The following is a 69,100-nucleotide window of genomic DNA, read 5'->3' on the forward strand; positions in this document are numbered from 1 at the left end:
TTCGCAGAGGATTTGATTCATGCAGAAAGCCATCTCTGATAGTTTATTGAAGGATTATCCATTTTAATCACAGTGGTTCCTTCCCTGCATGTGGATGTCCCACTAAAACACTTCCACCCATCCCAGTTTTAGAGAACAATGGTGGACACTTAGAGGCCAATTTCAAACCATTAGGCGAGGACCAGGTGGGTGTTTTTGTTTCGCCTTTTGTGCTCCAGTAGCCATATTGGGTTGTGCCTAATTTCTGAATGCACTTTCGGAAAGGAGCAGCTGCTCTATTGCATGTACAGCTAGCGAACAATGAAAGAGCCCATTCTGACCAGGGTTAACCAGGCACAGTGGAATAAGACTAAACAATCTGTTCAGTTTATGTAGCCAAGACTGGAAAGACACATTCTGGGGATACGTGAGACCTACCTAAACTCGTCGGAAAAGACGTTGATATGGGACCTTTAATGTGTTTTATTTATTCTTTTTGCAGCCATGTTGTATGTTTACATGTGAGCTGTGAACATACAGAAAGGCACAGCTAGATAAAAGAAACATTCCTGCCTTCGTTTCAGCCTCGCCCCTCCATGCTAAGCACACGCTGGAGGTCAAGTACCACATTTCTCAGCCGCCATCTCACTCAAGGGCCTCTCCCTTTTTTCTTTCCTTGCTCTCTCTCTTTTTTTTCTCTCTCCTCGCCTTTCCTCGACTGCCTTTTAATGCCTCCTTTCTTCTCTATCAGATGCAGACAGTAGGTGCTCAATGCCAGAGCAAAGCTCAGCTACATACACTCCTGAGGCAGGGGTCGCTATCTTTTCCTTTCGTCTAACACACATACATATTGTACGTGTAACCTTTTCTCTCTCGCACACAGAAATCCCACAAAGGACAATAGCAGGCTATCACTCACCCTGCAACACACACGCACGCACGCACGCACGCACGCACACACAGAGCCCTACCTCTGTGTCCTTTTTGCCCTGTCTGAAATGTATTGTTTAGGTAAATGAGTCTGTGCACCCAGCAGGGGAATCAGCATGAATAAGAACCTGAATGCATTACCCCATTACTCTTCCCTCTCTTGCTCTTCCTCTCTGTGTGGCCTCTGCCTCGCTCAGCACCCACAGTCCTTGAGAGCTCAAATTGACATTGGAGACCTGGTTATTAATATATGGGTAGGGGATGCTTGCGGGTTTTTTGGGGGGTGAATCCGTGTCTCTGTGCGCGTGCACGTGCGTCCGCGAGTGATAGAGTGCCTCTTGTCGTTTGCGTGCACTCAATGTTGTGTGATTTGTTTTAAAAGCAAGATGAAGATGTGTTTTGAATGTGTGTGTTTGCCCCCATGCAGACAGCCAGACTCAGGCAGCCTCTCTAATTGGAGAGACAGAGTGGAGCACACTGACTCAGAACAGGAGGAGAGGGATAAAAGAAAGGTTGCTTTTCTATACACCTGCTGAAAGCACTACACTGTGCACGTGTGCGAGTGTGTGTGCATGTCCCGCTGCCTGTTTGTGCTCACATGTACATGCCCTTGTGCGAATCTCAGCACGGATTTTTTACCCACCTGTGTAAAACTCACCTGCTCGTGTTTTTCTTCCTTTTTTTCCCCCTTTCACCAGCCTCCCGCTTGTGTATATGAGTATATGCATGCATGTGTGTATATATATGTGTGTATATGTGCATTCGTCAGGTGTCACCCAGTGAGTCTGATCCCCACAGAAAGCTGCCGCTACTGTTGGCATGGCGACGGCTGCAGCACTGTGAGACACTGCTGCCATGGTTTCCAGGCACGCCAAGCAGGGGAGAGAGGACCGGTGCTGCATCACTATGTTCCCTTCCTCCTCTCTCTCTCTCTCTCTGTGTGTGTGTGTGTGTGTGTGTGTGTGTGTGTGTGTGTGTGTGTGTGTGTGTGTGTGTGAGCTCCCCTTCCCTCTTTATAGCCCTCACTCCTGTCTCACACACCTCTTTGTTAGGATGTGCTCTTAAAATATGCAGAGAGACATGTTTCCCATCTTCCTGCTCTACTGTATGTGTTTATGTGTTAGGAGATGCATTTTTTTTGTGTGGCCTCTGCTGCAAGGCATACACCATGTGGCTGCATGTGTGTCTATGTGTGTTTACTGTCAGACTTTATTTGTTCACCCACGAATGGATCAGAAAGCCATAATGTGCTCGGAGCCTGTGAGTTCTACCCAGGACCACGGTTTACCTATATTTAATGGATATTCTTTTGTGTAGAAAGCAAGACGTCCGCAGTGTCAGAGTGTAAAGAGTTTCTGTTTGCATATGCAGACGTCTGAAATATTCCCTCTGAGCAGACATGACTCTAATCCTGCAGAGTATTCATTGTTTGAATCTCCTTTTTACTCAGTAATAGGGTTAATTATTTTCGGAGAATCCAAGAAAAATATCATTTGCTGGGAACAATACTTTGTCTCCCACTATTGTTTCTCTTTTGTTTGCATTTTCATGATACATCCTGTTACCTCTAGTGCTTTCCACGTGTATTGGAAGTACCCCAGTCCTGTCCTGTACTCATATTCATTTTAATTCAGTTAATTTTCTAACTGTGCATCTCCTCCCGGTCAGCGTTACAAACCGTGGATGTTGTAAACCAAATGAGTCCTGTCTCCAGACCAGTGAGAGGCAGCTTGTGCTCACAGGGTGGTGGGAGCTCCTGCCTGAAGCTGTGGCAGCTGGCTGGAGGTTATCTGAGCATGCCCGCTACCCCGGTGCCTGATGAATGTGTCTGTCTCTCACTTTGTGGGCTTTGCTCTTTCTTTGTCTCTTGCTTTCTCTCTGTTTACTGCTCATTTGCTGCTTTGTTCGGCTGTGGAAGTGTTGTTTAAATGATCAAATATTAGAGGGAATTCTTGACCCAGCAGCAGAATCGACACTTTTACAGTATGTTTTATTTAAGGCTATAACCTGTTGGTTGGCAGTTTATTACATGCACATTACATGATATGATGAAATCTAGAATGTTTTGTGAATTTATTTCTTTATTTATTTATTTTACATTATGAATGAGGGCAGACGAGCCTGACTTTGCATCTAAATGCAGTGAAGACACTCACTTTCAGGCTAAATCCAATCAGAGATCCATGTACTATTTGCAGATACACTCACCAGCCATGTTTTTCACCCTCGTGTCATCCTGCAGGTCAGAATTGACCCGGTTTAAAGTTTGAAAATGTGAGAAAAAAATATATATTTTCACAGTGAAACTTCTATGTCCATATTTTCAACATTTTTGGGAAATCTTTGAACATTTTTTGATGGAAAAAAAGAAATGTTAAAAATGTTTCTTTAGAACATTCACATAAAAATCAACCAAAATCCAGCGAATTTCGCTGGATTTTGGTTGATTTTTTTTGGTGAATATTCTTAAAGAGAATATTAGAAGTTTTACTGATATATATATGTAATCACTAGATTTTTTTAGGATTTTTTTGGAAGATTTTTACTCATTTTTTGAAAATATTTACAAGAATTTTATGCCAAATTTGGGGGATTTTATTATTTTTTTAAATAAAACTTTTCAGGGAAACTTTTAAGGAATTATTGGAATTTTCTTCCTGAAGGTTTTGCAAATTTTCTGAAAATTGGGGATTTTTTTTTTTGCTGAATTTTTGGATTTTTTTCAGACAAGGAAAGAATATTTTTTTGTGCCCGTAAATGAGGACAACAGGAGGGTTAAAGTCCACCTGTGAAATCTAAAGCAGTCCAGTGCAACGGCTCGACCATAAGTTCTACTTTAACCCTGAGAGACAGCTGGATGCACTTTCCCGTCTTCTCCGTTGAATTGTTCTGGAAGTATTTATGGCAGAGAGGTGTTGCGCATATCAAATAAAATCGCACGACTTGACCTTTTCAGCAGTGCCAGTTGTTTGTCTGCATGACGAAGCGTTGGTGAGAGAGAAGAAAACGGCGGATCCACATCAGATTTAATCATAGTAGCAATCTGCATGCAGCTGTGCTTCGTCTCTGCACGTATTACTCTTGAATTAGTCATGATTGCACAGATATGTTAATATCTATGCAGTGATATGTTAATATATCACAATAAAGCGGAACCAGATTTGTTCATATAGAGGTAAAAACCTTATGAAGACAGATTAAACCTCTGCAAAGTAATACCTTTACTGGTTTCTTTACTCCTGCTTCTTGTTTGAATAAGTCATGAAGTCTCTGTCATTTCAAAGCAGGAACACCACGTATTAAAGTAAAAAGCAGAACCTGTCCTTTTCAGTGATACTAGTTGGTTTTAGTTTATATTGCAGCGAAATTCTGAATCATCTCCTGCATGAACACAAAATAATGGTTTGCTTTTCATTTTGCAGTGGTTGAAAGGTTGCAGGTTGCATGGTTGTGATGGTGAAAGATTCCAGACAAACTCCTTGACACAATTATGAAATAAATAGCTCTACTGCCAGCATTTAATGGTGAAAGACATATATAAACATAACAATTCACTACACAGATTTTTTCCCCCTTGATTTAAAGGTTGCTATGAAACATGTGAAAATAGTATCCTAACAAATGATGGAAGTTCAAAAAAACAAGAGAGAGCATGTGTTACTAGTCGTTATAATGACTAATATAGGAGCTTCAAAGAAAAGGTAGTAAATTTACTCTGAGAGTCATGTTTATATGGGGTTAATGAAGTTTTTTTGTAGACTTTATGTATCATTGAGGTCATAGTGGATGCTGGTGACTGCATTACATTAAAGTCTTCCTCATATTTTGTATATTAACATATACGAGGGGGTCAAAATAGAAATGTAGAAGCTTCGTAAAAGTTGAATTTATTGCAGATCTGTTGCATTTGATTCCTCAGGTGTATCTAATAAAATGGCCTGTGAATGCATGTACATATAGTTCGCATGAATATCTGATTCAGTTTAGCCCAAAAGTGACTGTTAATCACATTTTTGCGCAGTAACAAGCAGCAAAGATGACAGACCGAACTGTGCCTCTCGATGAGCACATAGTCTTGGTGGACATGCTGCTTGTTATTACCAGGAAATAGTGTATTTCTGTTCATTAGCGTTGGCTGTGAGTGAAGTAATCCATTATAAAATGTCACTGCACACAACATTGTACAAAATATTTACTCCTATTACAAACAAGCAGGCTGAGTTAATCCCCTCCACATGCTGTTAGCCCCTCTGTAATCTGCCCAGCAGCGTCCTGAAGCATTTTCACTCCTGTTTAATATACGAACAGGACAACTTCTTCTTTCTCGAGTGTCGCAGAAATTTTGTATGCGCTTGTTTTACGAAAACACCGGCATATAAATGTCTTGTCCCCGTGACAAATGTCTGTTTTTAATGTTCTTATCTCCAGTTTTCTACCTGACATCCCTTCATATTTTCTTTCTGTCTTTATTTCCGCTGCCTTGCCTCAATCTCGGTCTGTCATTCTTTGTCTCCCTTTTCTTCTTCATTCTTCCAGAACGTTTTTCCAAGGAAGGGATATCAGGGACCAGCTGCTCGCCAGATAAGACTTTGATACCTTTGCTTGGACCTGTGAAGTCCTCGGAAGTCAGATTTTAAAAACAGAGGAAGTGAAGAACACAATAGAGTAGGCAGAAGAATATCCCATATCTAAAATAACAAGCCCAGAGATCAAGAAGGCCATATTTTGTTCAGTTTTAAGCTGGTCTATTTGGGTTGGAGGCAAATTCAATTATGAAGAACCAATGACATTTATTACTTAAATTAAGAAAAATCATCTTGTCCAAGTGAACTCTGCAAAAGTGTTCTTTTCCTTACAGGGTTTAAAAATCTCATATGCCAAGATTTATCTGATTTTCCACCTGCAGGCTACATTTATTGAGTGTGTCAGAGAAGCAGGACTGCTGATCTTGCCTCATTTCAGCATTTTACATCGTGATGAATCAGGTGTTCAGAATGAACCGGCCTGCGTTAGCGGCTCAGCGGGGGGACTCAGAAGGTACATAAGTACATAATATTCACCTCATGGATGCAATTTATTAAGATTTAATCAGGTGTCTGAGAAAAGGACATTTGATGCGGCTGCACAGACACGTCTAAGGAAGATCCTTGGGGCCAAATGTGACCCTTGTTTAACCCACTTTATCCCACGTCCTGCTTATCCACAGAGCACCCTGATAATACACAGGAAGACATCAGTGTTCATGATCATCAGTCACTTGATGATGTATATCTGATGTGTGGGATCATAATAAGGTGGACCAGTACGTTAAGATCAGCTGTACTTTATCTATCCAAGGCCTGCATTCAGTGGGAACTGAATGGCAGTGACTGTACACAGTGAGCTGATGACCCTGATAAGGCTGTAATCATGATGACATTGGAAATGAACACAATAATGAGTCTGAATCTGAGGATGGTTTTGTGTGCGTGCAGGCGTGGCAGTGTGTTATTGTGTGAAATTTATGGAAGGTATGCTAAAACAGTGGTTGCCAAAGTGAGCGTTGGGTCCCCCTGGAAGGTCACTAGACACTAACTGTTTTTACACAACATATTTTATATGCGCATTTTGAAGTATCGCATTTACAAAAAAAAAACGTCAATGCAAATTTTTTTTAAATTGGGAAGAAAAACACATTTACAAAAAAGCTTTTACACTCACTGGAGTTGGCTTTTGACTGTTCTGAAAAGGAGCTGATGTGCAAAATGGCAGATGGAAACAGCTGTTCTGTTGTAGTGACTCATCAGGTGATTTTACTTCTTTCTTTGTGTTCACCTCCAGACAGCGTGAAACAAGCCTTAATACCAGCAATACCACAGATTTGGGGATTTTTTTTTTTGCTGCTTTTTCTGCTGTTTATTGCAGCCATGCGTAACATAACACACACACTACCAGTCAAAAGTTTGAACACACCTTCTCATTCAGTACTTTTTATTTATTTGTATGATTTTCTACATGGTGGATTAACACTTTTTTGTTTAAAACATAATTCCATAAGTATTCTTTTATAGTTTTGATGTTGTCAGTATGAACCTACAATGCATAAAGTAATTAAGTAAAAACCACTAAATGAGAAAACTTTTGATTGACAGTGTAGTTTATTTGCTGCAAGGCAGTTAGTGGAAATTAGCCAAGTTCATATTTTCATTTTTTAATTTGTAAGAAAAGTTTGCTTCAAATTGATTATTATAAAGAAAAATGGCCACTGAAAGGAGCTGTTAAAATACATAAACCTGAGTCTGCTGCCCCTACATCCTCACTGCTACAGTTTATGCTTACACTGACATCTTCTGTTACCAACCTAAATTAGGTTACTTCCAAATAATGGTATTTTCTCTGTTTTTTTTAATTGAATCTGTTTTATCTTTCTGTTTTTTTTTTCGAGTTTCTGTCGCTTTCACTGAAGAACAAGAACGGGTTTGAGGGAATTGTAAAAGTAAGTAGTCAGAGGACTGATCTGAGAAATCTGTGCGGTTGTTGTTTCTTAGATTGTTGTGTTGTCTTGTGCTGTCGTTATGTTGTATGTCTTTAGATAGGTGTCGCTGTGACCAAATTTTCCTGGTTTAAATCAACACCAAGGACAGTTGTGGCCAAGAGTCTCTGCAATGGCATTTTGAAGTTTAAAGCTTTGAAACCCCTTTGCTAAAGTAACACAATAATGACACCAGTTTAGTCTAATAGAGATGATGGAACAGAGGCATGAACTGGCAGAATGTTGGCTCAGACAGGTGCATATTTGCTTGATTTGTGCCTGTTTAATTTCATTCTGCTCCTGCATTTTTGACATTTTGACAGGACTGACTGAGGCTTGTCCACACTAATATGAACCTTTTTTTCTAGATGAATTCTGTCGACGTGATCACCACATGAGAACAAAATGACTACGTCAAGATCCAAATCACTGATGCATCAAATACTAGAGGAATATTCTGTCATTTTATTAGTTCTGTGGACTTAAAACTGCAGATTCAAACATGTGCTGATGAATGGGGCAGTGTGCCGTATTAGGCTGTGAACTTGTACCTGCTAGCGTTAACCGCTAACGTTAAGAAACCAATATGTGTATATATTTTCAATTGCTGCTGTTGCTGCAAATGCTCATTACACAAAATATCAATCCTAAGTTTTGCTTGACAGATGCTCATAAACGTGAATATTTAAAAATCTGTGCTTCAGAACATGTTCGAAAAACTCTGTTGAAGTGTGTGGATGAGAGGCCTAAATCTAGAGGAAATTTTTTGTTTTGTACAATATCTGTATTAGTGTGAACAAAGCCTAATACTCACTTGCTTTGTCATACCATCTCTGAAGGTCATACAAAGTAAATTATGTTTAAACCAATTAATGTTTTTCTTAAAAAAATCTCCTATCCCCTATTTTTCGTCCTTGTTCTTTTATTCCTGTAAAGCCTATCGTACTCTCCACAATGATAGATCCTCCTCCTGCTGAACTAAATATGATCCCTCTCTATATCCACTAAATGTTCATTTGTGATCATAAACAGATATGAAGTACTTATAAAGAAAGAATGAGGTCTAAATGTATGGATACTGGCACCCCGTAATGTGAGCAATAAAAATACTAATTTAAAACTTTTTTAATTAAGAGAGGGGTATTTTTTTGAATTTATAAAATAGTATTCTAAGATACTGGTAACCTCAGCTGTAACAGGCTCCCTCAGGCTTTGGTGCTACTTAAAGGTTCACAAATTTGTGTTTGAGATGTTGGTGGAAGCCGGCCAGGGCAGAGTGTAATGGCATCAATACATACGAGTGTGAGAGGGTGAAAGTATATTGGCAAAAGAAGACCGCAGAGGGAGGAAAGTGAAAGATCATTGTGAAATAACAGATGTTAATGGACAGCAGGAAGAAAAAGCAGGAATTGGAAAACAGACACCTAAAAGTGATAACTCTGAAAGTGGCTGTTAATGGTCATTTAGAGATTTGTTCGCTGGGACGACGGCTGTAAGCTATGCAGCGGAAATAAATTGTGAAACATCTCTGTGTGGCTTGCCACTGCAGCTGTTTAATGAAATTTAAAAGCCTAAATCAATGGTGTGATGGAAGAAGAGGGTGCAGATGAATAGCTTTTACACATTCAACAGTTTGGAGCAGTGAAAGAAACACTCAGCGACTAACACCCTCTCTCTACTTCACCTTTGTTCCCTGTGTTATCAGCTCTTCTCACTTTTCACCAATACTCATTACAGCACTGGACAGATGAAAAGCAGCCAGAGAAAAGTTTTTCAGCTGGAAAGAAGCCAAAAAAAAAATCCCTGCACTTGCTCTAGTTGCAGTTCTGTTTTGCTCGTTCTTCAGACTTTGATATTTTAGACTCATTGCATTGTCACTTCAGTTATTCAGAGTGACATCGGCTGATTTGATTGTTCACCAAGCCTTCAACAGTGATGTATGGATGTTTTCAGGCAAAACTGAGAAGTGATGCTGCAGGTATCAGCTGTCAGTTTTAAGGATACACGTTGTACCCAAAGACAATTTTAAAGTTAACTATGCAATAATGCATGACAAGGTACTGAGTAGCTGTGCCTATAACAAGCATCCAGTCCTGTTTTTGTTGCTTTACAACACTGAATCATGTTCAGCTTAATTAGGCTTTTTGACATGAATTTACCAAAAACAAAAAAGCACTCTTTCTACAAAACGGTGTCAATTAATTAAAAAGATGAAATGCAAAATAAGTAATTGCAGAACTATTCATCCCCTTTAACCCCCCTGTCGTCCTCATTTACAGGCACCAAAAAATATTGTTTCCTTGTCTGAAAAAAAAATCCAAAAATTCAGCAAAAAAATTCCCCAAATTTCAGAAAATTTGCAAAACTTTCAGGAAGAAAACTCCAATAATTCCTTAGAAGTTTCCCTTAAAAGTTTTATTTAAAAAAAATCCCCCAAATTTGGCAAGAACATTCTTGTAAATATTTTCACAAAACTGAGTAAAAATCTTCCAAAAAAATCCGAAGAATATCTAAAATGATTGCATATATATTAGTAAAACTTCCGATATTTTATTTAATAACATTCAGAAAAAAAATCAACCAAAATCCAGCGAAATTCATTGGATTTTGGTTGATTTTTTTTTTGTGAATGTTATTAAAGAAACATTTTTTTACATTTCTTTTTTCCACCAAAAAAAGGTCAAAAATTTCCCAGAAATGTTGAAAATGTGGACATTAGAAGTTTCACTGTGAAAATATATTTTTTTCCACATTTTCAAACTTTAAGACAGGTCAGTTTTAACCCGCAGGACGACACGAGGGTTAACCCCTTGACGCCTATTGTTGCGAACTCGTATCATACCACTTTCATTCAGACTGCTGCCGAGATAGCGTATCTGTTCCCCCAATGCCAGTTTGTGCATATTCAATATGTACCTTGGAACCTTTTGCAAGCACTGGTTTCTTGTAGGACCAGTTGGAGTGGGACCTAATTATTACATATCTGTTACTATTATTATATATCTATGTATCTATGTTCTATGAGTAATAATTGAATTAACAATTTCAGTTTATTTTAGCATCAGCTGGAGAGCAAAACCACACAAATAAATGTTTTTTTTTTAAAAATTGTAAAGAAATTCAGGCATCGAGGGGTTAAAGCAACTTACCTAATTCAAGAGTGCAGCCAGTCGGTGCTGTTAGAAATGGAGATCATCACAGTGCAGTGGCTGTAGTATAAAAGACACTTTTATTTGGAAAGTCCAGCCACTGCTGAATCAGCACTTCTAAATTTAACTACATCATGAAGACAAATGAACACTCCAAGCAACTCTGTGAAAAGGTTATTGAAGAAAAGAATAAGTCGGGAGAAAAGTCAAGAAAAAAATCCAATTCACTGAATATCCCCGGGAGTAGAGTTAAAACCATCATGAGGAAGTAGAAGGTATATGCCACGTGCATAAATCTACCCAGAGCAGGCCGCTGTCAAAAAATTGGTGACTGTAAGAAAAAGACGAGTGATGAGGCCACCAAGACACCGATGACTACCATGAAGAAGATACAAGATTCAGCAGCTGAGATGGGCGACGCTGTGCATACAGCAGCTGTTCTTTACCACTAAAAGCATTATGAGAGAGGGGCAAAGAGGAAACCACTGTTGACAAAATCTCATATTAAATCCTAACTAGAGTTTTCCAGAAGGCACGTGGGAAACTCTGAAGTTAACTGAAGAAGCTTCTTTGGTCTAATGAGATGAAAACTGAGCTTTTTGTCATCAGACTAGAAGGTATATTTGGCAGTTCACATCATCACAAACACACAATCCCCACTGTGAAGCATGGTGGTGGCAGCATCAAGATGTGGGAATGTTTCTTATCAGCAGATCCTGAAGGGTTTGTAAAGATAGATGGTAAAATAAATGCACTTTGTGAGAAGATTTGTTTTCCAACAACACAGTGAAATGGTTTAAAGACAACAAGATAAATGTTGTGGCGTGGCCGAGTCAGAGTCCAGACCTCAATCCAATTACGAATTTGTGACTAGACTTGAAAATAGTTGTTCACTCAAAATCCTTGTGTAACAGAGCTTGAGCAGTTTTGCCAAGAAAACTGAGGTAATATTGCAGTGTCCACATGTGCAAGGTTGATTGAGATCTACCCACACACCTCAGTGCTGTAACTGTGGCCAGAGATCACATACTGACTAAAAGGGAGTGAATACTTGATCAGTTTGTTTTTGTAATTAATTGGCATTACTTTGTAGAACTCTGCTTTCACTTTGATGTGAGTGTAAATTGTGGTTAAAAAAAAGCCAAATTATATTGACCGTGATTCAGTGTTAAAAAGCAATCACAGGGGCAAACTTCCAAGGGGGTAAATGCTTTTTTATAGGCAGTGAATCACTGAACCTTGTCATCCATTATTGAATAGTTAACCTTCAAATTATCTTTGGATGGGATGAATACTTTTTATAGGCTCTGTAAAACAAAACAAACTGTAGATAAGGCAAGGTTGAAGATTTCCACATCAAATAAGAGTTTCTTCTTCCTCAGAAGCCATTTATTCTGTTATAGCGTACACATTTACGATGAAATATATAGTAGAATGTGTTTATTTAGTTCACAAGACAAAACTGAGACAACCAAGAAGCACATAGGTGTGTTTTTTCCCTACTGTCTTCATCATGATATTGTAAAAATGTATTTTTAACATGGATTGACACATGAACAACACAAACATTATATTATCAGCATATTTTACCACTGGTTCACATCTAAATTCTATCATTATGTTGCACTTTGTTCACTTGCGATGATTTCATGGCACCAAACTGTAGCATGAGCTCCAACTGCTGCAATTTTCACTAGTCATGCAAACCAGTAACATCACAGCATTTGACAATTTTCGTGATGGCACCTGAAGAAACTTTGAAAAATGATGAAGACTGGCTAACCTTCATGCCTTTTAATATAACAGAACTGTCATTTTTCTTTCATTTATTCAGCAGTACTACACGGGATGTTGTGCTGTCAACATCAAGACATGATTTTGTGACTTGCAAGCATGTGTTTGGGATTTCACTGTGGACATGCAGAAGCAGCACCATATTGAAGTGTGCGAGAATCTCAGGCCTGGGAACTTCAAAGCCGAGGTGCGTCAGGGGGGATGAGAGTTGGGTCTGACGGTGACTCAGACACCAAACAGCAGCATTTGGTTCAAGCTGTCAACATCAAGTTCAGTAGTCATGTCCTGAGGCGTCTGAAGGAGATCAGGTGGTGCAAACAACCTAAACTGGCTCATTGGCAGTGGAGTGCTCCGTCATGACAGAGTGTGCTCACAGCTCGTTTGAAACACTCAAGTTTTTTGGCCGCACCAACACAACAAAACTACACACTTATCACCACTTTACTCTGCAGACTTGGCTCCTCGACTTCTTCTTCTTCCCCAAAATGAAGGTGAAGGCTTGTAACTGGAACAAGTAGCTGAGGGAAGAGATGCAACATCTCAAGCTGGTGGCTCTTTATGGATTAAACTATTTATGGATTACATTAAAACTAAACTTGAAACGCTCGCCCTTCTTGAATGCAACTCCAAATGGACTGCATCATATTTATTTATTAACTATTCATCTATCTCTGTCCTAGAAGCCCATCACAGTGAGACAAGCCTTTGGATTTTTACTTTGTCTGTTTTCTTGTTTGTTACTATATTTGCACATGTTTATCTATTGCCCCATTGTTTTCTTTTTCCATTGTCATATGCATTCAGTATGTTCCATAAAAAGCCAATGGAAATATGTTTAAGCAAATAAATATAGCTACGATTACACAGAAAACAGCGGACAGCTTGTCATCACTCTATTCACTGACAGGTGTCACAGACTGACATTCAGTCAAGCAACACATGCTGAAGCACATCAATCAGCCTGTCACATATCTGTCAGTTAATTAACCCCACTTGTTTGCGTCATCACACTTTGCCTCCATTTTGATAAGGAAATACACAGACAGTGTTACAGTTTTGGCAGCAGAGTTTGTGTAATACACACTCCAGTACAGAGTAGTACTGTGGTTGAGCTGTGATAACTTATATTTGAGCAGGCAGAAGCATTCTTTATCATTCTAAGTGTAATCACCATCTAACACCTCTGCTTTGTATGTGTTCAAAGGATTAACACTATTATTAGGGTGCGCAGTTGTTGAACTGGGTACAATAGTATTTACAATATACACAATGCCTGTTTACACTGGAGAGCACAGCAGAATGCATTCAGTCTTCTCTGGCGCAGGTAGGACAGAGGATGAGAGTGACGATACAGATGTCAGGGAAGATGATTAATTGTGAAAGTTAATGATCGATGGTTATTGGAGTTAAAATTATATCAATGCCAATGATGTAAATGTTATAAAAGCTAAAATGGTAAATGCAGGAGAGCTTAGGACACAGTTAGTGTGCTGGTCAGTCTGTAGTCAGGATGTTCCTGAATTTAGATACTCCACTGAACACAACACATTCGACACAGTTTGCTCTTCTCAGTTGTATTCAAACTTATTTATATTCATTCCTATTTAAGGAAAACATGTTTACAATCCACATTTCCTCACTTTTCTGAAAAATATTGTAATTTTTACACTTCTGCACATTTCCTATTCCAAAACAAAAATAATACCAAATGTGCTGCACACTGCTGGATGATTGTTTGAAAGTTTCCTTGGGTTTGTGTTACCTGCAAAACAACAGGAAAATCAGCAACTTAAAGACTGTTTATTATAAGCTCAAGTTACAGTGAATGAGAAATGGTAATTTTTCTTGTCAACTATACCTTATCATTGCATGTTAATGGAGTTATGGGTTTAGCAGTTTGAAAGTCTCCCACTGACTTGTGGTGGATTCATGCGCTAAATAGTTTGTGAAACAATTTTGTTTCCAATGTAAGTTGTGGGACAAACAGAATTGCTGTGCCATGGTGATTCTGCGCAACAAAACCCTGATTTGGCTCCCCATTCTTCTAGCTAGAACAATGCTGCAAGAGTACAGATTTGTTTAGCCAGGACTGGTGTGCTGGTTGTCGGCCAGGGACAGAGCGTTGTCATTTATTTGGGAATACAGAAAGGCATAAGGATACATCGCTGCTTCATCTGTCTCACTTTTCAGCAACAAGGCCTTGTCTGTATATTGAATGTATCCGTTAAATGAATTCTGTCTGGTTGCTATTTTTACCCTGTACACAGCTCTGAATATGCACTGATTTCTAAAGTATATCTTGTTGAATTATCACAGCCTTAATGAAACATCCTCACTTCTTTTATGTGAAGAGCTCAGGCAATCAGCAGATGAGATTGAGTCCTTCTCCACTGATAGAGATGCAATATCATCAAATCAATCTGATGGATTCAATTAGAAATACCCTGCTCGCCTTTTCATGTCAAAGTTACAGACTTGTAGGCTTTTTGATAGATTTATATTTCTTTTCTTTAAAATAGATTTATAACTGGGTTTTTAACGGACAAATTTCTGCACAGTCATTCTCCAAATCGAAAATCACTGCCATTAGAGTGATTTTGAACAGGAAATGTGGACTCCATTATTAGAGCGGCTGGAGCCTCAGCTGAATATAGATCAGCAGTGGGTGTTGATCCATCTGTTTCCTACTGATTTTCAAGCTCCTTTAAGCAGTAAGCACTGGTTTGGGATCAGTGTCAGCGTGGGGTTGGGTGCAGGACCAAGGTGGGAGAGGATTAATGTGGGTGGGTGTGTGTGTGTGTGTGTGTGTGTGTGTGTGTACATGTGATGATTACCACAGACACGACATGATTCTCGGGGACCAGAGCTGGAGCAGGATTACTGCTGACTCACCAGGGAGCTGTTGCTGCTTCGTGTGTGTGTGTGTGTGTGTGTGTGTGTGTGTGTGTGTGTGTGTGTGTGTGTGTGTGTGTGTGTGTGTGTGTGTGTGTGTGTGTGTGTGTGTGTGTGTGTGTGTGTGTGTGTGTGTGTGTGTGTACTAGTGTGCAGGCGTTTTTTGGGGGGAGTGGGGAAGTGATGAGAAGAGGTGACGGAGGAGTGTGCACCTCCTAACCAGCATGTGTTTAACAAGATCCTAATTTCGTCTAACACCTGAACACGAACACCTATTTTGGTCCCTGGAGACTTCAGCAAAATCCAACACTGCCACCCACACAGACACATACTCACACTTCCTTCCCTAACTTTTGCAAAACTTTAGCAAAACAACAGTCTTACTATTACTCACAAGACACATTCAGAAACTCACCCAAACACAGACACACAAATATATGAGGCTGAATGGTTTCCTTGCCATGCTGGATCCTGTGGGGAGCAGTAATTATGTGCCAGACAGAATAAGGAGAGTTAACCAAGCAGCAGTGCAAACAACAGCAGATTAAGACTGAAGAAACACAGCCACTCGGTACTCGATGCTAACTGTACAGTGTGGCGTAAGAGCTTGATTATGGCCTCTTTGACAAGGCTACTAAGCCTCCTCATTTAGGCCCATTACCTCAGGCTGACCCTATCCTGTTTAAACTTCACCCCAAACCCAAATTACTTCTGAAACCTGAATTATACTTGTGAAAATGTCAGTGCAAGGTATTGGAGGATGTGAAAAAAACATCAAACCACATGAGGGAATAATTGCACCACAATGCGCTCAAACATTTTCATATCCAAAAGTGGCGAAACTCTCTATTAAGATCAGCTCTTTACATGTCCACATGCCACGCTGCTGCTTATCATAGGATCAGTTCATGCAGAGATAAATGGGAGTGCAATAGATTGACTGTATGAGAATGCCAGTCAGAGTTGTAACTTCATTTGATAATAAAAATGTCAATTCAGAAATATAAATGTTCAAAAAAAAAAATCTATGAAAAAGAGGTCCTGCAAAAAACGTTGAGTTAACCTGTGATCTACTTGTTAAGTCTGACAGACAGCACACGCCCAGGCCAGCAGCTATTCAGCCTGCTGCCATCAAGGAAGAGACACAGATCCTTGAAATGCAGGACAAACAGGCTGAGAAACAGTTTCTACCCATGGTCCATCAGACTCCTGAACTCAAAACACCTGTCCACCTGAATGCACAGTGTATCTTTTTGCTGCTTATGTGCAATTTCCTGATCATATTTATTCTATTTTATTGGTTTTTATTTCATTTCATTTACCTCCCATATTGTATATATCTGGCATCCTTTGCATATGTTGTCATTTTTAATATTGCCATTTGATTTTATTATTTAATGTTGATATTTTATTTCTTATTGCTTGTTTTTAATGCACCATCCAGCAGAAGCTATTTATATTTTCATTATGCCCCCACGTATGATGACAATAAAGCTATTCTATTCTATTCTATTCTATTCTGTTCTATTCTATTCTATTCTGATGATGCCTGTGATTGATTAGTCATGCCTGCAGCGGCCGACAGGGGGAGCGCTCAGCCGCGAACTTTCACGATGACGCAGAAGAAGAAGAAGCGTCGTTTCTAAACGTTGCTTTTGAGCGCCTTTTTGCTCACTTTTCAGGTACGAAATACATATTTATGCCATTGAACTTTTAAACATTACGACGTAATTGTTTTGTATGAGTTTTGATAACGTGCTGACTTAAAGTTCAACGTTTTGAGAAGTGTTAATTTAATATTTAGACGAATAATTGTCGTACTCTTTGAGCAACTAGCTTAACGCTAGCAGCTAGCAAGGTGCTAAATTATGCTAAAGTAAGTGTACTGTTGCATTGGTGAGAGGCTTAGCTCATTAAGACACGCAGTAAGAGTATGAGGTTGCTAATGTGTATGAGTGTGGGCAGCTTTTACTACTGTCAAGTGTGTGAGTAATGTCTGTAGCTGTTGTGCATTTCCTTCTAAAATTTATATTTATGATAAGTAAGCAGGAAGGAAATGGAAGATGCAGCATCCACTAATGCTTCTTATAGTATTTAGTTCTAATGCATTTGAGTTTAATCATTTAGATGTATGTTATTGATTACTAGACCCTTTTTGTGAATACTTACCTGACACACTTGATTTTAACCTGTTAAGGCAAGAGAGTGAAATGACAGTAAACTCACCTGTTTGTTTCTCTGGGAGTGGAAATTGAAAGAAAAGACGAAATTTGACCTTGAATTGTAAAGAAAAGAAAGCACAGTATCCAAGTGTTTTTATTCGATACCGCCCCTCTTCAGTTCGTAACAGGAGCAGTACTTTAGTGCACATTTTAAGCACCTGCCTTCACTCTTTCTGCAGGAATTCATTTGATCGTTTATAACTGGTGTTGTTGATCTGCATACTTTGAAATCTTGATTTGTGGCAACCTGCAGTAGTGAGAGTTAAAGTTACCACTGTGAGTGCTGCATATATCAAAATGTTTGTCACACAACAGGTAAAGCCAAATTAAATAATTATGATTAGCTTTAATTGACTCATCAGACAGAAGTTTGCTAAAACATTAACACTTGTTTGACTTAGTAGAGTGCATTTTGTAATTATGTTATCCACCACATTTGCATTATTACATTTGGAATTCTTCGAGAAATTTGGCGTGTCTGTTGGTGAGATGCTTTGCCAAGTTAGACATATTGGCGTCCTTGATCTATGTAGGTAAAACGTCTTTTACAGATGGACTTTGTGGTGTCTGTGTGCTTAATCAGGCTGCTGGTTGGGAGTGAAGTAGTGGCATATTTTGTTGTATGAATCTGTTTTGTGGACAGTTTGTGGAGGGTTACCAAGAGCACTTGTTTTTTTCTGGCTGTGCCTCTGATAGTGTTACCGTAAAATCTGTAGTGTACTTATGAGAGAAGAAAAAAGTGGTTGGTACTCCCACTATGCCTGCAGAAAGCTGAAACACAGTGCTGCATACACACAGATTCCTGTGGCTTCTATTAAAATCCTGTCATTCTTAAAGTACAAGTAAATGGGGAATAGTATCTTTTTTAACAGCAGAGTATTGCATACTTGTATACCGTGCACCACTACTACTAAAAATGCAGAAAAAAAACAAGAAAATGAACACCTGGCAGAAAGTAAAGGAAAAGAATGAAACTCCTGATTTTTTATTTTTTTTACTGCTAGTGGTAGTGGCTGGTTACATGTGGTTATATTTATAAGTAAGCAGGTTTTGTTACCAAATGAATGTCAATTTTGAATTCCAGAGCCCGTCCCATTTTCATCTTGTTTACCTCAGTTTTTATCATTCTCCTTCTTCAACCTCTTCGTCCTTTGATAATGGAGCTCTGCTGTTACTGTGGTTGTTCTTTTAACTGTAAATCAAACCTTCATTTTCCCAGAGGATTTTGGACTCTGTGGTAGACATAATTGCACTGTAAAAGCTAGACTGATAGGGTCGCAATCTAACCACTCTAATTCTGCCATTTTATTTCTAGCCTTCAAAGTTATTTTCCAAAAATCTTAGTTGAACCCGAATTCGAAAAGACACTGGTCATTCCAAAGTTTTAAATCAGTCTGGTATCAACCCACAGAGACACACACCATGTTTGTTCGCAACACTCTCTAACACGGTCATGCACACATTTAATAGACACAAACACCTTTGACTGGTTGCCAGGTGCTGACGAGATCAGAACATTGTCCCTGTTGGCAGAAAAACTTGTTCAATGCAGGAGGCTTTGGTCCCAGGACTGGCCTGTTTCAGCATGTGGTGGCCTGGTTTGGGAGCTCTCAGACTATTCTTTGAGCTGGAACAGAACGGAGGTGGATTTGCCTCCCACAAGCCCATCATCTGCGCTGCCTAGTATGACAGCCGTGCTGTGCATGTGTGTTCATGTGTTGTGTGTCTGTGCACGTTGTTGTGTCTCATGAGCTGTATGAAGCAGGTTTTGATGAGAACAAACTGACATAGTGGCCCAGGAGTCCTGCATACTGATTGAAATATGTGTGAGAGAGGTTTCTTTTGCACTCATACTGCTTCCTACCCATGTCCTCAGGTACACACACTAATGTTCAGTCTACATGAAGTAAATATTATGCGGTAGTGTATTTCATGACAAAAGCAATGTTTAAAAAACACTATACAAGTATTACACACTCAAAACATGAAACCGCCTGCCTACTCTCTGTGATCTATCTGTGATGACAATACAGCTCTGACCTGTCAGGGCATGTACACGGGACCTCTGGGGGTGTCATGGGGTGTCTGGGACAGTGGCGGTGGGACATTTGGGTCCTATGGGTTGTGGCATGGGGTCTCCATGTATCAGGCTTGTTTCAGTACACAGAGGCCCAGTTGTGCATGCTTGATTGTGAATTTGATCGATCTCAGGGTTTGGAGGCTGATTCAATGCCGTATGCTCTTTTGTCATGTTTCTCAACTATTCCTGAACTTTTTTCACTTTTTGCAATGTGGTGGGGTGCATGTGTTCTGCTGGGGGAGGTCACCACTGTGAATGAATGCTGTTGCCAAGGAAGAGGTGTGCTTGGTCTGTAGAAATGTTCATATGGGTGATACATTTGTGACTGCGGTCATATAGGTATGTATTGTGTTTTTCCTGTGCTGTGTGTTTCCATTATATTTGCCATCTGGTATGTAAATAGAGCTGCGCCACACCACTACCAGGATTGGACGCTGGAAGGACGGTTGGCGCAGGATTGGTTGGGGCTATCGGGAAGGCCGTGATATAAAGGCGGGATGGTGATGTTGTCTCCGGGTTGGAGGTTCAGTGGGCGTGGCAGTCCAGCCTACCCTGCTTCCAACCAGCACACCTCAGCACACTTCGCTTTTGTTACTAGTCCGTTATTTGGAGGTTATAGTATTATAGGAGTGAGCAGCCACTTTTTGGTTAACTGCTTTTTTTCTTGTTTAAGTTAGGTAGGGAGGTAAGACTTTGTTGTTCTTTTACCACTTTTTGTTTCATTAGGCCAGTTTTCCTGAACAGATTAGTAGGGTTTTGTTTGTTATTTTGGTTTGGCTCACTCTAGATTTTAGTTTCACATCACCGTTTGTTTTATTAAACCCACATCCTCTGTTTACACATTTCTTGTAAGTAACCACTTTAATTCTTGAGAAAACATGTGTTGTAGCTGCTTGGGACCAGTGAAAGGATGGCACTTTCATGTTACGTTCAGTAACCCCTAGGCTGGGCGTAACACATTCCAAAGTAATATCCATGACAAATTTAGGATCCAAGGTTTCACAGCAGAACATGGCATTATAGTGAGATGATGCTGGACACTAAACCTATGTTTTGTTTAAGGTGTAATATGTACGTGCTATAAATACAGACATAAAGACGCTCAAACTGCCAAGAATAGGGTTTACACAAGAGGCTGGGGCATCAGAGTGGATGCCCACACATACTCCACAGATAGACACACATTTTACATGCACATTATACTCTTCCTTCTGCAGTGCAAGCTGACTGTATGGTTGAATGGATGCATGATTTGAGACCTGTCTTTGAAGTCCACTGAGGCAGGGAATGGGAAGTGATGGATTTATGTTTCATGACATGCTTTACTGGCACACTGCCATTCTCAGTCACCCAAGCTCATCTCCGGTCTACACTGCAAAATTTTAATCGTATTTAACCAAAGCTGACAACCTTGTATAATTCATCCTTCTCTACTTTGTTTCCCTTGATTCTTTTATTTTTAGTTTCTGTTTATATGGTGGTTCTATTTACTTCTCTACACTTCAGTCTCCTTGTATGTCTTCATCCTGCTCTCATTTTTTCCCTCTCATCTTTCTCTCTACTCCTTAGCTCCTGGTGAAGAAGGTGTTCAACCTGTGCTCCCCGGTTATGTGGCAGCTGTCTAAACAGGACAACTATAATGTTGGCCTGCATGCCCTGTGCTTGCTCTTCTGCTGTGCTGGAAAGAAACTGGGTTCTTTGCTGATGAAGAGGTCAGTCTGTCTGTTTTGCACGTAATGGGTGTTTGAACACTTGCTGCAGGCACATTAAAGCCTTTGTCGGTATGCATAAGGTGTAATAAAGGTTGTTCACAAACTTTAAGGGAAGCATTTACTTAGGCAATGAAAATAAAGCAGGATTTAACTATTTAACACTGCTGGATAATGTGAAAACAGGCTTAAGTGTCTTTAAAAGGCAGGTTTTGTCGCCAGACCATTACATCTACAAGGTTTTTCACAAGCTTGGAAAAAAGGCAACACTCCAGAACATTTTGCTGAGTTGAACTGAGCAGGCTTTCAGATTAACATCAGGGCTGAGTTGGAAGGGCACAAGCTGTGTTTCCATAACATATTTTCATGCGCATTTTGTATTAGAAAAACTTTATGGAAGTGGCAAATTTGGAAAAAAAAAAAAAGTTTCCAACTTGCTCACTGGAGGTAAGTTTTGATTTTTCAATGTAAGAGTTTATGCTTATTTTTGAATAAATTCTAACTAAGCAGACATTTGACTCACTTGATCAATCAGCTTCTGTCATTGTCCCACCCAGCCACCAGTATGATTGAAAGGTGTGTTATCTTTAAATACATTTAAGACAAATTGTACAATTTGTCAGAGCCAGAAAATGTAAAAACAGATTTATTGGATTTTACAGATCAATGGTCATGAAACTAATCACATGCATTATCCAAAGCATGGAGGTTGCTGCTTGGAGGTTATTGTTATTGTTTCCCATAGAGAAGCAGATTTTGAAAACGGTCAGATGTCAAAAGCGAAAGGAGAGGAGATTGGTGCATGAAATGTCAGACTTAAGCTTGAGATATACATCCTGTGAGTCAGAGTAATTGAAAGGTAACAGAAGTCGTAATGTTAAAAAAAAAAAAAAAAAAAAAAAGCCTGCAAGAGGTGAGAGATGGACTTATAAACTGAGAGTTTCAAATTTAGGCATGGCTCCTTCTTTACCACTTACTAATCCTAATCTCCAAGTTATGTCTTCTTTTTTGATGCAAACCCACCCACAGACATGTTCTGCTATTTATAAGTAAATGTTGTACTCTTGTACTTGATGGTGCTGACTGTCATCCCACCTGCTTCAAATTTAACTGCAAACCGCTCCACATCACACCAATGGTCTCAACCTGACAAATCCAGCAAGACCACATCATCATCATCATAATCATCTCATCATCGAGGGGCAGGAGATGCAGTGCTAAGGCCACAAACTGGGCCATCTACACTCCTCTGCTGTGCCTTAAAATCACAAACAGAATTGGTGATAAGACAGCCTTGGCAGGGCCCAGTAGCCACTGAGACTGTACTCGACCTACTGCTGAGGACACAGCTTTCTCTCCAGTTACACAAGGACCAGATGGCTTGGAGTGCAGCCCTAGAACTTCATACTTCCTCATCCTCAAAATCTACCCATGTGCTGGAAGGGGTTGAATTGCAGTATCATGTAAGAGTGAGAATGGTGCATATTATCCTAGTTAGCCAGAAAACCAAATACAAAGGAAACATCTACCAATAATATGCAAAAATATTAAGATGATTCACCAAGCATTATCAGTTACCCATCTCTTGTTTTTACTCCATTAAACTAGTTGATGTAACACTTGATTCTGATTGCTTACATCTATCTTACAGACCAAGGAAATGTCTCACAAGCACTTGACATCAACAGAATGCGGCATTCACGTCCACGCACCTCTTTCCTGACCTTGTAATCTCCAGTCAGAGGCTGCGAGAGGACTACAGTCGTCCCCTCTCTGCTTCTGCTTGTTCCCAAGGCTCTGTTTGGTAAGTGCTCCACCTACACACATACGCAGCCACATGATTGTGCTCACTTGCACGTAGAGGGAGTTGATGAGACAGTGACTGTAGATGAAGGCTTGACACCGGGAAAATGTGTGTCTAACGCCCCACGGGGATCTGGCTGTGATCAAAAATGTATCAAAGAGAGGATAAAACTTGAAAAAGCAAACTTAAAAAGACCTCATCATTTTGTACCTAATCATAAAGTCTTTTCTTCAGGTTTTCCGGGGCAATGTAGGACAGCCGTTCACTAATAGCAGACACTGGTTGTCACATTTCACAGTTTTTACCCCAAAATGTTGCCATTGTTTAAAAGCCTATTAGCTTGCATTTCAAAGTATTATTAGTCATGCAAGCTGTCAACTGCCTCTCTGTGGGGCTGCCCTGATGGCTGCATGCTCTAGGACAACCTTGCATGGGAATAGCTGCCAGTTGCTCTGACTGCATTAGCTTAAATGCGAACCCAAGCTGTGCTGTCATCTCCCTTTTACTGCCCTCTCTATCTACCCCACCAAATACAAATATAGGTGAAACAGCTCCCTTAAACTTAAAGCTCTAACCTCTCTCCTGGTCATACAAATGAACCAAGCTATGTTCAAACAATTGGGAGTTTGATTTTTTTCTTTGTCTCTCAGACTGTCCTCTGAACCTACCCATGAAGGACATGAGCATTGCTAAGCTAACCTCTGCTGACCTGACACTGATCAATGGGATCACCAGGAGTTACTTTCTGCTGTAGAAACAACTATTATCATCTCCTGCAATGTGATCTAGTTGATCTAGGTTAGCAGTAAAGTGAGAATTCCTAGAGAGAATGAGTGATTTGTTGTATCCTGACAACATGCAAGTGTTGTTTCCTCTTTGACTGCAAAACACAAAGAAGGTGAATTCTCATCTGAGTAGATACACACCAAATATAACGCAGTTCAGTTGTAGTTCATTTTCCTCCAGAGAGGGTCCTGAGAGCTGTCAGCTTTTGTTAATATTCACTATAGCGCTAAAATATACATAAATATCTCCTGCCACTGCTGAAACTGGAAGGCTCAGTAGAGTTAGGCAATGTTTAGATGCCACCGCTGTCACTGCAGCTGCTGTCTAATTTCTGTCCCTGTCTCTTTTGCCTGTCTGTCTACATGGCTGTTACTTTGACTCGCGAAAGGTTGTGCACTCGAGTATCTGCATGTCTATGATGATTTGCCTGACTGTTTGTAAACACAGGTGATACCAGATAGATGAATAGCTGCACGTTAACACATGCAGAGCACACACAGACTAAATTATTTATGCAGCTGTGATATTGCATTTTTCATCTCTGCCTCTTCCTCATCTCTCCATGCTGTGAAAAGCAGATGGCATATTTTGAAGTGGCAGTCATGTGTACAGAAGGATGGATAGATGTATGGGATGGTCTCTCAGTCCACACATTTTTGTCTTTATAGCACCTCCTTTTGTCACATTATTGATGTGTGTCTGTGTGTTTGCATGCCCTCCTTGAAGTGTGCAAGAGGACACATGGGATTTGTGTGTGTGTGATCATGTCATTACACATTAGTGCAGATGCATGCATGTGCTAATTTGAAAGTGTGTGTACATCTGTATCCATGTTTGTGTGTATGTGCATCAGACAAAGGCCCAGCCAGAGTCCATTGGCTGGGCGGGAGCGCGTGCAGCGTAGTAATGAGGGCGTCATTAGTTTGGCTGGGAGGCTCCTCCACTATTAGCTAATGGATTCTCAGCCATCTGCTCTGACAGGCTCTACCGGTTACTCATTTCCACCTCGATCAGAGCATGCTACTGGAGATGTCTTTCCTCTCTCTGTGTGGAGGGGCTGAACCCCTCCTGGTGTGTGGTTCAACTCCTCCAGTCTGTTTGTCTGGCTCACCGTCAAGCATCCGTCTGTCCGTCTCTGTGGTTGCTTTTGTACCTCGGACAGCATCTGCACTTTTTCCACATAATCTCCATTTTAAGTTTCTTTTCCTTCCCTTTTTATTCGCTTGGCTGCAGATTCCACTCTTGCCTTTTTTGAAAGTAAAAGTAGCAAGTAGAATATAAAGACTTGTTTGTGTAAGTGTTTTTTTTTCTATTGAATGATATGTCTAGCTGCTTTGTGTACTTAGAACATCACAAAGATTACAGCCCAGCAAATTGATGCTTGTTAGCGAAGTTTTAACCTCACTCAGCCTTTCTTTCTCAATGTATGACCTTGAGAATGTGTCACAAGTTTACCTTGAGATAGATCAAGCACATTTGAAATATCTTTTATAATAGGGGCATTAAGTTGAGCTGTCTTCAGTTGACCAAGTCACAGTGTACAAAAGTACAAAGAGAGCAGGGTGCGGGCTAAAGAATTATCACAAACGTCACCAATAAAAGCCATTTAAAAGCTGAGATTTCTGCCTGGGGCGAAAACAACAAGTTCTTGGAAAAGACAACGTATGACCTATCTAGTCAGCTTCACTGGGAGCTGACCTCTTTCTTCAACTCAGGCTGGAACCAGAAATAGGCTGTGGGCCCATTGCTGGTGGGTCTCCACAGGACGCAAGCTGTAATAGATTTTAAACAGACTGGCTCCCAGGGCTAGAGAATAAACTTACCACCTCTGATCCTTTTGGAAAATGCGTGTGAAAACCTGGTCTATTCACCCGATGTGTGCCACTCCCACTATGCTGTGCGATTCTCCCTCTCTCCTGATACTTCTGTACTTTCAGGCAGCTGTCAAGTGGCTTTTATGCAATTTTTTTAAAGACCAAAAAACATAAAATGCCAATTAGGTGCATTTGCATCAGCTCGGTTAAACTGAATTAATTGTATTACTGAACAGGATGTTTTTACTTTTGATGCTCTGGATTTTTTACCACTAGAGGGCAGATAAGCTCAAATTGGGGTTGTTATCAACTTAAAATCTTAATTTTGCAAACTGTCACCTCTTTACAAATCCACAAACAGAAAACTAAGTGTCTCATTGAATTCAATTTAAAGATAATGTTGAAAGTAAGGTTAACATTCACTGCCTTGTGGTTCTATTTTGGTGCATTATCTCATTCCAGAAGTCTTTAATTTCCCTTATTTTTCCTTTTTTATGAGGCCCTTACCGACTGTAGCCCTGTATTAGCGAGGTAGTTTACAGTAGGTTTATATAAACTCCTGTACCAGGAAGCAGCTACATGTGATTTAATGAGATTTTGTTGATACCTGTTGGGATTTCTCCAAGACTGGCAAACCAAAATAATGAGCTGAACACTTCCACATTACACGAAGCAGATGTTGTTACCTATAATGTTACATAATTTACACAGTGTTGGGTCAGCCCTGGTTAAAATTTCATTTAGTCTTCATAGCTAAGCAAGAAAAAGATTACCTGATTTCCAAAAGGCTGATTTAAAAAGGCAACATTTCTTGAATATTTTAAGCTGTATTACTTCTCTATTGTCATCATTCACAGTTTCAAAATTACAAAAACTGAGTTTGGGCCACCCTGCAGTCTGTACTTAGTCAGTACTTAGTAACACTTCTTTGACAAGTATCACAGCTTGTGAACACTAGTCTTTCAATTACTGTTTGGAAGATTTTTTGCTCATTCCTCCTGCAAAAGGCTTCTAGCTTTGTGAGATTCTTGGACGTCTTTCATGCACTGCTCTTTTGAGGTCTGTCCACAGATTTTCAATGATGTGTGGGTCAGAGGACTGAGAGCCTTCAGCTTGTGCCTCTTGAGATGGTAGACTGTGGGTTCGAGGTGTGTTTAGGCTCATTATTCTGTTGTAGAAGCCATCCTCTTTTCATCTTTAGCTTTTTCACAGGTGGTGTGATTTTTGCTTCCAGAATTTGTTGGTATTTAATTGAATTTACCTTCTACCAGTGAAGTGTTCCCTGTGCCACGGGCTGCAACACAGACCCAACATATGATCAATACACCATCAGCCCAGATCTGCTGAATCTTTTGTTGTCAAATGGGAGGTCAGATTTGACTGTCTAGCAATCTTGGAGGCATTTCTCTTACAAAAGTGTTTATTGGTTTTCCAGATTTTAACTTGACTTCTACCATTCCTGTTACATGCATTTCTTTTTTTTTACATTTAACTATGGACTGAAGATGCAGCTACTTGAGGAACACTGTAACATACTGTGGTTTTACAGCGTTAGATGAGGAAAGGGGATCATTTTCATGGAAAAAAAAATTTAAAATATGGAGACCTTTTGACCTACTTATCAATTGTGGAAGATTTTGAATCAATGGCATGATGAGAAATAACAGTGCAAGTTTTATTCCTTTATCTTTAATAGATCCTGATATTGTCGTTCAAACCACGGCCTGAAATATCAGTGTGTGAAAAATGTGCTAAAAAGAGGTTGATGAACAATAAAGACACTATTATCTCAGAAAACACTTCATATATCATTCTAAAATTTCACAGATAGCATTTTAAATATCCATAGTTTATTTTTAGAAATTGGTTTGAAGCAAGTCAGAGATGGTCGAGCAGAAAGCCCCTGATGATTTGAGATGAACTAACCCTAATTGTTTGTGGCATATTTTGAAAATCTGAAGATATGATCATAGTTTTTTGCAAACCATTCTTATTTTCAGAGAGCATCTCAGTAGAATATACAATCAAACTCAGAGTTGGACATTCTTTATAGCCCTTAATAATATCATAAAATTGTATAGGAATATCAAGTATTCTTTTTGTGAACCAACAACATGTATTTAAGAAATATTTCAAGCATATGTACAGATAGCAAAAGTTCAACAGGATGTCACATAGTGGAAGACACTATTGAGACTGCACATATTGACATGACATATTCACATAAATATTCAGTATGTGTGCATCCACTCTGCCACGCAGATTGGCCAGTCATCAGCGCAGTGCAAGTGTTTGTCTGTTTGACTAATCGTCTCTATTTGTTTTTATCTGCCCGTATTCCCAGTTCCCCCACGATCCTCCATCTCTTTCCCTCTCTCTCTCACGTTGTCCATCCATTTCCCATTTACTATGAATATCACAACATCTGTCCCTGAGGGGCCCTTCCAAGAAATTACACATTATCACCCTTCGCTTTGACACAGACGTGTTGGAGCATTTATCACACCTATCAAGATGCGTCATCAACATATGATCGCATCCGCTGTCTCTGGGGGGCAGCAGCTCATCCAGAACACACATACATACACCAGCTGCCAAACATCCAGATGTATCTGTCAACTCCGTGACACTCATCTGTCTCGCACACACAAACACTCATCCACACATATCCTACACATAATACAAATCTTTTCTCCCTCATGGGTTTCTCTTCCTACTGGTTTAGCACAGCTCCCTTGGGCACAGTAGAACCCCATCCTGTTTAATTGAGTGTATCTCATCATTTGCAGTGGGCCTTCCCCCCTCTAATCAGTTTTAAGAGCTCCTTCGCTTTCTACCAGCCTTAACACTTCAAGGGAATCTAGCACTGTGTGTGTGTGTGTGTGTGTGTTTGTGAGTGTTTTAAAAAAGAACGGGTGAGTTAAGTGGGAAGGATAAAAGCACCAATGCGAATCATCTTGTTGACACGGAGCCTAAGAAAGTGTAAGTGAGAGAGAGCGGTGAGGAAGTGACACTGACTTGCAGTGAGTCACTGAACTTAAGACAAGAATGTGCTTCTAGTAATGGAGACAGTTTTTACACTTATTTCAAGTAAAAAGAACTAAATGGACATAACTTTAAGAAGACTTATGCTGTTTTGTACCGAAGACATCAGTGACACAACATAGTTCCTGTGGGACAGTAATGTTTGCTGTGTGGAAGCTTCTGGTTTTTGTAAAGAAGCGTGGTTCTCTTTAGCAATTTACTTATTTTCTGGGGTGTAACATTTTTACTGTGGAATCCTTGTGGTAGTTAAGGGATTAGATGTTCTTTCTTCAGACTGTTAATAAATTTCAAAAATGCAGTTTGAAAACAACACATCGACATTAAACAAAAATGTGTGAATTTGTATTTGTGCTTCATTCGCAATTTGATCAACTGCTCAACTTGTTGATGGCACCACATTTGTGACATTACAGTGTTTATACATTTTGGCTTTAAAAGCCATGAACATCTGTAAATCCTATGCACATATTTGACTGAAAATACAAAAAACGTTTAAAACAGCAAACAGCCAGATGCTGTCACTGACAAATAAACTTTGTCACGGATTTCTTTCATACACCATCCATACTTGGATGTTTATTTTAGTAGAGGGCAGTACAACTATGTTTATATGCCAAAAATTATACTATGAACTATAGACAATGCCCTCAGAAAAGTCAGCAGATGTGTGTACACTCAGAAAGATGCATATTAGCGTTGAAAAGTCAACATCAGAGTTGTTGTGAAATTCAAGCTTCTGTTTACTGACATGAGCCTCCTGCGTTTGTACCCAACATTCTGTCCAAACCTTCCTTTGAAATTGAAGGCAGTTTCCATAATTGTGAAGCAGGAGGGAGACAGAAGAAAGGTGCGAACAAAACAGAACCTTACCTTGCCAACAAAAAATGAGAGAAAAGAAAACCCCAAATCAGAGAGATGTCGATTTGCACATGACTACTATTATCAAAGGAGCCCTATGTTTGGTGAAATGTGGTTGGTAATTTGCAGTGGAATTCATTACTTTACAAATTATGGAGATGGCAGATTTGCTCAACATTAAGATCACAGAAAGGCTCTGAATTACTTGAGGTTTGCAGAAAACATCTATGACACACAAGCATCAGCAGACACTTGGTATTTTATCAGGTGGTGCTCGGCCTGGTCTGTGCCTCAGCCATCTTTACCTTGTTCTTGTTTTGGGGGTGTTTAGCCTTCATTGTGGTCTGCAGCAGGTAAAACACATGCTCATTTGGATTGGGGTCAAGCTACTACATTGCCACTGTAGAATATTTTACTGTCTGGCCTTGGTGCCTTGAATACTTTATCAGTATAATTAGGATCTGTGTCCTGCTACATTCACTAATGGATCCTTCATTATTGCATTGGTGTGTTCTAAATCCACTGACGTGCATTTCTGATGTTGTGTTTTCTGATTGAACTTTTCTACTTTGTGTCTCAGAATGTCTCTCTTTAATGCTTTCTTTCACTCCCCTTCCAATACTCTTCATTTTTTGTCACTGGTATGATAGTCACATACTGTATGTTGCATCAGTTTTGACTGGATATTTTGTCTCTTTGGGCTCAGAGACAGTCAAGTCACACACAGATACACTCGACTAGATGACTGCGACGTCTTTCAGTGTTTTAAATGGACCCCAGAGACAATGTACATGCAGACAAATGCATACATGCAAACCCTCACACTGCTGTGGACAGAGTGAAAACATCCTGCAGCAGACAGGGATGGCAGCACTAATTGCTGCTGCTTACCGATGCTTTCTAGTGACAATATGTTTGTGATGGTGCGTCAGACTGAACTGTGCTGTTTGATGTCGCCCCAGCTGGCTGCTGTTTCTAAGTCAACGCTTTCGCTATGGTCTAACTCTCCACATCCCTCCATGACCACTATTACTATGGTCTCCTGCTCTTTTTCTCTCTAACCTGTCTGACTCTTGTACCAACTCTATATGCTCTATGTTATAAATAGGTAATGCGGGTCAGACTGGGGGTAGTCTGGTATAAATGGAAAGAGATAGGAAGTTTCACCTCCTTTTTTATGTCTGTGCATGTGTGTTTGTATACATCCAGTATGCATGCCAGACTAAGTGCTCATCTCTCTGAGCATATTGTTTCACCTGCTTAACCTCCACCTTCATCTCCATCTCTTCTCATTCCTTCCTTTTAAGTTTGAGCCTTTTAAAAAGTACTCTTTGCCCTTGCTTTGTCATTCCACACTTGAGAAGTGCATCACTACATCACATATGCATAGGGATTGTGTGCGTGTGTGTTTGTGTGTGTGTGTGTGTGTGTGTGTGTGTGTGTGTGTGTGTGTGTGTGTGTGTGTGTGTGTGTGTGTGTGTGTGTGTGTGTGTGTGTGTGTGTGAGAAGCTGCCTGTGGTTCCTGCTGTAATTCTGTATGCTTTCAGCTTGTTCTAGCTTCCCACTGTGACTCAACCTCACATGTCTATTTGTGTCTTTCTCTGTCTCTGTCTTTTTTACTCACTACATCTTGCTCTTAGTAACTCTTCCTTGCTTTCATTTTTCATCAATCTTTTCCCGTATTTCCTCCCTCTCCTGCTTTCTTTTCCACTCTACGTCATTCATTTTGCATTTTATCCTCTCTCCACTTTGTCTCTCCCTCCATCTTTCCTGCGCATTTTCACTCCTCCTCTCACTTTCTCCCTACTTCACTCTCTCTCCTCCTCCTTCCATGCCTGCCATCTCTTCTTTCATTTTCTGACTCAACACCTTGCTCTTTGCATGTCTATTTCTGGTCTCTATCTTCCTCTCCCCATGCCAGCATCACCTCCCCCTGGTTCTCATTATCTGTCTCCCTCTCTTCCTCTCTCTTGTCTCTGTCTCTGCTTAGATTCCTTCTATTCCCGAACCTGTCCCACCCACCTGTGCATGTGTGCACATGTGCACCCACACAGACATATACCTGCATACACACAGATGCACATTTTTAAAGGCATTGCATCCTTAGACCTGTTATTTTCCTCTGTATTCTCTTTTTTTTATCCTTTGAGAACATGACAAACATGCTAAAAGTGCTTGTTAAAATGGAAGGTAACGAAAATACCAAAAAGAGATTTGTCCTCCTTCCTCTCCCAAACACATTTCAAGGATTTCAGTGTGTGGAGCTGCAGGCAGTGGAGGTCTGTGATGCATATTACACCATTAAGGAAATTGTAATTGCTTTTGGTCATTTTGCCACTTTTTGACAATCATCATCACAGCATTTATGAAGTGTAGGTGTCATCACTGATGTGATGTCCTTGTTTCCAATATTATCTATTCTATAGCAGCTGCAGATATAAAGAAAAACCAAAGGAACAGACGGCAACCTGCCAATAAAGGGAAGCATCTGTTCCTGAAACGTCTTTTTTTCCATTTGAACTTTTGTAACAGACTGCAAAACAATTAATCAGTGATCTGAAAAATGACAATGTGTGTTATCAGACTAAGCTTTTAATGTTTTTTTCTCTCTTGCTGCCCTTGATTCTATCGAAACTTTTTTCTCCACACAGTAAGCCCATGTTTTTGTCACTAATGATCCCTACTCAGTGCAACTTCTAGACAAAGCAGAGCAGATGTTCCTGAGAAAAATGCTGTTAAATTGTGACACATTATATTTTTAGTCACTCTAACCCTGGTAAATAACAAACGCACCAGTCATCAATGAAATGATCACACCACAGCAAGCATTTATGAAAATGCAGCTACACCTACAACTTTTTTCTCTCTCTGTGTTTGCACTGATTTGTTTTGCACATTACTGTGCCCTCATTTTTTTTGTCACTTGAAGTGGAAGATGCACTCCCTTTGCTACCCTCAGATAAAATGGAACAGATGTTTGCTGAAAAGCTACTGTGGCATTATAATTATAATTCATTTTCTTTTTGCATGCAAGCCTTGATAGCTGACAAGCAAGAGAAATATTTGTGATTTGATCAACCAATAATGGGTATTTGTATCACAGTTGCAAATTCCTCATTATTTTCTATTGGTGCCCTCCATTTTTATCAACACTTCTTCAATGTGGACGTGTTTTTTTCCATCTGATCTTTGCTTAGGTTCCCAGTAGTACAATGGAAATATCCTCTGAGCTCCATGACAATGAGTGTTGGAACGCTGTACAAAGAAAGCAACCTCTCCACCAGCAAGATCAACATTCACAGGTACAGAGAGTGGAGACTTGTTTAATAATGCACTGGTTAGTACAAGTGTTGACAGAAATGAGTGTAAGATTTATAATAGAAAGCAGTATAGTCTGTGACAAGAACCCTATTTTTACACAAGTTTTTGCAGCTGTTATTGCTCACATTCATCATGTTCTTTCACTGTGTAATCAGTGCATCTAAAATTATCATCTGCACAACCTCATTTTCTTTGTTTCACTATTCACTCCAGGGTAACCGTTTGTTTTTGGCAATAGAGCTACAGAGCTTTTGTTGTCATTATTATTATTATCATCCATTCAGCATCTGAGGAGAAAATAAAGGTTCAGGCAGAAAAGTGGGCTACTGGTTCAGTAGCATTTCCTCGTCAGGATTCTAGGCTGAGATGGTAAAGCTTCTGTGAAAATTGATTGATTTGATCCAGCACACAGCGTTGTTGCTCCAGTGTGGTTTGTACACTGTGAAAGTTTATCATTCCATACACACTGTGGTACACGTACAAAAAGATGCTGTTCATTTTTACGCTCTCTTGTAGATGCGTCTGCATCTGCAGAACAGGCTTAGCGATAACAGGATTTTCAGCTGGTTTGTGCCGTGTGAAATGCCTGTGGTGCAGCAGTAGCCCGTACAGAACAGCTGAGAATCCACTCGTTAGAAATGAAATAAACTGGTGTTTGTGTGGAATTATGACCACAGTGACAGGCGAAGCACATGCTAATAATACCTGCTCGCCTTCTTAAATGTGACGCAATCAAAAAAGCTGCAGCAGTCAGCTGCTTTGAGCCGAATGAGCTCTGACAAACCCCCACTAGACGCTATCTGTCCAGCGGAGCTGAGAGACAGAATGAGTAACTAGCTGGTGAATATAGTGGAGCAGCTCGCAGAGAACGATACAGATTTTTTTCCTCAGCGCCTGGAGACCAAAACAGAAGTAAAAGACAGTGAATATGAAGCACTTGAGCCCAAATGATGCAGATTTTTGGGACCAGTGTCGATAAAACTTTAACTCACTGTGAAGACACTACTAGAATCCCCATCGCTGTGTGCTCCGCTGGGATGCTACATGTGCTGCAGACAGTTGGAACATCAAAGTCACATCCTTCACTTAGCCCTACCCACAACGACTGTGGTTAGTTTAAAGCAATACAAACAAGCCAGGCGTTTTTTTCTGAAGTGCAAACAAACCATTATGTTCTACAGAATGAGCTGACATAGCGAGCCCAGGGTCACATTTACACCTTGTCACACTGCCCTCAAGTGGCCACAAACTTCAATTACAACTGCTTTTCAAGATGTGTAAATTTTTTTTATTTTTTTAACAGGATAATGATTATTGATTTAGAACAGTAGGTTGTTATTTGTTCAAAGTCTTGTCTGGGGCCCACCTGTGCTAGTGGAATAGCTAATTTCCGAATGAAAACAAAACATGCTGACACTCCTATATACATCTAACACATGTGTGGTCCACCCCAGTGTTTGAGAAATACACACACATTTCACTGTTTAGATTGGAAATGAACACACAGCTTTTTCTGTCCACTCAGGACAGCTACATAAAAAATCAAAAGGAATTAGTCCACCTCTTGACACAACGCAGAAAAGAAAGGGGTCAGAGCTCCAGCGTGTTCGACAGCAGACCAGAGTTCAAATAGAGATGTGGTCATACTAGTTTATTGTGAGCAAGTAATGCTGTGGGGAAGAGAGTGACATTTTGAGAGAGCGAGAGAGAGAGCGGGGGAGAAGATCTAAAGCTCTTCTGAAAAGATTGAGAGATTTATGGAAAGATGGAAAGAGACAGACAGAGCGATAGATTGAGATAGAAGTGGCATGTCGACTGAAATTGAAAGTGGAGTATCTGCAGTACTTTGGAAACACACACATACACACAGTCACAATGAGACAGTCAGGTAGAGACAAAGTGTGTGTGTGGATGGGGGGGAATCTATCATACAGTGTCATCCTGTTGCCCATCAAAGCTATCTGCCCCCTCCCAGTCTTTGTCTCTCTAAAACCATGTCTCTGTTTAGCCCTCACACATCATTACCTGGAAACCCCATTGCTTTCTCCTGAGTCCTTTCTCGCCTTAACAGCCTCTCTTCCTGCATAAACTCATTCCTCCCTACAGGACAGAGAGGAGGGGGTTGCAGGAGGTTGGTGACTCAGAGTCAGGTGCCTGACAGCCAGCCAGCCAGCTCAAGAAATTTTTCATCCACTACCTCCTGTGTTTCCTTCCCATTTGCCACCTATCTGTCTCTGTGGTCTGCTGAGTCCCAGTGCTGGACAGCAGAGATACCAGGACCCCCCACGGAAAGGCCAAATCCCTCCATCTCTCTTCCTCTGCTGTTCCTCCTATCATTCTTGCACTTGTTCTTCGCTCCTCTTCATTTGCCCTCACCCGAACCATTCCTTTTCTTTATACCACAACCTTTCCCTCTTCCTCTCCTTTGTTTTTATTTAGTCCTTATCCAGAGGTTTCCTTGCAGGCCTTTGCCCAGATTCTTCAACCAGCACAGTGCTGGCACCGATGCCATCCTGCTGGGACACCACTCAAAAATACATATTTTGCTTTGGCCAAATATTCACTCACACGCTCATCTGTCCATATACAGATGTGCAGACACTCATAAATGAATGAGTCTACGGAGAAAAAAGCTGAGTTTGTTTATGTGCCTCGCTCCTGTTTCAAGTTCATTTTCCTTCATCAAGCATTCATCTTGTATAGTTCACCTTTGAGACAGCAGCTCTAATCCCTCTGTTCCCCCTTGTTCAGTTTGTATGGCAGACATTCTTTGATTCTCTGCTATCAGATTGGTTGCTGTAGCCCAGACTTGGCTGCTATTGCTGGTGTTTTCTTACTCTGATGTGCAGATGGGTGACAGATTATAGGAAAAACCTGAATTAGTGGAGAAACAAAAACAATGCAGGTCCTTACACACATGCACTGCATGGTATAACTGATTCTGATTTTGTAGCAAAATGGTAATAGTGTTGTTTTCGGTAGCTACAATTATGACAAAGTATTCACTGATGTCCTCTTTTTCTCAATGAAATCTAAACTAAAACATACGAAGAGTAATATTTTAGGACCGAAACAGTTAAAACAGTTTGACCTTTTTAGTCATTGATTAAAAACTAAACAATGTTGTTCAAGACCGACAAATTGACAAATTACCTAAACATTGTTTTTAAAAAAGTGTTTTTCACATGGTGCTCATGATCAACGTTTCCTCTGATGCCCCAAATTTCTGCTGTTCAGTAGATTTATCAGTTTGACCTACAGCTGTTAATTTAGAGGCTTCTCACATTTAGTGATGTAACATGTCAGACAGTAATATTATCTGCCAGTTTTTCAAAGAAAACAGACATTTGAACTAAATTCATCTACAAATTAAAATGAGAAGCAACATCAAAATAGCTGAGATAAACTATGCACATGCAGGCAGTTAGTCTGCTAATCTAACAGTGCTAATTTAGCACATGCGACATAGATGTGAGGTTGACATTATTGTAGGAGAACCTTGGGCAGACCCAGAACTTGCTGGAGGGATTATATGTCTCATGTGGAAAGCCCTGCTTAGCCCGCTGCCGCCTTGACCTTACCCTGGATCAGTAAGCAAATGGATGGATGAATATGCTACAGCCTTCATTATCACCAGATCAGATGTACGGTCTTCACCTTACTATGTTAACTGCTATGAGATGACATGTTGTGGCTGAATTATTATGACGACTAAAGGCTTGTTTTTCTATAGAGTTGGAGAATCAGAGCCAGAAAGCATTGAAGTTGTTGTGACGCAGTGATCCTAAAACCTGCCTAGGACACTTTCTGTTGGTTTTTCCTTTATCCATCACCCGTCTGTATACTCACCATTTCTCCTTTTTTGCTGCTGCAGTCTTCTGCCCACAGTGGTGTCACACTTAGCATATTGCACAACCACGCACACACACAGAAATTTCCTCTTACCACCTGCTGTACAATCCAGTTCTGACCATCTAAGAATGTGGATCTATGCCAAGCCCTACTTCTGTCTCCCTTTATGCAGTACATCTATATTCATTGTAGCTCACAGCTACAAACAACCGGCTCATCGAGTCCCATTTAAAGATGAGTTCCCTCTCCTCTACCCTCCTGCTCCCACACTTTATATTAAACTTTTTCCATCCTCTTACTTTGTAGCACCGTGTAGTCATCATCGCTGCCTTCTGCTGCCATTTGCTGGTGCTGTTTTCTGTGTTGCTGCGCTAGTCAACCATGAAGTTCTCAGTGCTATGGCTGTGTAGTGGTTTTAAGGTCAGCTGTTTCTTCTTGTGTGAGGCTCAAGTCACACACAAATGGGTGCTGATATTACAGTAAAAGGAGTTTGACTAACTATACTGCAGTAGCTTGAACAGATAGTGTGAAAATGTGCTGTAGTAGGCGGTAGACAGCAAATTCTGCAAAGATTTACATTATTGAGCATTCTTTTTTTCACATTTATGTTGATTAGTAATCAAAATGAAGGGTTCTTACCACATGGGGGTGCTTAGTCTGGTGAAATTAATAAACTTTATTGAATTGCATTATCATGTTCCAATTACGTGACGCATGTTAATGTAATCAAACGTCTATAGGCTGTACTTACAATGCAACAAAGGGTAATAATGGGCTTGCTTCTCTCTATTTAGTGTGATTGCTGAATCACATTTATGCTTTTTAGCTCTACGTTGTTCTTACAGGATCCTGTGGATGCGATTTTCATACGTCAAAATAGTAGATTTTTTTTTTTTTTTTAGATGTGAATGAGGAGGCAGATTGATTTTTCTTCTTTTCTTTATCTTTACAGCACTCAGAAGTCAAAAAACTATGGTCAGGTATAGCATTACTTGGAAGAAAAGGGTTCACAGATCAGATCGGAACCCCCAACAGATGCTGCCAGACTTTCCGAGTGGTCCTAATCAGAGAGTAAAAAGACGATCACATCTGAGTGGGAGAGGGCGAGAGATCAAAAGGGAGTCAGCAGAGTTTTTTGCAATGTTGTTCCTAAAATGCAATTACCAGTTTCCTGTGCTTTCTAGTCTGTCACTGCAATGTAGCACCACTATTAGCCCTGAAGAAAAAGGACATAGAGAATGTGCTACCTCCATGACACATTTGTCCTGAACGAGTCCACACAGCTGTTATTTTTAGTATTAGGGTATTTACATGTACAAATACACAACCTAAACATCTCCTCTTAATCATTACTAAAGAGCACATGATAACACACTGCAGTTTCTGTGCACATAAGATTTCCACTGCACCCATTTATCGTATTCATCCCCTTAACACCGCTTATTTCTTCCCTCCTTCCCTCTGTGCCATTCCCCCACCTCTAATTGCTCTGCCGGTTTCTCTTCCTTCAAATTCAGTGCCTTTTATGCCTTTCCATCTCTTATCACAGCGACTCGATATTTATCTCTGTACTGTTCTCGTCCCGATCACCTGTTCACCCTCCGCCTGCTCCCAGCTGTGTTTGTGCATTGCGGTCCGTGCACTGGGATGAGAAGGCTCTAACAGCTGAGACACAACCACCAATCTGCCTATAAATCAGTCATGCTATCACCTGTTAACACTTCTGTGTATTCATGTGTGTGTGCTTGTATTCATGGGCACGCCTTTCATTTGCCTCCATTTTTCCTCTATCTACTTTTCCCCTTTCATTCAATTCCAGCTGATAGGGTTTGTGGAGTAGTTTGGTCTCCTTAGTATACCATCTGCTTTGTTGTTGCGTCTCTCCTTATGTGAACACGCGTGCAGGTGCATCAGCATGAGCATATATGAATAAATGTGTGTGGTATGTGTGATCGCCTTTGCATGCTTGAGTGCTTCTCCGTTCAGCTCGACTTGTTTATCTCCCCCTCCCTACCTTTATTTGCCAAAAGGCTCAATCCCAGCAGGCTTGTGACAGTTTTACTTGTCAGACGTGTGTTTGCATTTTCTCCTCTGTGTGTCTGTCTGTCTGTCCCCGTTGTTGGTTTGGTCTCATTCATATTTGAAGTTAGTGTGACTTGTCTTACTCCTTGGTTCGCTCTGGAACAAACTGGAAATGCTGGTGTGAGAGGGCTAGCAAAATAAGAATGAAGTGATGTAACATGGGTAAAATGAAGGATCAAAAGGTTCATATTATTCACGACAGTGGAGAAAGTTTGGGCTGGTTTTGGGTGATATGATAACTCAAAAATAATATGTAATGTGTGAACAAAGTATAGATTTATACTGTTAATAAACTTCAGTATGTGAAGTAACCAGAAATGATGGAATATCAGGTAAGATCAATGGATGAATGTAACAAAGTACATTTAGTCAGTGCTTTAGCCTTTTCTTTTAGTGCCACACTCTGCTTGTAAATGCTACATTTGGCATACAGCTTTAGTTGCTATATAAATTAAGATTTTTGCATAAAAAACATACGAAGAGCTTATAATATATTTTTGTTATAAACTGTTCAACAATTTTTAAAGCACAGTTGAAATATTTAGTTGATAAATCAATTATTCAATATTTCAAAAATTAGCAACTAATTTGACAGTCGATACTAGTAATCCATAAAGAAAATAACTTGTTGCTTCTTGCTTTTAAATTAGTACGAGTAATAATCTTTCTTGTGTTATAATATATTTTAGTTTAACTAACATAGGAACCACTTTAGTTGATTGGATACTTTTACTTTTAATAATACTTACATATTTTTGTCTATGTAACATTTTCATTGCAGGACTTTTGGTGTAGTTTCTGTAATAGAGTACTTTACAGTTTCTTGTTAGTACTTTATAGAATATGAATATTTTTGCCATTACTGGCTAATATCAGGCAGAAGAGAAACAGTAAATACTAGAGAGATGTTGAAGGAAATTTTATATTTATTTGAGTGGGATAATAATGCAGCATAATGATTACTAGCTGAAAGTGTGTCAAGGTTTCAACACTATTGGTATTTCACCTCCTTTGTTCTGTCTGTAAATGAGGTACAAGATAACAAGTGGATTATATAAACTGTAGTTACACTGTGATTATGGCAACTTTGTTGAATGACAGCGACCGAGCTAGGAAGGAATGATCCCACAACACTGGGTCACATTACTTAAAAGTTCTACTGATGGTTGAAAGAACTTGCTTTAATTTCATGTTCAACGAGCATTCAAGGATATTTGTCATTTCAAATAATGTTCCCATAAGATCAAACGTTAACAGAGACACAACCTAGCTTCAACACTTATACAGTGTTTCAAGGATGTTTTAGGGCCACAGATTATATGATATGACAATGGGGGAGAAAAGCATTCTCTAGCCAACATTCAAAAATTGTTTTTGAGGCCTTAGTTGACAAAACTTTCCTCATAAAATGCTCCTGTAATGAGATACATCAACAAATGTAGAACAATTAGCCTGTAATATTCTCAGGATCTTTAGGAGATGTTGTTGAAGTAACACATCGTAGAGCATTACAGGATAACAAAGGGAGCACTTTCTCAGTGCAACATGCTGAAACGTTTTAAGAATGTTAGGTCACGATAGTGTTATGGATGTTGTTAGAGAAAGTTGTCCTACTTTTAACACTGACATTCTGGGAACTACATAGCAAACTTGCATCTGAAAACATTACTAGAACTGTGCAGAACTGAGAATGTTACTTAGAACAAAAAATAAATCCTGCTAGGGAGGATCCCAAACTTATCAACAGCAGAGAAAGTCTCCTTGTCTGAACAGGTTAGGATGGAAACCTGACCTATAAGTGTCAGGTGTCACCACACATTTCCAAAAGGAAAATAGTTCAGCACAAAGACAGGCCAGGATTAATGGCTTAAAACAGAAATGGAGCTTGATCCATTTCACTGACAGTCACAGGCTCACGGAAATGGAAATGGTACAAACTGACAGCCAAACAAATCAGCTCCATGTTTGTGTGTTTCGCATGATTAAATGATGGAGGGAGTGTTACATCAAGCTGAGCTTGCCTCACAATCCCACTGGCTGAAAGACACTCCTTTGTCAATACAATAACAATTTCTCTGTGTAAGTGAACTTTCATTGTTCGAAACACAAATTAATTTCTCGTCGACCACGTATTGTGTTAAATGTAATAAGCCTGCTGTTGCTTTGAAAGTGATCTAAGCCTTCTAGCTGTATAGTTCAACAACTGAACTCATGCTTCTTCTGTGCTTACTTTTTCGTATCAGCACCATAGACATTAGTCTTCCACTCTTGCCATTATGTAATAAGTTTGCTCTGTATTCAAGTGGTCAGGATAATGACATTATTCCTGATTTGTAAGATTTGCAGTGAATGATTTCTGAAATAATAAACTAAACTATAAGGTGCACATCAAACCATACTAAAGCTGTACAAAGTGTGCAAAATATGGGCTATGTGGATGAGACATGATATCCAGTGAATAAACTCATGCTGAGTACTTTTTTTTGCGGTGACTTTCTAGCTACATTAACTTGCATTATTTAATCAAAATGTTGTCAGGAGAGTTTAATGCTAAATGAACAACTGCATTTTCTCCTTCATTCATGTAAGTTAATCAGAGTTGATGCTGCACATGTACGTTCTTTTGCTGTTGATATCTATAAGGCTGTAAAAGAAGAGATGTAAACTTGTTAAATGATTTATATATATATGTGATAGCTGAGAACATTACCTTGGAAAGTAATACTGTTTTGCAAAAAGTTTTGATATCATTGCCGTTCCCTTTTCATTATTACTTTTCTCTATTTATTAATCTCTCATCCAACTGGAGTTGACCATGTAATATATTTGAGAAATATTGAGAGACTTGAACTTTAGTTTTGTTCCAATCACTGAGCTCTGGGGAGCCATTTCTGTCTGATGATGGCATTTTATGTAACTGCACCGGGAACATAAAATTAGTAGTGGAAGAAGTTTTCAGCTACTTTCAGTGAGTAGTGGTACCAACACAGCTACGTGAAAACACTCCAAAAGTCCTCCATGAAAAATCGTGCTTTTGTAAAAGTCTACAAGTAACAGCAACAAAATGTAGTTAAAGGTGCATTGTAAAAGATTTTGCACATAAATATAGCAGCAAATGAGGTCACACTCTCTCTGTGTGTGGTGTAATCTGAGCTATATTGTTCTGTGTGAAATTTACTTCAGTTTGAGTGTCTCTACTGCTGTTTTACATCACCTTCTCTACTCAGTGTGTCTGTTTCCACACGGTTCTGCTCCAGTCCGTGTCAAGTCATATCACCGTTATTTATACAGCACATTTAAAACAACAGTTGATGGGCCAAAGGACTTTTTATTAGAAAAATAAGACAAAATTTCAAATTTGCAAATGTAAATGTTCATTATATGACCTTACCGTATTATTTATTTTATGAATTTGCCAGTGGCATAAATGGTTATGATATACAATTAAAATCCTACAAGATTATGCAGAATACAGATTTTCCTGACAAAATCAAATATTAAAATTTAGATCATGCCGCATTATTTATTATGCAAATTGACTTGATTATTTGAATATTAAGTTCAGAACAAATAATTTAACCTGGCTAATTAAATATTAACAAGAAGAAACCTCCAGCAGAACCAGGCTCAGGAATGGCAGACATCTGCCTCGACTGTTTGGGTGAGGGTGAAGGGGGGAGAGAAAAGGATAGCAGAGACCAGCAAACAACAAAAAATAAACACTGGGCAGATTGGTGGGAGCAGTAGCTAGAGGTCAGAGCCGTGCAGCTTCAGATGACGAAGCACAAACCACAGAAGAAAGAAGATACAGAATGAACAACGTAATAATAATGATGCTTTTAATAATATGTCTGTGGATTGAGTGGAACAGACACAAGTGCCGTTAATGATAATATTATTGTTGGCAACAACTAGCTTTGACCATTCAGAATATTTTAGCATTGCTGGCGTGAGCTAAAGGTTGTGGCTGGAGTTTTTTTTTGTGTGTGTTGTTTGTTTTTTGTCCTGTGTGAAATGCTGGTGCTGAGGCAACATCTACTGCTTCTGAGTGTTGCATACATACCCCTCACTGATACATTATTATTCATGACATCATTAAATTATTAATAGTGAAGCATCAGTGTGTCAGCAGCATGTTACTGTTGTAGCTGCTGCAGGTGGAGCTGGTTTGAACTACTTTATATACAGCATTATATACAGAGACACTGGATAAATCTGAGGATTCTTCAGATGATGAATGTGAAGGAAAGAAGAAAAAAATAAGTTCTGATCCAAAAATATGTTTCCAGTTTTGGGATTTTTCTTGATCTGATCTTTGATTTTTGGTGAGATATTAGACCGATTTAATGTTTATTGAACCATTTAGAACATTTAAGCCTGACTACACACTACTTTTAGTAAAAAGCCAAAAAAGGTTGGAAACCACTGATTTAATCTTTCTGTGTTGATGTTTCATATTAAATGCTTGCCATGACACTGAATATGTCAACAGTATCTAAAACTGTCAAATAAATGTAGTGGAGTTTATTTCCCTGGTTAATTGTACTGGAGTGGAAGCATAAAGTAGTATAAAATAAAAATGGTCAAGTAAAATGTACGTACCTGAGAATTATACTTCAATACCTTTGACGTTGCTTTTCCCGGCTGTTTCCAATGTTAAGACTGAATCGACCCCACTCAATCCCTTTACTTTATCTTTTGCTTCATGCTGAATAACTCATCTCTGTTATGGCTGTGATTTGGAAATAACATCAACATCAACTGTTTTTAATTCAGCCTCTATGCTATTATTGTCACTCACATCACTGTCAGCTTTCTTTAGTTGAAAACTTGGAGAGAAGTTTAAACTTTTTTTTGTCGTTGATACCTGCCGAGAGCTTTGTTGTCATGGATTTCTTTGTTTCCAAGTGTTGTCTCTATGTCTTTGATTCCAGCAGTGGGTTAGTAGAAGTGTGCACACTTTGGGATGTACAACAAAGCCATATAAAATCTCTTGAACTTGTCAGGTTTTATTTTTCTCTCTACATCACATACTCTGTTTGCATGGCCCTCGCACCACAATTCCCATTGCAGCAGTATTGCAGACAGAACTGTTTTGGATTTTTCTCTCTTGTAGTAGAGCACTGTAGCACCATTCAGAACATACTTGACTTTAAGTACTGTCCTGTGTTGGACTTCAAGTGTAAAGACTCAGTTGGCTCAAACAAGAAACTTCAAAGAGGCTACAGAACCTAAGGCATTTACCAGGTGGTGACGTGGGTCACAAGGCTTCAGGTAGCAAATAACAGACCACAAAAGACAGCATTATGGCTGCAAAATATATAATATACAGCAGAAATAAGCACTCCGGTGTGAATCACTTCAATGTCAAATGATTCTCAATTGTATGACCTCTGAATAACTGCAGTGTTTCTATGCTGACATCTTATAAACAATCAAAAACAAATACTATAGAAGGACTATTTTAAAAATACAGGCCCCAAAGTAGATACTCAGTGCAACAAAAGTAAAAAAAAAAAAAAAAACTCTCACCATTGAAACAAAAGAGCTACTGAAGTACCTAATGTGTGACTTTAAGAATACAGGAAGATTGCTGTACAGCTAAACATCAATGTGAACACAGTTGCAGCAGTAATTAGTAGGCATAGAACAAGCCGCCATGCCACTAGTTAGTTATAGTGGCCATCCATGAAAGATGACGAAACAGACAGTGTGCTATTTGTGCAATCTAGCTCTAAAAACAGGTGGGCAAGTGCTTCAGATTTTGCAAAGAGGTTATCAGTGGAAATCAGAGTTTCTGTGACAGCTCAGACAGTATGAAGTGCAGAACATCAACCTTTATGGTGTCCAAGAAAAGAACCCTTACTGGAATTTTCACACAAAAGAGGCAAGAGAGAACTTTGCTGAAGTGTATGAAAAAGAAGCCTGATCAGTATTGAGTGTGCATAGTTTAGTCAGATGATCAAGATAAATTAGTTCAGCTCAGATGAGTTCCAGCATGTTTAGTGTAAACCTGGCTAGGACTACCACAGTGTATGCATAGTTCTGATAGTGAAGCTCCAAGGTGGGAGTATGATGATATGGGGCTGCATAAATGTAAAAGTTGTTGAGATGACACTTGTATATGGCATCATGACAAGATGATTCCCAATCTGCAGAGGTTTGGAAGTAGAGGAATAGGCCGGCATGATAATGATCCAGAGCACACTGCCAAAATCAAAGAAGAATTTCTAAAGAAGGAAGAAGTGAAAACTATGACCTGGCTAAAAATGTCACCTGAGTTGAATCCAATTGAACATCTGGTATTGTACAGAGAAAAGATAGTTGAGTTTATCATCAAAAATAAAATAGAACAAAGAAATTATTCAAAAAATGATTTCAATGATTAAAAATGTGCTGTCTTTTGTTGCATTGCATTATCTCTGTGGGGCATGCATTTTTATTAAATCTAAACTGTTGGTTTTTAGTTTTACACCAAAAAATACTGTCGTATCAAATCAAGAGGTAATGCAATTGTTGTCTGAATTTTTGGTCATTTGGCATTTAAATGATGTTGCAAAGAGCTGTACCTTGCGGTGAGTTTTTGGATTTCATTTCAGTCAATGTTTATGGTTTCCTTCTGTTAACTGGGAATTGTGAGAACAACTTGAGTGTGTTTTTCACATTTCTCATAGCTTCCTCTAAACATTACTAAGGGACAAAGAGTATCTGTAGTCTCACGACAGACTGAAAATAATATGTAACTTTCCTGCTGCCGATTTGACTAACAAACTGTATCCCTCTCTTGGCAGGTACCAGCGCTTCCGAAACTTTTTATGCAGCCAACTCTTTTAGGAGGACATCATTTTACCCTCACCATGTGGACACCAAGAACAAAACATGGTTTTCTTTTGAAGATAAGCTGCCAAAGGGCTGGTTCTGCGCTGCCAAGTGAGTAACCGTCTGGCCTTGTGTACCCGACATCAGGTGGTGTTTGCGTATATGTGCGAGTTTGTGTTTATGTGCACCTGACACTGCGTACAATCTGCCAGACACCTGTTGCCAGGTTTGTTCAACCGCAGTCACCAACCTCACCTCCACAGACTATTTTACTTCCTTATTGCATTTGTGTGTGTATATATAATGCAGGCAGAATCTCTAGATTTTAGCATGTTATTCTTAAAGACTGACTTATAGTATTTGAACACTACAAAAGCCCATCAATGATGCCAAAAATGCCACAAATCGATCATTTTCTGCCTGTTAGCGTTGTCTAGATTGTTTGTTTTATTGTGATCCTAGCCTTTTCACCCTAGTTCACCCAGTCTTTTTTTGTCCCCAAATATACGACTCTTTTCCCTTTTCACCCTCCTGTCTCTTTTTTTCCTCATCCCACTTTACCTCTCTCACTTCATTCTGTCATCCATGCTACCCCCTCATCCTTTCATCTGTCTCTCTCTATTCTGAGCCTTCATCCCTTATCTCCTCCGTCTTTCTCTCCCCTGTCATGCTTTTATCCCTCCCCTCTTATCCTTCCCGTCTAATCTCTTCCCAGTTTTCACTCGTCCTTTCAACCATTTCCCCGTGCGTCAGTTTAGTTACTTTACTGACTGCTTATCAGAGACTGTTTTGTCTAAACAGTGTATAAAATGTCACTTTCAAAAACCAACACGCAACGGTTTCTAAAGTGAAAACCAGGCTTCCTAATTTGCTATGCTTAAATGGACAGTGTACATATGACATGGTAACATATAATCACATATAATATCTGCAAGTCAGGCTGAGGCAAGACCTCAGGCTTTATATTGTGTTGCTATTTCAAATTTGACAGGCGATTTAGTAAGGTGTCGGGTCACCACGTGCCAAAACAGCTTCCACATGCCTTTGCATTGATTCTCTGAGTCTCTTGAACGCTACTGGAGGGTTGGGTAACCGTTATTCCCAAAGATGTTCCCTCATTTGGTGTTTGATGATGGTGGTGAAGAGCGCTGTCTAACACATCGGTCCAACATCTCACAATGTGTTAAATTGGGTTGAAGTCTGGTGATGATTTGCTTCTTTTTTTATACTCGTCAAACTGTTCAGTAGCTCCGTTTTGCCTTAGGGATGGAGGCATTGTCATCTTGGAATAGACCACTCCATTCAGGTTAGAAATGTTTCATCAAAGAACAAAGGTGATCACTCAGGGCAACTTCTAATTGATTTGCAATGACCCTTTGTTCAAGAGTTCAAGTTTTTCCTTTAATTTGACACCTATCTGTGCGTGTGTGTGTGTGTGTATGCCAGGTCTTGTTCTTTTCTCTTTGCAAAACCCTGCCCTTTTAGAATAAGAACGTCCACACAAAGGACCAACATTTCGACTCAAAGGGTCCTGTTTTAGTGGCGTTGCAATGGCCAGCACAAGCAGAGCTCTGACTGTTTGGTAATTACCTGACCTTGGAAATCACTTTGTGCATCTGTGTGATATTTTGGCGGCAGGTGCAGAGCGCAGGTGGGAGGCGAGGTGCACACAGGTGGGAGGTTCATTCAAATGAAGCATCACAAAGCGAGTTGTTGGTATTTTAATAAAAAAATGCGTCTTGCACTTTGTGCTTGGAATAGAAGTAGGTATAAGGTTAAAACTGGATTCGCAGATGTTTTCATGAGGTCTGCACTCAGTTTGCGTTTGTTAAAAGTGTTTTGATAAGAAAAGACTGATGTACACAAAACTCTGAAGGGCAATAAGTCACTACGATCAATTAAGGTTCTAGTGTATTTAAGGGGCAGCTCACTGATTTCACGAACAAAAGTCAGTTTGCTACCTACCACAGTCTGTGGAACGAGTTACATAATGTAGGGTTCTAGAGGGAGCACTCTGAAGTCTGAGAAAATAACACTAGGATTTTGTCGGTGTTATCTCAGGTGGATACTGAGATAGTTGGAAACTAAAGATATACAACAGAAAGTCTATGCTAGAAACTGTGGTTTGAAAGTTTGGGAGTATTTACCAGGCAGGGAGCCTCAGACAAAATGATAATATTGGATGCATTATGTGGAAAAATAGCTTCACAAATACTTGGAACCAAAAGCCAGGATGTCTTAACCGCTTTTTCCTCAGTTTGCAACCATTCTTTTAAAAGATTGTTAGCTGTAGGTCGTCACCGTTAATGGAAGTTACCTTAGTAATCCTTAAACCTATAGAGCCAAATGGACACACTTTCACTCATATTCATGTCCCTTCTTCTCGGTTGAAGTGCTCTCAAAGTATTTTTTGCAGTGAGGTGTAGCATATATCAAATGGAGAAGCACAAACTGACCTTGCCAACAATTCTAGTTGCTTGTCAATCAGCAAGAAAAAATAATTGTAAGTTTACAATCTGCATACAGCTCTGCATCCATATCTACATCTCTAATGTCTATTAATATCTGAATATGTTAATATATCACAAGAAGCAGCAGAACAGGAGCTTTGTAATTATGTGTTCCATAATTTGTTTGGTTTGTCACCTCTGCAAGTTGGGCTACTTTATGTGAATACTTAAGTAAATAAAAGATTGACAGCTATTTCCGTTTGGCACTAAGCACATTTTTTTCCCCCAGTTTCTAAGACTTTGAGTTTCCCACCATCATGGCTCTGACATTGCCTGATTCCAGATAATCTTCCCTGTGCAGTTATGAATAGATATGTCCACTGATATAAAGGCTAATATAGAAATCTGCAAGTATTATCTTATCAAATTGTGGAAGATCTGGACAGCCTAGACCAGGGGTGTCAAACATGCGGTCCAAGGGCCAAAACTGGCCCTCCAGAGGGTCCAATCCAGCCCATGGGACGACTTTGTAAAGTGTAAAAAACCCAGAGAAGATATTAACTGCAAATTGGAAATTTCGAAAACTATAAATTTAAAATAATTTCTAGACCATGACAAGTTGCTTTGATCATAAAGTAAAATACTAGATTGCTCATTGTTCATTTGTCATTTTGTGTGTCATTTTTGTAATATTTTGTCTTGTTTTTGTTGTTTTTTGTCTGACTTTTGTCGTTTATCTCATATTTTTGTCCTTCTGTTTCCGGTTTCTGTCATTTTATGTTTCCTTTTTGTCTTGCCTGTGTTTCTTGTCTTATTTTTGTCATTGTGTGTTTGAGTCATTTTGTTTTTTTGTCTCGCTTTTGCCATTCTTGATCTTGTTTGTATAAGTTTTTGTGTCGTTTGTCCATTTTTTTTTGCTTTTTAACTTTTTTGTGTAATTTTTTTCTCTTTTTTGTTTTGTTTAGTGTCGTTGGTCTTATTTTTTGTTTTTTGTTTTTTTTTTTGTCTGACTTGTCGTTTTGATCATAAATTAAAATACCATATCATTTAGTTCCAGATACCTGTGACTGAATGTTTTGTGCCTTTGGCAAGAACCTTCATGACCAAGGTAACACCTGAAAGCAAAGGTTGCCCTGAGATGAGCCTGGAGTTAAAAGGATTTTTGTAAATAGGAGAGATTCACATTTGAAAAATACATACAGGCTCTGTGTGTGTGTGTATGTTCTTCTTTATGTATTCAGTATGTCCAGTAGGCAACAAACACATTGGTGAACTAGTCGATGGCAAGCACACATCTCACCTGTCAGCTAAATATAACTCTGGACAAGCTGCCCTCTCTCAGCATGAGATGCAGCCATGCAAAGGTGAATGAGTGCAGGTGTTTTGTGTGCATGTGCCACTTTTCCTTTTTTTGTATGCATGTGTGTGTGAGTGCATCTGCTTCAATTGGACCACGTGTCAGGTCTGAATAACCTCCATCACAGCTTCACTGCAGTTAGAATAAAAATGCCGCGTGGCTCCAAGGCGCTGCAATTAGGCTGAGCTGCGTCACTGCTGGACAGCTCTGATGAAGGGCTATTTTAGAGCCAGGCATGATGGAGGCACTCTCCCCCCCACCTTTACCACCATCACCATCATCACCATCCGTCACCACAACCACCGCCACATGGCCTCTCCACCATCTTCCTCGACCATCCATCAACATTACCAGCAAACTTTCCCAGGCAACTTCTCTGAGCAAGAGTCATTCTAACCTGGCAGCTCTCTCCCTGCCATTTTTCCCCTCCTCTCTCCTCTGCATCTGTCTCATTTCCTGCCACAGATTCATATATATTTCGGGATAAGTGCTCTCCATGAATCTTACACCTGCTCTCTCTCTCTCTCCCCCTTTTTGCCTTTTCCAACTTTCTATCCTTCATCAACTCTCTTTCCTTCTGTTCATCTGTGCGTCTATTCATTTTCCTCTCCAGCCTCTGAGTGCTTCACTCTCTCTCTCTTCCTTCCGTTTTTTCTTCTCAGAGTCATGCACCTCTTTTAATAGCTCAATTTCTCTTATTCTCCCCTTATCTACTCCAATTTGATGCATTTCACCTGGCTTGAATCATTTTGCCTGTATCAATCCATCTCCTCCTCCCTCACTCCTCCACTCTCATACCTATTTTAATACTCCAAAGCCTGTATTTGTCTCTGAAAATGAATATTTTGTGTGGTGTCCGGGTTTATGGTATAGTATTTTTCAAGGCTGATTTTTTTTTTTTTTTTTTTTTTTTAGTGTTGGCTCTGTGAATAAGAAATCTATCTTATAGTGTTTACTGTAATTAATTTCTTTTTAGTGTGACAAGCACCTCAGTGGAAAATGCTGTTTGATAATTTAGGTTTAAATCCATATGATACAAACTCAAATAGATTTGCTACTATATTTCACTAGCTTTAATTGTTGGATACTTGTGGTGCACCAATATATTTGCATGCACAAAAGAAATTTGTTTTAGCGACATTTGCAGAGGGCTTGTTGAATGCAAACTTCAGTCTTGATTAACAAGCTTATAGGTGACTCATCTGTCCACAAATTGAGGGTAATGAAATCATTATATAGCAAATACAGCTATAATAATCGTAATTCCCACTTGTGTTTCTGAAAGTATATGATTAATTAGAGCAGATAAGCATCGCTTTGACGACTGGGTTGTAAAACTCTAGCAGTCATTTGAAAGCGAGAGGAAACTGTTGGCTTTTTTCACTGTTAACAAACATTGGATCCTGCTTGAGACCGTAGTCCTGATAAGGTGATATACTTGAACAACACCCCAAGGAAAATTTGCTTTTTCAATCATCTATTCAGCAAAAATATTAATAGATGTAATCTTCCTCTGTGGAAAAAGTAAGTACACCCTTGCCATTCGAAGGAAGTATTGCCGCTCTTAACTGAAATATCTTTTTGTAAGTGTTTTGCATAATTCTCCGCTAGTGTCTGACAAGCTCTTGCTGGAGTTTTTGACCATTCTTCCTGCAGTATTCCCTCAGTTGCAAGAATTTTTTAAAATGTACTTCAGATCCCCCCTCACAACTTTTCAGTGGGATTCAAATCTGTTCTTTGACTTGACCCTTCCATAACCCTCCATTTCGTCTTTTTCAGCCATTCCTGGGTGGATTGGCTTGTATGCTTACAGGGTCATTATGTTAAGCTTTTGGAGAGATGGCCTCACAATTTCTTCACCCGCTCTTTGATATGATGCAGAACTTACAGTTTGATTGAATGACTGCAATCTGCCCAGTCCCCAAGGCAGCGCAGTAACCTCAAGCCATAACACTTCTCCTGAAAAGCTGTCTTTGGTCCGTGCCAAAAACGTCTACTGTTACTGTAGCTAAACACCTCTGTCATTGATTCGTCTGTCTAGAGCACATTATTCCACAAGGCCTGCACTTTGCCTGCATGTTCACTGGCAAACTGTAGTTTTGCTCTAATGTTCTTTTTGGACAGCAGAGGCTTTTTCCTGGCACACCTCCAGTGCAGGTCAAATGTGTGCTCTCTCGTTCTGATTGTAGACGCAAACGGTTACATGAGTTACCTGCAGATCCTGTCATGGAAGTTGTGGGGTTACTTGGAGACTTCTTTTTGCATCAGTCTGAAATTGCTGGGACAGCCATTTCTAGCCATTTCTAGGGAAATTGATATTCTTTATAATCTTAGCCACTTGAAGATGATTTTCCTGACAATGCAGTAATGTATTTCAAATAATTAGATTCAGTGGCACAGTCTTTTTTTCACAACTTTTGCGATATGTTCACACAACTCTCCTGTTTTAGGACACCGAAGTTGCAGACTTTTGTGACACATTTCACCCTGTTATAGTTTGGTTTCTGATTAGGTTTTTATTGTTACTACATGTCGTTACCTGATTCGTCACTATCCAGTTGTTGCGACCTTTTTCTGAAAAAGAAAATGCAGACATACCTTGACTACCAATGGTTAATTCAGGATTAACCACTGATGGGATGTATTTTCTGCAACTGAGCAACCAACCCCCTGCTTCATGTTTATTCTGGTACCTATATATCCCCTATATCCAGTATTCAAGCGTGTTAGTATGCACAGAGATTAGTGATGAAATGCTCAGCTGGATGTAGAGCATTTAGTTTAAATATGACATTTTAAAATTAATACATACCGGTATCAGTGTGGATGTAGCCTCGAAGAGCTCTTTACATCTTGACATAATGACACCAAACACTTCAGTCGCAAAGAAGCTGTATATGGCAGAGGTTTAAATAAGACACATTCCATCTGTCATTCCCTAAAGAGGTTCTAATCATTGGTACCTGATCCAAAACCCGTGATTTGAAGGTGCAATAATGTACTTGCTTTGTGTATGTCACTTGGGTCTTTTCTGTAATTAATTTATTAATGAAATGATGAAAATGTTTACAAAAAATCTACTGAATGTGTCATTTGCTTGAGTATATCTCCTTTATAAATAAGAACCTTTTCAACAAGTATCAAGAGTGCTTGATCAAGTATGTTGAAAATATGTAGCTACTTTTATTTATTTGACATTTTCCCATAACTGTAAATGAACAGCAGGAATATCGTCTGAATACAATCTGAGATGTTGCAGATGATAACATCCACGCTACTTAATCATCCAGTTTGTCAAAAGCCCCGATGTCATGGTGATTTGTGACTACCTGCTTGCTTCTTGAATTGCCAGACTTTCCATCCGTTTTCTTCTGTTTAACCGTGGTTGGATTGTATCTGCAGCAAGCTAAGAGGAGGCAATGATACTTATTTTATGTCTAAGAAGAAGTTAATGAGAGTTAGACTTAGAAGGAAATGCACCTTGTGACAGCAGCCAAATCTAGCGACTGTGTTCACTTTGAGCTGGCCTATTATTCGTAAGGTCAATTTTTTGTGTTTCTCATTCGTCTCCAATGCAAAAACTTGATGACATTAGTGAGTCATGGACTTTAGTTCAGTAATATGTAAGTGTCACTGTAATAAGCACTTATCACAGGCCAAGTCTGAACAGATGGCAGCTTGGTCAGGATTTAAGTCACTGTTTCTGTCTCTTTCTTTGTGTTTCCATCTCTGGCCAGACCACCTCTGATCACCGGGTCATCGTGGAGAGCCAAATAGAAAAGGAAACCAAAGCTGCGTTTGTGTCGGCAGGTGGCAAACACCTGCTGGGCTTCCTGGACGACCTTAATATGCCGGCAACTGACCACTTTGGAGTGTTTTACTGAAGGTCAAGTGAGGTCTGTGTGAGATCACTTCTCTGCTCTCTCAGTCTCTTGTATAATTAACTCTTAATTGCTCTCTGTAATTACATTTTCTTTTCATTGTTTGGGACTAATTGTATACAAGAGATTTGTGTTATGAAATATGATTTTCTTAGCTGTTTTTCATGAATCTAACAATTAGGCTCACATCTGTAATTTTCTAAATCTCGGACATTAGTGTATTTGTGTGCTTAGTTTGTTGTCAGGTATATCTGTGCAGGCGCATACACATGTCCGGACTGTTAGAATTGTATTCTGCATACCACTGATATATCACTTCTCTGGACATTTATAGTCTCTAGAGTCGATGGAACTTTATCAGTGGTGCCATCTCTAATTTAGGTTCTGCTGACTCCTCTCAGAGGTATTCTCCACTCCTTTTCACTTAAATTACCACTTTTCCTAGTTAACCCAATTTGGCCTATTTTACTATGGCCATAGATTCCGAGTGTCAGTAAGTATTATATTCTATGATTCATTATATTATATTACACCTAAAGTGGCCTTGAAAATTCTCTAGTGCAGTTTTAAAGAGTATTGCAGTTGTAGGTTTTTTAAAAAAAAAATTGTTATGAAGCACTCTTTTTGGTTGGCAGTTCTCATTTTCTAATTTGTTTGGATTTGATAAATTAATTAACAAATTACAGTTTTAAGTTTGGAAAATGTATATATTTAACAGAGCAGAACAGAAATCAGTGAATTTTATAATTATACCATGTGTTCAGTGGTATATTAAAGAGAGCCCGGCACAGTAGTATCTGTGGTAATTAGGAGGATGGTTATTATTATTACAAACTGAGTAATAACTGGGTAGCGACAGCAGCGTCCTTTTTAAAATAGTCTCTTTCTCTGCCACAGCCGACCAAAAATACTTACTATATTATTTTTTCATCACATTGCTATTGCTCTATTGCGTCCTGAGAACTATTGTACCCGTCTGATTTAATTAGGAGAGGCTAATGCGTATTTTAACCGTCTATTTTCTGAACCTCGTGTCCTTCTTTTACCTTCATCAACCCACTGCATCTCGGTCTCTGTGCGTTTCACCATGGTTACACCCAGTAATGTCCTTGTTCCCGCTATCTGACATTTTATACTCCTCCATCACCCTTTGCCATCCGCTTTTCCATCTCGCCACACAGGAATTACCCTGATTATGATTATAGCTGTGATGATAATGATAACCACTGCAAAATTGCACTCTCTCGCTCGTATCCAACACCCAGGAGATTATGATTGACTGAAAGGCTGCCTGCAAATGTTTCTCCTATCTCATTTTTTCTGTTTTTCTCAATCTCTCTTTGTTTCATTCTTTCATTTTTTTTTTTTTTTTGTTTTGTTTTATTTGGGGGTTGTTTTTTTGTACTTTTCTTACTCTGTCCACTCATTGCTCACTCCCTTTCCAGCTCACCTTTTGTCTCTTTTCAGTCTTTTTCAATTTTCTGGCAGTCTTTCATCTCTCTTGTTGTGCTCCTTTCAACCTCTCCTGCTCCATCTTACCTCAGCCACTTGTCCCCAGCTCTCTCTCTCTCTTTTTTTTTTCCTGGCCCTTATTTGTTCTGTGCTCCCTCTCACTACTCTTCTCCGCTCCTGCCTGCTTATTCTTCTGCCACAAAGGAAGATAAATTTGCTTTTTAGCCATATTGCATTGAGGATATAATTATAGAGTTGCCTTGCTTCTGGAATATGTGAAGTGGACAACAAAAAATGGTTCTGTTAGTCTCTTTTGTGTTTCATCGCTATCTGCTTTCTTTGCTCTTTTTTACCAGAACAACATCAAAATCCATGTATCTCAGTGGCAGGGACTTCTGATTTATACAACATGTAGAAAATCTAAACAAATCCAGCTTCCCCCCAGCCCAGACAGGTGGATACACTGCAGATCAACCAAAAGCTACAGGGGTTTCAGTTGGAGGTGAAGCCAAAAACGTATGAATCAGGCCACTTTAGAACTGCATTACACTTTGACAGCTCGTATTCCACCCACTCTAGCCAAACTACACAGCTTCTTAATCCTCAGGGATACTGTATCTCACACAATAAGAGTTGATAATGGGTGAGATGGCCACAATTACAAACATAGCACACACACGCACACTTTACAGTACCACAAAAAATATGCTCAAGAAGATGGAAATACATCTGGTAACAGTAATTTTGAAAATTGCGCTCAATCCAATCCCCAAGTCATTTTGTCTATATAAAATTATTTCAAGTTTTTTTTTTTTTTTTTGTGAACCTGAACTTCAACAAAAATTGCTTGAAAATTAGACCATTTCAGTAATCACGGTATTTTTCACAGTTATTTTTAACTCAAGTCTGCCCTAGCTTGGAAAATCCTGGTTCTTGCTCGGCCTGTTGCAGCGGTGGCTGGCATATCAGTATTGAGCAAAACTTTGAGAAGTAGTTATCCTCCTTTTTATTGTAGTTTCGCCCGTCACATTTTGGCTTGTTTTTTTTTTTTAGATTTGAGCTTCTCAGACTGTTTATTGTAGCCATAGATTGAGGAAGCCTTTTCTGCTTTGCCTCATTAAAATAAAAGCCAGAAATATCTCCGTTTGATAAACACCCACAAAGAGGCAGAACATAAGAGAATTATGAAAACATTTTTGCCTGTGTTGTAGCACATCTTTTCAGAATATGGTCTTCCCACTTTCTCTCTGTTTTTTCTGATGCATAGGTGAAGATATGTTTTCTCTTTGCCTGTATTGTGCTTACTTTCATGTGTTTAGTATCATAACTTGAGGTCATTGTAGATTTGGAAAGCCTAGAGACAGAGACATTTCAAATGACTTTAAATGTATTATTTATTCTATCGATAAGGTATTTTTTGTATGGCAGGCTACATATCATGAGCGAAATATGCAGTTGACACTATGACTTAGCATTTCCTTCTTAAAGCTCCAGTGTCCCAATGACAGTCTCAAAAACATGGACTCAGACTTTCTGTGTTTAATATGTAACAAACCTAAGCAACCCGTCTTGTCAGCTCACACGGTGAAGCCTCTGTTCGTTTTTTGAGATAGCAGACAGGCAACTTCTCTGTTAGTTGTTTATTCTGCAATGCCAAGTAGCTTGATATCAAGGGCCATTACTGTTTAGAGGGCTATAGTTAACAAAGGTGTTAATCTGAAGTTGCCTTCCCAGTAATAGATGAAGTTCAGAGTCTTTTTTGGAATGTGCAACAATCTTATTGGTCAAAAACTGTAGGAGAGGAACCACGTTTAACTCAGCCCTCTCTTCGTTGGTGCACAGGCTTGTCTTTAGCCTCTTGGCACACGATTCCTCCAATCAAAAGATCCCTAATACTGTAAATGAGACCCTCCCCCATTATGATTCTTATGTATCTTTCTGTACTGTTCCCTTCTCCATTAACTGCTGACTTCTGTCTCAGTCATATATTATCACAGCTTCTAGTTCTAGACGCACCAACTCCAATATAATAATAAATCCTAACAACTCCAATATCGATATCATATGGCTGAATTACTCTGGTATTACAACTTGCTACTGTATTATATAAAGTAGTTTCAGAGTGTTTGAGAAAAGTTGTAGGTGAGCTGGTGTGCTCAAACTGCAGTGAATTGTGAGGGATGGGTGGGGAGAGGAATTATTTTCATGAAAAAAATATTAAAAATTTCCTTTTGATACACAGATGAGTTTTTAGGGGTAAATCAACAACCGGAGAGGGACTTTATGAGCATGTAGAAAAGAAATCTCTAGTCTGATGTGGCTTCTTGATGTCTTAAGCTTCCACATCTGTTCTTTTTTTATATCATATTACAGAATTTTATTGCACCATGATGCTAAAATTACTTGTTAGGTGGCTGCATTTTGTAGTTAAAGTATGAATCCAGTTTCATGGAATAAACCTTCCTCCTAGAAAGGGTTAAACCATATGCTGACCATATGTATACATAGCAAATAAGTTAGCATGTACACAGTAATTTCTTTAAATGTGGCATTGAATGAAAAATCCATGCTGGCTTGAGAGGTGAATTGGATCCGTTCTGTACAGATCAAACACAAGCATATGCTAGATGTCAAATGATCAACAACTATGTATGTGTTTGTATTCTGAGTCGCTCTCTCCTCCTCTTTGTGGGTCTTTTAGGATCTGTTGGGTTTGAGTCATCCCTAAAATAAACGACGCAGTGACCAGGCTGAATCCACCAGTGCTTCAGGTAACCACCTCCATCTTTCTCTTATGTGAACCTTTTTTTTTTCTCACTCTGTCTTGGTCAAGTCGTCTGACTGCTCCTTCCTCCTGCTTGTCCCTCCAGTCTTGTATCAGTAACAGCTGGTTATTTGAATATCATTACGTTGTCAGCAGCACCATTTATCTTTGAATGTAATCTCCAGCCTCCTCCTAATCTTCTAACACTGCACTAATGCAGAAATCGGATTTTAGCATTGTATTCATTGGAGGATTTTCCTGCATTATTGTGTTATTGATGAGTTTGTAGGAAGTACATCAGCACTGGATTTACATTTTTTATGGATAATCTATTGGCTTAATTGTAAGGTTATTAAATTTTGCACATAATTATAGTTTACATTGTCATAACCTATTCAAATCCAATGCATATGCTAAAAATAGTACATGCTAATTAACTTTTGTAATTATTTCAAGGCCTACCAATTAGACTTTGGGTTGCTTTTAAACTGTACACCCTTAGTTTGGACTGAAGAAATATGTGCTGATTTTAAAGCACTAAGCAGACAACCACATTATTTGTGTTTCATCATATTATTTTTTGCTGCATTTGAATACAGAATTCGTGCTGAGACAATAATAGGTCTGAGACTAGTTTCTTGTTATCAGCCAGGAAGATGATAATCCTTCTTTGTAAATGTCAGATTGTTTTGCAAGCCCGAAAATATATGTTTTCCCTCCTCGAGTGTGTTCTCATGGCTTATTAAGATCTGAAACCATCAAACAATCTAATTTATTAATGTATTTGCTCTGCTGTTCTGAAAATTGTTGAGTTTGTTTAGTATGCTTGGCTAGCAATATCGCTTGTGTGGTCAGTTTTATTGCTTTAGTGGCTTCATGGTGTCACTTGTTTTTTTATGGGGACAGCAGTGATACAGGTTTTCACTCTGGTTTTGTTGCTGTTTCTCTTGAATTGAGAAGGTGATATAAGGTTCGTAGCATTTTTTTATCTCAGTGGCATATTGATTGCATCTTCTTTTCACTGCCATGTTTTTTTTTCTCATTTCAATTAAGTGTTAATATCGTGCAAATACACTTCAGGCTGCACTTGGCAAGATGTTAATGCAATAATAAACCCAGCTTATCAGACTAAATCAGAAACAAGTTTGCAACAGAGAAGAAAATTCTTTTCTCTAATTGAAAAGCTCTGCATTCACCTTGAGTGCCAGAATGAGACTGCTGACAGGTTTGTTTGTGTAGGTGGAGACAATTTTTGATGATGGTGTATAAAGTCAAATACAAAATTGAAGTCTAGAAGGGATTTCTTCACAGCTGATATACTTTGTTGTGCTGTGTGCCATTGACATAGCAGTTTTCTGAGAGGATTTTGTAGTAGAAGTAGAAGGCAGAAAATATCTCAACTTGTCAAGGGCTAATTTTTCAAAATTTTTCTTAAGTAAATGAGTTAAAACTTACATAATGGTTTAAACAACAGTAATCTGTAAAGTCGGGACCTTTTGGCTTGACAGAGTTGATACTGGATGTGCTTGACCCAACAGATCTGTTAAGGATCTTGGGATGACGGGTGATGCCTCCTTTATCTGTCACCACCAGAGACCAAGGTGGTTAGAGGACTAAAAACATACTTCTAGAAGTGGAGTTATGTCCAGTGGTGACCAATAACTGGTAACTACGTCAGCTAGCTAAGCTAACTGACATGGCATACAGACAGTTATTTCTTTGCGTTGCAATATGAAGACACAGTTTATGCCTCAAAAGCTCTAGAGTTAATTTTGCAGTGTGGCAGGACTCTCTCGAGAAGAAATGTTTTTGGCTTTAAAAAAAATAAAAACTTGTTTGAAGGGATAGTGTAATTGTGCTTTTCTAGAGTAATATAAAGGCCAATCAGAAAGCAAAAACTTTGATGGGAGTAATGAACAATAGTGGACGTTTTAAATTACCATAAGTTAAGAGATGAGATTCTATAACTTTATACTGCTCAAAAAATTATGATGCATCAAAATCAATGCTGTTGCAAATCACTGGCAGAATCTAGACTGTGATAATTTCCCCCAAATTTCCTCCTGGAGTTTTGTATGTGGAAATTTATTGTTTCTGTTTATTCTGTTTTTGTTTTATTTTATTTATTTTTTTTAAAAAAACACTGGCATTATGTAAATAATTTTTTTAAGTTTTTTTTTTTGGACCTAATTTTCTGTGTGGTAAATAATAATTTTTTTTCCGTAAAAAACAGTTACATCAGGTAAACAAGCTATCATTTTAGAGGTTAAAATCCTGTATATGAATTAATATTTGGTAGTAATGATCAGGACTGAGGTCGGTTAAAAAATGTGCTCAGCGAAAATAATAATATGTTCTATTTTGATGACAGTGTTTGACCTGCAATATTTGTCTTCAAGGAAATCAAGCAGCTTTCTTAAATTGGCACCTAAGGGTTGCAGATTTTTATACATTAATATACATCATGAAATTCTGCAAAACATGATGTGAAATATAAGTTGTTATGTACATTATACTTTTGGTCTACACAATCACACAATCAAAACGTGCTAATTTGACTGGTAGTCGGCAGTGTGAACATGCAGCAGTCATACACGTATGATTTGTATGAAGTCATTTGTCAATGCAGATCTGGTAGACCTTATACCGACACTGTCACTGTTGTTTCTGTGTGCGAAAACATATATAGAGGCACTGAATAATCTCTGTTTTTATAGTTACTTTTAGGTTTGTCACTGGCGCATTATTTGGTACATTTATTGCAGTGATGGCCTCACAGACAGGATGATGGATTGGACGATGGACTGTGGTTTAATAAGTGTTTGAAGTCGATCGATTGTAATATCTTAACTGACAGATTGATGAATACAGCAGGATGTGTATATGGATGTGTTTGTGTGTGTTTATTTCTCTGTGTGTGAGTCAGGTGATTTCGTGAGTGAGTTCCATGCGTACGAGGACTTACTGAAGCAGAAGGCTATCAAACATTTCAGAGACCCACCTGAAGGACTACAGTCTGACACATGGCATGGTGCCCAAGAGCCTGGCGCTTTTCTGAAACACAATGTTTCTGGGAGAACAACAGACACATGAACACATGCTGTCTGCTCCCACTGCCGCCACACAGTACGGCAAATTCCCCTGATGCATCAATTCAACGCTGGTTCGGTCCAGTCAATCCAGTACATTACCACAATCAATATAAGAGATCCTCATCTGCTGCGCTCTGATGTGTCTTTGCTTTGTTCGCTGCTTCCCACTTTTATGAATCAGACGCTTTTTGAAACTCCTTAGAAAAACCCAGCATGCGTTGCAGCTAAAAGCCACCCTGTAGTTGAAAGAGAGAGGCCCTCTCAGCACCGAGCTCCGCACTCTACACGCTGCTGTCGGCATGCCTCTTTACCACATGCTATTGCAAATCAATAGCAGTGCATTACCAAAGAAACAACATGGATCAACACTCCACTGATGGCTTTTGTGTACAGTACATTTCTTTCTTTAGTCGAGTGTGTGAATGGGCTTCCATTAACGTTAATGCACTCGCTCAAAAGATAAGACATGTGAACTGTTTCTGTAGACTGCACACCAGACTGCTCTATTGATTAAGGAGAAATAAAGAAACATGGAAGTTAATCAGGTTTTGTTACATTATTGTTATGAAAATCCATCTGTCAGTTGTGCTTGTGTTCTTTGTAAAATGCTGTTTATTATGTTGTCAATGCACAAGGACTCTGAATGCTTTAATAGTATTTTGTGCTCTTTAAGTATTCAGCCTCCAATCATAGCGTGAAAGGCAGAAAGACACTTGTTAATGCGCCTCTCTTGGAAAATATTCCTGATCATGAGCATGCAAATTATATATAATAGTCTTCTTTCCGTGTTTGTCGTTGTGTTTGTGTCCCCTCAGTTGGGCAAGATGGCCACCTCTGCCTCTGTCAGGTAAAAGTCATCCGAGCTGCACGAGCATTAGTATTGCATTGGTGTTGCACACTGACTGATGTTTGACAAAGACCAGGACTATATCTGATGCCTTCCACTGAGGAAATCACTCTAACCTCTAAGAAATTAAAACAAGGAAAACTGGAACAAAAGACGGAAATGAAACGAGATTAGATCAGCCCGTGGGCTCGTGCAGCTTCCATCAATGTCCTGTTACAGACCACAGCTCCAGTCGCACATTCTTAATGCTGCTGTCAGTCCTCCGAGACAGACGTAACTGCAGTAGTTCTGTCAAAGACAAGTGGAATGATCAAAATTATTATATAGCAGAGGGGTAGAGAGTGTTGTGTCGCAGGCTGTGTAAGAGTTTTGCACATAATTGTGGTGAATTATGTTGCTGTGACTGTCTGAACATTAAATATTAATTGTCTCAGACTGCTGCCCTTATGCTGCTCATCTCCACTAAATGGAACACTTTACACAGATGCTATTTGTCACAGTTATTTGCTGTCATTTGGTGTTTGGTCTCCTGTTAAAAGTAGCTCCCTTTCAAATGCATCTTTGTTCAAGACTCTAATATCAACAAAATGATATCTTAAATGTGAAGTCAGAGGTAACTCTTTTTGATTATTCTCTATGAGATAATCAAGCTCTCTGTTTTCCTTCCTGAGCAGAGTTCTGCTGCACAGCAACACCTGGCTACACTTTCAAACTAGGGGTGAGAATCGATATGATCCTGTCAGGATGCGTTGCCCATGACAGTGATTGTATTAAGATGCAGCGATACTCGATACATCGCAAGACAATCGTTTTTGACACATCGCGGCATTTATGTAGCAGAAGAAGAAAGAATTGTGTGTTTATTTACTGCATTGTGCTCTCAGTTTGGGTATTATCATTATTATTTAATTTTTTAATGTGTCAGTTCAATTAATTTGCTCCCTGATTGCTTTCCCCCTGCTGTCTGAACCATCTACTGTTTTCTGAGAGCTTGTTCTTCTTCACTGCAGGTTAGTTGACTTAGTTTCACTTCACCAGCTTTTATTTGATAAGCACCGCCATGAGAGGCGAGCTGGCAGCGAAAATCATCCAGAGAATTTGATGTCAAGCGGCTCCAATTTGAACTACTAAATTCAAACTCACACAACAGGTTGATTGACTGACGAATCCTTAGTTTAAAAAACACAAAACAACAGCACACAATCTGTTAATACCTAATATTTTATTTTATTCTAAAATTTAAATGGTGAAACAGATTTTCCAAGGTTTTGCTCTTGATGTTTGATACATAAAGCAAAAAGTCGAAGTTGAGTTTAACGTAATTATAAAGGTGGACGAACCCTGTGTGATGTCACCCATAGGTCTCCAAAGAGCAGCTGTGACGGTGTCTGACTCTACCAATTCTAGCCTCATCCAAAAATCAAAGACGTGGAGTGACTGGGCCTGAGGCGACCATGGCCTGGTGCATTTTAAACAGGTGAGTTACATAAACATTCACCCCCATTAAGTTGTCATGAATGTAAAAGTTAGATATAGACATCAACATTTTTTTTTCTAAAAGGCTCTAAAGTTGGGCATTTCAACATTCAACATTCAACATTTCAACAACCTCAGACTATTGTAATTACAGTCTGAGGTCAATCCCCAATTTAAAATACAATGTAGTCCATGACAGTGGTTCCCAACCTGCTGTTTGAGATCAGGAGGGATGCACAAAGCTCTGTCTGCTCTGAGGCTGTAAGTTATAAAAATTGGATTTTCACTTTCGGGATAAAATCAGAGTATCAGACTTACTGTGTCATCGCAAATCTACCTATACAACATTTTTAAAGCACATTTCTTTGGTCTTTCCTCAAAAATCCTTTGCTACTTTGATGGCTGCACCTCCTTGACCTTTCTACCTCTGTCTACGCTCTCTTCAGGTCGGCTCGCTAGCTCATCCAGATTCATTGTTTTGTGTGCAGTTAGAAAATTACTGACGGAGTGATGTCTGAAAAATGCAAAACTGATTACGGTTCATCAGCACCAAAAAAAACTTCTGGCTATACCTCAAGAGTTACCTTAAATTTGGTTTGATTGAAGGACAAGACAGAATTTGACCCGAATGTGTTATTTGTGGTGAAATGCTCGCAAATGACAGCATAAAACCAAGCAAATTACGGCGACATCAGGAAACAAAACACAGTTCGGTAAAGTTGGAAAGATATTCACAGATACGGACCCCTGGCATCAATAACTCAACAGATATATGTTGTCAAAACACAAACGATGCATCTTTCCCATCGTTGTAAGGTAGACAATGTGCTACAAGCCCAGTTTGATCAAAAGTAGCTGTCTTACAAGCTGCAGCTTATAGGGGGGCTCCAAGCCAAATAGGTTGGGAATCACTGGTCTATGAGATTAGCTCACTTTTGGAGTGAGCTTCAAGTGGCCATTCAAGGAACTGCAGTTTTTGACACATGACATTGGCTAAGTTTTTAGCTTCAAGGTTGCCACCTGGTTAGCCTGCTGTTCATAATTATTTTAAATATTGTAACATAGTTGCTATTCATTCTATTCAACTTTAAACAACAATAAATGCCTTGATTGAAGTCCAGCCTGACCATATGAATAATGTATTGTGCTCTAATTTACCTCACAGTCACACATAACATTCAGTAGTGCACCTCTAATTGGATCTGTGCTGGCTCCTGCTCCTTCCTCCTCCTCTATCCTTTCCCTTTCTTGTTCAGAGCTACATTCACCTGTTTGCTTCAACTGTGTTTAACTTTCTTGGGATTTTTCTTGCTGTGCAGGCAGTCAAGTAGTACACACCTGAGAGGCTGCAGTGGGAAAAATTGCATAGGCACAGTCGATGACCATTTTAGAGGAGTTTTTGCTTAGACTTTTCTAAAGGTTTCTGCCCTCTGTCTGACAGTTCAACCTTCAAATTGGTCAAACCTGGAGCAGGATTCTTGGACTGAACAAAGGCATTTAGTTAGTCCATGTAAGCGTAACAAAACAGCAGAACACTCCTTGATTTTTCTGTCTCCTCACCACTGTCCTGATCATTACCTGCAGACTGCTGAAGTAAATCTGTTATTTTTTTTGTGATATTAGCCAGCAAAGCCTTATAAGTTGTGATGGTAATTGCCACCCCCTTTTACAGTGTTCACCTGCCATGTACCTGCAGCTAAGATGAACTATTAAATATCTGTGTAATGGGATTTAGGCTGTTAACACAAGGCAAAAAATAGCCTTAACAAGATCAGGAAAATTCACAAACTTCTTGATGGCCAGTCCTTGGGAATCCTTTGATAGGGCCTACATGTTTTAAAAAAAAATACCGATATTTGGCAGCTGAGTATTGATCACGTATTGCAAGAGGAAGCGAGGCAATATCTTGTTCTATAGATTATATATTTAGATTTTGTCCCACTCCTATCTCAAACTCATTCACAGAAGAGAACTGCCTCATATAATCAAACTCTGTTGGAGGCAGAGGACCTGTATCATTACATCGGTGCCTCAGCAGCAACAGTGATTTGACTGAGATGTTCAAGGTGCAGACTTGTCCGAAGCTCATAAATATGATCTTTTCTGTAATCTGAAAGATCTGTGAAAGACCTGCTCAAAAGAAAATGGACACAATTTAAAGTTAATTAAAGCTGCAAGCAGCGTTGGACGGGTCCTCGCATCCGTGCTAAACTTTTGTAGATGTGTCTATGCTATTGTTTGTTTGTGAAGGTTAGCAAGATTAAATAAAAAATTAAACGCCAAAACATTAAAACAGCTGTTTTAAGAAAATTCCAGTTTGATAAATCAGTATTGCTTTGGTGTAATTCAGTCACCGGAATTATGAACCATAAAGGAGTTTGTGTTAAAACATGTTAAATCCCATTAAACACAAATACATTATTAGGGAATACAGAATTGTTTGGTTCAGACTGTTGACTCTTTTCCTACCAGTGTCTTAACAGACAAAATGAGAAGTTATGATGCAATCACATAAGTCACAAAATAGTTTATGAGTCAGCAGCAAAATCAAAACTATTTACAATGTGCAAAGTACAAACTGTGGTGGGCTTCTCCTACAGTGGAGGGCTAAAAGTAAAACTATATACAACTACAGGTGCTGGTCATATAATTCGAATATCATGAAAAAAGTTGTTCAATCTTCTGTTTGAGCTTTATCATGTTTAGAAAGCAGATCAGATAATTACAGTTTGTTAGTGCTGAATACATTTATAAACCACAGTAAAAATCCGTTTTATTGTTTAGAAACAACAAGACTGTTGGCACAAAAGAAAAACAAACGGGTGTGTCTTTGGCTTCGGCGCAGCTCGTTTTGGATCAACTCCATGAGTATTAGTGTGTTTTTTTTTTTTTCTTCTTCTGGTGTTTCAGGTATACCGCAGAGTAGTAATAAAACTGGGCCTGGATTGGAGCCATCAGCTGGTTCCATGCTGGTGAGAGAAACGCTTTCATCAATGTTGGGGCTCTTCACACTGATTTGGAGCCCATCAGTCAGGGTGACTACAGCTGTCAGCCAGTAGACTTATGGTGCACAACATGGGGGCAGATAATAATGACTGATTGCATTAGGAGGAGTGTGTGTGAGTGTGTGTGTGTGTTCTTGTGCACTGCCATAAAATCTTCCCCTTAGCGTGCCAGCCATGGGAAACCAAATGAGTGGCTGTTATTCAAGAAGAACATCGCCCTGCCTTTACGGTTTTTCAGATGTCAGTATGAAGTGTGTATATGATGCCTTTCTATAATTAGAAACAGCACAGGGTGCTGTGTGCAGAGGTGTGTTGCTCTGCAGTTCTCAGTTGTCTTTGACTGAAAATTAAGTAAATATAGAAAATGATTGACTGTGTGAGGCCAAGAAGGTTTCAATAAATTTCCTCCATCCCCTGGGCACAACAGATTTTATGAACATGTTAAATATTAGGTTTTTATATGTGTGTGAGTTGTCATCATAGTTTTAGCATAGTTTTTTTCTATGTGCTTGTTTAGTTTTGTCACCTGTGTCAAAGGTGCTAAACAAATAAGTTGAATGGATAAAGTGAATAATTGACTAAGTTGTGATTGTTACAATAGAAGTTTTTTCATTGTAATGTAAGGCTTTATAACATTGTTAAGGTTGGTGTAAAAATTTAGAAAGAAGAAGATTAAAGAAAGAAAGTACCTAAAAAAGAAGCAATAAAATGAAAGGGAAAAAGTTAAGACAATCAAACTTTTATAAATTATGGGAAAAAAAGATGTAAGAAATTCAAGAAGTTTATTTAATAAATAAACAGGAAATTTGTAAATAAGTGTTGTAGTCTTTTTCAGTTAAATGATGGATAGGTGTAGTGAGAGACAGTCAGACAATGGGGTAGAAATAAGAATGAGAGCAACTCATATAGCACGGGGTTGCGAACGGGAATCGAACCCGGGCCTCAGCGTTGGGGAGCTAGTACATGCGTGAGTGACTTAACCCGTTGAGCTATATGGACACACATGTTACGTCCTTTTAAACGTGTATTCATCCAATAGAAAGTCTAGGGGTAGGGTTAGGGTTACAGAGGCAGGTCCTGACAGTAGCAATGTACAAAAACATGGATATTAAATTTTACATATTTTCATAATTTAATATTAAGTCACACTAGCCAAAAAATTCGTAGAATAAAGTTGGGGTTTTTCCTTCAGCGCTGTGGTTGCGCTGAAGGAAAAACCACGGATTAATTTCTCAGAATATTCGGCTGCTTAGTATTAACATTAAAAATATTTATGTGTAATATTAATTACCCTATTTTTTTCATTACAACTGTAAGGACCTTCCTCTCCAACCCTAACCCTACCCCTAGACTTTCTATTGGATTAATACACGTTTTCAAGAACAGAACATGTGTGCTCATGTAGCTCTACGGGTTACGCCTTTGACGTATGTACTAGGTCCCCACCGCTGAGGCCCGGGTTCGACTCCCGCTTGTACACCCCATGCTGTATGAGCTGGCCTACCTCTTATTTCTAACCCCGTTGTCTGGCTGTCTCTCACTACGCCTCTCCAAACAAAACGTGAAATACACTAGTACACTTATTTAAATAGTTCAATGTTTATTTACAAAATAACATCTTAAAGACAATAACACTTTCACTAGGAATTAAACACAATTTCCTATGAAAACTTTAAATATACAATTACACATTACAATCTACTACAAGTTCTTAACATTACAAACTACAAGAGTTTAAACATTTAATATTGAAAATAATATTTTAACTCATCACATCCAATAATACTTTTCACTCAACAATTACACATTAAAAAGACAAAACATTTGGACATCTAATCTAATATTATAAAATCATAAAGAATGACAAAAGAACAAGACTAAACTTTTAAGATGAATCTAAATACAGACAAAAAATTTGAAAAACACCAGTTTTTTTTCTTTCAGTGTTGATGTCACCGCCTTGACGAATAGAAGAAAAGCCTGTATTTGGGTATGTAGGACCGGTAGTCCAGAGGTAGTGATGGTGGTTTGGAACCTGGAGAGTGCAGGTTCAATCCCCCACTCTGCTCAAGCTTTTTTTTTCACATTTGGGCAAAATTCGCCAAAAATCTTCTTGAAGCGCTCTTTGCGCTCTTTGCGCTCTTTGCGCTCTTTGCGCTCTTTGCGCTCTTTGCGCTCTTTGCGCTCTTTGCGCTCTTTGCGCTCTTTGCGCTCTTTGCGCTCTTTGCGCTCTTTGCGCTCTTTGCGCTCTTTGCGCTCTTTGCGCTCTTTGCGCTCTTTGCGCTCTTTGCGCTCTTTGCGCTCTTTGCGCTCTTTGCGCTCTTTGCGCTCTTTGCGCTCTTTGCGCTCTTTGCGCTCTTTGCGCTCTTTGCGCTCTTTGCGCTCTTTGCGCTCTTTGCCTTTTCCAGCAACTTCTTGGTTCTGCAGGAACCACCCTTCAACTCCAATCCACTGACACTCCACACCACAGACCACAACCTTTCCACTCCACTATCATCCTCCACAAGGTTCCCAGTGGGGATTCAAACCGTGACCCTCCACATGACAGACACACAACCTATGTGTGAGCTATCTTTCACACAAGGTCCTTCGTGGACTTTGTTGTAATGATGGTTGAAAGAGGTTGTCATACAGCCAAAGTATGTATATATTGTGAATAAAGCTGCTGTAACAATGTAAATTTCCCCTGGAGTGGGGAGAAATAAAGAACTTTATCTTATCTTATCTTATCTTAAAAAGTGTCAAAAGAGCCCTGGGCTGGATTCGAACCAAAAACCTCCTAGATGAGAGGCAGATAACTTACCACTGCACTATCCTTCCTGCTGGGTGTAACTGTTAGTTTTCGTAAATGATGGTACACAAAACTATTAAGGAGGTGAAGATAATAAAGGTACTAAGGTGGATTTCAACCGGGGACCTTCAACATGCCAGGCAAAAAACTTACCTCTACACCACCTGTCCTACCAGATGTTGCTCTAACTTTGCTTAAATGATGCTAGCAATTAGTACTGGAGCATCCAAAGGACACATAAAAAGTGTGAGTGGGGATTTGAACCATGGACCTTCAACACGTGAGGCACAGAACTTACCTCTGCACCACATTTCCTACAAGATGTTGTTGTAAATTGG

At 39.3% G+C, this 69,100-nt stretch overlaps 1 long non-coding RNA gene across 1 annotated transcript; it reads left to right on the top strand.

The window, feature by feature from the left end:
• The first annotated feature begins 32,766 nt into the window (after window positions 1–32,766).
• LOC118470627 (uncharacterized) lies at window positions 32,767–53,344 on the top strand. The gene is made up of 3 exons (XR_004847731.2): window positions 32,767–32,875; window positions 45,620–45,758; window positions 53,192–53,344. It is a non-coding gene; the product is annotated as an uncharacterized LOC118470627 (long non-coding RNA).
• The last annotated feature ends 15,756 nt before the right edge of the window (window positions 53,345–69,100 follow it).

The sequence above is a fragment of the Amphiprion ocellaris genome, chromosome 23 (genome assembly GCF_022539595.1).
Source record: "Amphiprion ocellaris isolate individual 3 ecotype Okinawa chromosome 23, ASM2253959v1, whole genome shotgun sequence".
Taxonomy (NCBI): domain Eukaryota; kingdom Metazoa; phylum Chordata; class Actinopteri; family Pomacentridae; genus Amphiprion; species Amphiprion ocellaris.